Source organism: Haliotis rufescens, unplaced genomic scaffold (assembly GCF_023055435.1).
Source record: "Haliotis rufescens isolate VD_foot unplaced genomic scaffold, xgHalRufe1.0.p SCAF_28, whole genome shotgun sequence".
Taxonomy (NCBI): domain Eukaryota; kingdom Metazoa; phylum Mollusca; class Gastropoda; order Lepetellida; family Haliotidae; genus Haliotis; species Haliotis rufescens.
In genome coordinates, this window is record NW_025963979.1 from 3,738,575 (window position 1) to 3,810,663 (window position 72,089).

The following is a 72,089-nucleotide window of genomic DNA, read 5'->3' on the forward strand; positions in this document are numbered from 1 at the left end:
AGTGGTCAAAGTCCTTGTCTGACACATAGTGTGCTACACAGGAGACATCAGTTTGTGTCTAGCCAAACTGTCTGATAATCTCAAGGGCTGCCTTGGTAGCATCAAGGGATGTAGCTAATCCTAAATAAACACAAAACAAGTGACATCATCTCTTCTACAGAACACATGATCAAAGCCTGCCCCACCTTTGATGTTTATTACCTTGCTACTCTAAAAACAGCTAATTAGCAAAATGAACTCAATGTCAACTCATTGTGGACTAGGGATTAACAGGGCAATTAGTGTCGGGTGGGTATTAGTACTTGCAATTGTCTGTTAATTACTTAATTGAGTAGTGACGGCTTAGTCAGTAGCCCTAAAACTCAATAAGCGCTCATCTATAAATTATCATGGACTTGCTTTTACTACATAACTGACAGCTCTGTCTGGGCCCCCTACCGAGAAACCGCACCCACCTCACACACACAAGCAGCCACTCAACCAACCACGAACCCTCCCACATCTCACATAGCCAAAACATCAACCCCCGCATGCAAAACAAACCTCAAAATGACCACAACAACACGACCCTCATCCAAGCACCCTACAGCCCATATGGTAACAACACTCTCCCACAAGCAAGCACAACAACAAAACACAAACACTAAGAAATCATCAGCTACTCCCATCCCACAAACACCTTCACGATCCTCCACATCACATGCCTCCCCCATGGAAACTCAATCAGCTAAACCTAATCTAACCGATGACGAAGATTTCTCCACTACTGAGGAAACAATAGACACTACTCCAACTAAAACAAACCAAACTCCCCAACCAGCCAACACCCAAAACTTAAATAACCTCACCTTACTCTTAGCATACATGCATAGTCAAAACTCACCAAAAGCTAGCATGAAATCCTTCTACAAAGTAGCTTTCAATCTAAAATTAACCGATCTTCCCTTCTTCCTCAAAACACCAAAAAACGCAAACTCGACACATCCACTCCACCTCCATCGCCCACACCCTCCCCGGCCGCCTTCCTCACGACCTTCGCCCTCTACTTCTTCTCAGCAGGCTCAGGCACCACTCTCTCACTAGAACTTTCGGCAGATAAAATAGGACTTTGGTTTAAAAGAGAAAAAATAAATTACAACAATATTAAAAAAGCCAACAAAGGATACCAGATAATCTTCCCTAACCGAGAATCTTACAACGCAGCAAATAAAATAACTCAAATATTCCACGTCACAGTAATCAAACAAACACCTAATTGGCAACAATATACACGAGGCGTAATTAGGGTTAACCCAAGGGAAACAACTGAGGACTTACAATTATACTCTCTAGAAGCTAACATAAACCAAGACCAAAACCCTCAACCCCTAATCACCAGCACGCGTAGAATAACCTCAACTAGAAACGGAAAAACGGTCCCAACCTCCATTGTCATAATCAACTTCAAAAAGACCGCTAAATTCCCTGAAGCCCCCAAACACATATCCTTCGGAGCCCACACCAACTTAGAAGTCAAACCCTATATAAAGCAGGTTAAGCAATGTACAAAGTGCCTCAAATACAACCACACTGCCTCCCAATGCACATACCGTAAAACTAAATGTAAAAAATGCGCACAAACAGACTGCCCAGGCACATGCACACCCTGGTGCATCCACTGCAAATCCACCCAACACACTTCACTCTCAAACCAATGCCCATACAGACACACACTCACCCAGCAGGCCAACAAACACATAAACATAGACACGGCTAAAATCCAAACACGAAAATTTGCTACACCTGCATCTAAACCACTCCTCCCTACACCACACCCAAACACCATCCCACAAACAAACACCACACCCATAACCGACAGCTCTGTCTGGGGCCCCTACCGAGAAACCGCACCCACCTCACACACACAAGCAGCCACTCAACCAACCACGAACCCTCCCACATCTCACATAGCCAAAACATCAACCCCCGCATGCAAAACAAACCTCAAAATGACCACCACAACACGACCCTCATCCAAGCACCCTACAGCCAATATGGTAACAACGCTCTCCCACAAGCAAGCACAACAACAAAACACAAACACTATGAAATCATCAGCTACACCCATCCCACAAACACCTTCACAATCCTCCACATCACATGCCTCCCCCATGGAAACTCAATCAGCTAAACCTAATCTAACCTATGACGAAGATTTCTCCACTACTGAGGAAACAATAGACACTACTCCAACTAAAACAAACCAAACTCCCCAACCAGCCAACACCCAAAACCTAAACAACCTCACCTTACTCCTAGCATACATGCATAGTCAAAACTCACCAAAAGCTAGCATGAAATCCTTCTACAAAGTAGCTTTCAATCTAAAATTAACCGATCTTCCCTTCTTCCTCTTTAACCTCCATCTAAAAGAACTCACCGAATAAAATAAAAAATAAAAAATAAATCACCAATCACCCGAACCCAATATTCGAAGGACTAAATATTTTTCAGTGGAACGCCAACGGACTCACCTCCCACGGCCATGAACTAAAAACTAAATTTAAACTAAATAAAGGCCCTCACATTGCTTGTATACAGGAAACCAAATTCTCAAAAAAATCCAAATTCACACTACCTTACTACAACTCAGTTAGAACTGACAGAGCTAAACCGAAAACAAGAAGAGCCGCAGGAGGACTAATCATATTTATCAGGGAAGATATAAATTACGAAGAAATAAAAATAGACACGCCAAACCTAGAAGCCAACGGCATTAAAATCACATTAAATAACCGAAACATAAACATCATAAATATTTACCACTGGGCGGAACAAAAAGTCCAACCTGAGGATCTAAACAAACTACTCCAAATAAGCGATAAATCTACTATATTCCTAGGAGACTTTAACGCTCACCATCCTACATGGAGCATAGATGATAAAATAGATAATCATGGCAAATTAATCTCCGAATGGATAGAAACAAACGACCTAGTACTCCTTAATAGCAACCAACCCACGAGGTACGATAAGATAAACCAAAAAATGTCGGCTATCGACTTAACCATATGCACCGCAGATCTAGCCCAAAGTACTCAATGGGAAGTGCACGACGTCCCGCTAGGTAGTGACCACTTCCCCATAAACATAACCATAGGAAATACAAACGTACCAATCCAAACAGAAAACCAAGAACCAAAATTCCATTACAATAAAGCTAACTGGGACCAATTCCAAGATATCTGCAACGAAGCTAACCTAAACGAAATAGAAAATAATGATCCAGAAACCTATTGTAAAAACCTAACAGACTATATAATAAACGCAGCCAAAACCTCCATCCCCTTCAAAACATCTAAGACAGGCAAACCGACGGTACCATGGTGGAATGAGGAAATAGAACAGACTAGACGAAAACGTAAATCAGCCTTCAATAAAGCAAAACGCGACTACAAATATTTAAACATAGCCCACGAACTAAACCACCAGGTTCAAAAACTAGTCCAAATAGCCAAAAGTAGAGACTGGAAAAAATTCTGCGAAGGTATAAATAACCGTACAGATGCCAGAACGGTCTGGCGCAAAATCCACGCCATCAGAGGCTTAAAACGACATAAAAAAACCCCTAACATTGACAACTCAACCAACCCCGCCCAAAAAGCAAATAATCTCGCCAACCACTTTTCGGCCGTTAGCAGTAACACCAACTTCAGTAAAAAATTCCAAGATAAACTTAAAACAGAAAACAAACCCACAAAAGAACCAAACAATAACAATCTAGAAATAAATCAACCCTACACAATGGAGGAGCTCCTCTACGTAATCCAAAACAGGAAAAAGGGCACAGCCCCAGGATTAGACCTAACTTCTTACCAAATAATTAAAAAACTCCCCCTAAAACTACTCCAGGCACTACTCAAACTATACAATCTCATCTACCTAAACGGACAGGTTCCTACTCCCTGGAAACAGGCCCTAGTCATACCAATCCCTAAACCTAATAAACCAGCTAATCAAGCTAACTCATATAGACCAATATCCCTAACTTCAAACTTATGTAAAGTAATGGAATCAATGGCTAAAAATAGATTACAACATTACTTAACCCAAAATAACATCATAAACCCAGATCAAAGCGGTTTCACTCCTGGCCGCTCAACCCTAGATAACCTCACCCGACTAGAACAAGATATTAAGACAGGACAGCTAAATAAACAATATACCACAGGCATCTTCTTAGACTTCTCTAAAGCTTTCGACATGGTATGGCACGATGGGCTAATACAAAAACTTAAAAAAATAGGACTCAAAGGTCAGATAATAAACTACATCCAGGACCTCCTAAACAATCGTAAAATAACCGTGGGTATAGACCAAACTCTATCGGACCAATGTCCCCTAGAAAATGGTACTCCACAGGGCAGTATCCTCAGCCCCACCCTCTTCAATATAATGATAAACGATCTATTCGAGGGCCTATCCCCTAAAGTAAACACATCAAAATTCGCGGATGATGGAGCCATCTGGATCCGCACTAAAAGCATGAACATGGTCCAAAATTTACTCCAAAAATCTCTTAATAAAATACAACAGTGGGCTGACAAATGGGGCTTCTCCCTTAACTCAGAAAAAACAACAGGAATAGTATTCAAACATAAAAACATGAAACCCGCCTCCCCAATCCTCCAGCTAAACAATCAAACAATCAAATTTCAAAAACAAACCAAATTCTTAGGACTTATTTTCGATGAACATCTCACCTGGGATGCTCACATCCAAAACCTAACAACTAAATGCAGTAAAGACCTAAACACCCTAAGATGCCTAACTGGTTCTAACTGGGGAGCATCCAAAGATACCCTCCTCTCTCTCTACATATCACTAATTAGATCAAAACTAGACTACGGCTGCGCCATATACAACACCCTAGACAACTCTCTATCTAAAAAACTTGACTCAATACAATATCAGGCTCTCAAACTAATTACACGCACCCAACATGGCACCTCCTACACCTCACTTCAGGCCTTAACAGGAGAAATGCCACTAAGTCTACGCAGGGAACAGCTAAGCTTAAATTTCTGGGCCGCGTCCCAATCAAACCCTCTCATCCAAAACTTAGTAAACCAAAACATCAGCCCCAAAAACCAAGCTCTAGCTCGTAAACACCCCTTACTTACCCCAATATCCCAAAGAATAACAAACTACCTAAATGAACACCAAATTAAAAATCTTAAACAAAACTGCAAACAATCAAATATCTTCACCCCTAAACTTAAAATACCCAAAATAGACACAACACTAGCTAGCCAAATAAATAAACAAACCGACCCAAACATAGCTAAAACTACCACACTAGCATACATACACGAAAATTGGCCAAATTGGTGTCACATTTACACGGACGGATCCTCAGATCCGACCTCCAAACACACAGGTTTCGGAGTCCATACCACACAACCAACTAAAACCACACAATCCTTCCGACTCCCAAACAACCAATCAATATTCACGGCAGAACTAATGGGCATGGCCTCAGCCCTCCATAATCAAGAATCCAAAAACCACAAAAAAATCCTAATACTTACCGACTCCCTAAGTGGACTGCAAGCCCTCCAAAACAAAAATACCAAAAACCGACCTAAATTAATAAATCAAATACTTAAAAGCTCCAACGACCTAACTAAGGCAGGCAAACAAATAACCTTCTTGTGGATACCCGCCCACGTAGGAATATACGGTAATGAAAACGCCGATAAAGCAGCTAAACTATCCCTCAAAATCCCAGAAATAAGCTTAAACTTACCCATCTCAAAATCAGAAATTAAAAGTGTAAACAAGCAAAAAATCACCAAAAAATGGCATAACCTATATCTAAACTCAAATAGCCAAATCAAAAAAGTGCTCAGCAAACCACTAACCAAACCAAAAATTCTCCATCCATCCAAAAAAATCGACAGAGTAATCACTAAACTCCAAACAGGACACACCAACCTAAATAACCACCTAAAAAAATTTAAAAAACACACTACAGGTAACTGCCCACACTGCAAACAACCAGAAACCCCAGAACACGCACTCATCCACTGCACACACTACCTAACACATCGAACCGCATTACAAACCACCCTCAATCTAAACAAGGCTCTAACTCTAGAAGCAATACTAAACCCACAAAATAAACTAGAAAACTTCAAGGCCTTAGGCGTATTCTTAATCAAAACGGAACTAATAAAACGCATCTAAAAACACAATAACTCACCAAATCAAAATCACATAAACAAACAAACATCCACCATACCCAGCTCCCTTAGTTCCCCTCCCCAATCCCATCGGCATCTATTCCAAATCTCAAAATTCCCAAATTCTATATAAGCAACCCCTAAAACCCCCCTCTTGGGTTGCACAGACCACCTTCGCCCCTTTCGGAAACACATTAAATGGCCTGGCCGGGCCCGTGTGCGAAATACGCATCAGTCGGAAAGCGCACGTTAAATCTCCAAAGTAAGTAAGTAAGTAAGTAAAATTAACCGATCTTCCCTTCTTCCTCTTTAACCTCCATCTAAAAGAACTCACCGAATAAAATAAAAACTAAAAACTAAATCACCAATCACCCGAGCCCAATATTCGAAGGACTAAATATTTTTCAGTGGAACGCCAACGGACTCACCTCCCACGGCCATGAACTAAAAACTAAATTTAAACTAAATAAAGGCCCTCACATTGCTTGTAAACAGGAAACCAAATTCTCAAAAAAATCCAAATTCACACTACCTAACTACAACTCAGTTAGAACTGACAGAGCTAAACTGAAAACAAGAAGAGCCGCAGGAGGACTAATCATATTTATAAGGGAAGATATAAATTACGAAGAAATAAAAATAGACACGCCAAACCTAGAAGCCAACGGCATTAAAATCACATTAAATAACCGAAACATAAACATCATAAATATTTACCACTGGGCGGAACAAAAAGTCTAACCTGAGGATCTAAACAAACTACTCCAAATAAGCGATAAATCTACTATATTCCTAGGAGACTTTAACGCTCACCATCCTACATGGAGCATAGATGATAAAATAGATAATCATGGCAAATTAATCTCCGAATGGATAGAAACAAACGACCTAGTACTCCTTAATAGCAACCAACCCACGAGGTACGATAAGATAAACCAAAAAATGTCGGCTATCGACCTAACCATATGCACCGCAGATCTAGCCCAAAGTACTCAATGGGAAGTGCACGACGTCCCGCTAGGTAGTGACCACTTCCCAATAAACATAACCATGGGAAATACAAACGTACCAATCCAAACAGAAAACCAAGAACCAAAATTCCATTACAATAAAGCTAACTGGGACCAATTCCAAGATATCTGCAACGAAGCTAACTTAAACGAAATAGAAAATAATGATCCAGAAACCTATTGTAAAAACCTAACAGACTATATAATAAACGCAGCCAAAACCTCCATCCCCTTCAAAACATCTAAGACAGGCAAACCGACGGTACCATGGTGGAATGAGGAAATAGAACAGACTAGACGAAAACGTAAATCAGCCTTTAATAAAGCACAACGCAAAACGCGACTACAAATATTTAAACATAGCCAGCGAACTAAACCACCAGGTTCAAAAACTAGTCCAAATAGCCAAAAGTAGAGACTGGAAAAAATTCTGCGAAGGTATAAATAACCGTACAGATGCCAGAATGGTCTGGCGCAAAATCCACGCCATCAGAGGCTTAAAACGACATAAAAAAACCCCTAACATTGACAACTCAACCAACCCCGCCCAAAAAGCAAATAATCTCGCCAACCACTTTTCGGCCGTTAGCAGTAACACCAACTTCAGTAAAAAATTCCAAAATAAACTTAAAACAGAAAACAAACCCACAAAAGAACCAAACAATAACAATCTAGAAATAAATCAACCCTACACAATGGAGGAGCTCCTCTACGTAATCCAAAACAGGAAAAAGGGCACAGCCCCAGGATTAGACCTAACTTCTTACCAAATAATAAAAAACAACAACCCTAAAACTACTCCAGGCACTACTCAAACTATACAATCTCATCTACCTAAACGGACAGGTTCCTACTCCCTGGAAACAGGCCCTAGTCATACCAATCCCTAAACCTAATAAACCAGCTAATCAAGCTAACTCATGAAGACCAATATCCCTAACTTCAAACTTATGTAAAGTAATGGAATCAATGGCTAAAAATAGATTACAACATTACTTAACCCAAAATAACATCATAAACCCAGATCAAAGCGGTTTCACTCCTGGCCGCTCAACCCTAGATAACCTCGCCCGACTAGAACAAGATATTAAGACAGGACAACTAAATAAACAATATACCACAGGCATCTTCTTAGACTTCTCTAAAGCTTTCGACATGGTATGGCACGATGGGCTAATACAAAAACTTAAAAAGATAGGACTCAAAGGTCAGATAATAAACTACATCCAGGACTTCCTAAACAATCGTAAAATAACCGTGGGTATAGACCAAACTCTATCGGACCAATGTCCCCTAGAAAATGGTACTCCACAGGGCAGTATCCTCAGCCCCACCCTCTTCAATATAATGATAAACGATCTATTCGAGGGCCTATCCCCTAAAGTAAACACATCAAAATTCGCGGATGATGGAGCCATCTGGATCCGCACTAAAAGCATGAACATGGTCCAAAATTTACTCCAAAAATCTCTTAATAAAATACAACAATGGGCTGACAAATGGGGCTTCTCCCTTAACTCAGAAAAAACAACAGGAATAGTATTGAAACATAAAAACATCAAACCCGCCTCCCCAATCCTCCAGCTAAACAATCAAACAATCAAATTTCAAAAACAAACCAAATTCTTAGGACTTATTTTCGATGAACATCTCACCTGGGATGCTCACATCCAAAACCTAACAACTAAATGCAGTAAAGACCTAAACACCCTAAGATGCCTAACTGGCTCTAACTGGGGAGCTTCCAAAGATACCCTCCTCTCTCTCTACATATCACTAATTAGATCAAAACTAGACTACGGCTGCGCCATATACAACACCCTAAACAACTCTCTATCTAAAAAACTTGACTCAATACAATATCAGGCTCTCAAACTAATTACACGCACCCAACATGGCACCTCCTACACCTCACTTCAGGCCTTAACAGGAGAAATGCCACTAAGTCTACGCAGGGAACAGCTAAGCTTAAATTTCTGGGCCGCGTCCCAATCAAACCCTCTCATCCAAAACTTAATAAACCAAAACATCAGCCCCAAAAACCAAGCTCTAGCTCGTAAACATCCCTTACTTACCCCAATATCCCAAAGAATAACAAACTACCTAAATGAACACCAAATTAAAAATCTTAAACAAAACTGCAAACAATCAAATATCTTCACCCCTAAACTTAAAATACCCAAAATAGACACAACACTAGCTAGCCAAATAAATAAACAAACCGACCCAAACATAGCTAAAACTACCACACTAGCATACATACACGAAAATTGGCCAAATTGGTGTCACATTTACACGGACGGATCCTCAGATCCGACCTCCAAACACACAGGTTTCGGAGTCCATACCACACAACCAACTAAAACCACACAATCCTTCCGACTCCCAAACAACCAATCAATATTCACGGCAGAACTAATGGGCATGGCCTCAGCCCTCCATAATCAAGAATAAAAAAAAACACAAAAAAATCCTAATACTTACCGACTCCCTAAGTGGACTGCAAGCCCTCCAAAACAAAAATACCAAAAACCGACCTAAATTAATAAATCAAATACTTAAAAGCTCCAACGACCTAACTAAGGCAGGCAAACAAATAACCTTCTTGTGGATACCCGCCCACGTAGGAATATACGGTAATGAAAACGCCGATAAAGCAGCTAAACTATCCCTCAAAATCCCAGAAATAAGCTTAAACTTACCCATCTCAAAATCAGAATTTAAAGTGTAAACAAGCAAAAAATCACAAAAAATGGTATAACCTATATCTAAACTCAAATAGCCAAATCAAAAAAGTGCTCAGCAAACCACTAACCAAACCAAAAATTCTCCATCCATCCAAAAAAATCGACAGAGTAATCACTAAACTCCAAACAGGACACACCAACCTAAATAACCACATAAATTTTTTTAAAAAACACACTACAGGTAACTGCCCACACTGCAAAAAAACAGAAACCCCAGAACACGCACTCATCCACTGCACACACTACCTAACACATCGAACCGCATAACAAACCACCCTCAATCTAAACAAGGCTCTAACTCTAGAAGCAATACTAAACCCACAAAATAAACTAGAAAACTTGAAGGTCTTAGGCGTATTCTTAATAAAAACGGAACTAATAAAACGCATCTAAAAACACAATAACCTACCAAATCAAAATCACATAAACAAACCAACATCCACCATACCCAGCTCCCTTAGTTCTCCTCCCCAATCCCATCGGCATCTATTCCAAATCTCAAAATTCCCAAATTCTATATAAGCAACCCCTAAAACCCCCCTCTTTGGTTGCACAGACCACTTTTGCCCCTTTCGGAAACACATTAAATGGCCTGGCCGGGCCCGTGTGCGAAATACGCATCAGTCGGAAAGCGCACGTTAAATCTCCAAAGTAAGTAAGTAAGTAAGTACTTTTACTACAGTGGAACGCAAATGGCCTTAAGAGCCACGGCAATGAACTGACTGCACTCGTCAAAAAAAAGGTGATCAAGCCTCATGTCATTCTAATACAGGAGACTAAACTCAGTGAAAAAGCCAAATTCACACTACCTGGGTATACCCAATATAGAAAAGACACTAAAAGACTTATGCCAGGCAACAAGGGAGGAGGACTAATCACTCTTGTCCACGACAGCTGTACCTCCAAAAATATTGAAGCAAACGTAGGGAACCTTGAAACCCAAGTAATCTCCCTAAAACTGGCAAATGCCAACGAATTACGCATAGCTAACATATATCACAGGGTTACCCATGAAACGAACATGGAAGAGCTAACAAGACTAGCTCAAGTAGTAGGCAAAAATGGGATAATCCTTAGTGACTTTAATGCCCACAGCCCTCTTTGGGAAGACAGGAATGATTCATGCAAATACGTCAAAATGGTAGAGAAATGGGTTGAGGACGACAATCTCATAACTCTGAACAACGGCAGTCACACACGTTATGACCAAGTCCACAACACGTGGAGTTCAATTGATCTCACAATTGCCACCAAAAACCCCGCCTCACATTGCCAATGGCAAGTCCATGACGACACTTGGGGAAGCGATCACCTTCCTATACTCACCTACATAGGTAGCCCACCACAATTAGAGGAACAGCCCAATCCTCAGCCCACATGGGACTATGCAAAGGCTGACTGGCCTAAATACAGGAAGGAATGTGTATCATTCAAGTCCTCAGAAATTGCCTCGGATGATCCTGATCTTTTTTGCCAAAATCTCACCTCAGCAATTATTGCCGCAGCTGAAAAATCAATTCCAAAAAAAAGACCACAAAACTGGCAAAACGCCGGTACCATGGTGGAACAGGGAAATAGCAAAAGATAGGAGAGTGAGAAAGAAAGCCCTAAATAGGTCAAAAAGGGATAAATCAGCCTTTGCCCAAGTCCGAGCAGCCAGGACGAAAGTAAGACAACTCATAGACGATTCTAAAAAAGAGTCATGGCAGACCTTCTGCAAATCCCTTAATGAGAAAACAAAACAGTCTAAAACAGTCTGGAGCAAAATACACGCAATCAGGGGTAAGCGTAAACCCACAAAAATTCCCAAGTTAGCCAACGCCCATACAGTCAAAGAAAAGGCCAACATTCTAGCTGAGCACTTCTCATCTGTCAGCAGCAACACAAATTGCAGCGAAGAATTCAAACAGGCAAAAATGCTTATGCCTAAGATCTCAAAACGGCCGCAAAGCAAGCATCTGGTATACAATATACCATTTACTGTGACAGAGTTTGATGATGCGATACAACATAGAAAAGGCACAGCACCTGGTCTTGACACAACCAGCTACGAGATATTGAAAAACCTACCTGATCAAACCAAAGGCTTACTCACTGAGTTGTATAACACGATATGGTCCAAAGGAGAAGTCCCCAAAGCATGGAAACATGCTGCGGTTATCCCGCTGCTAAAGCAAGGGAAAGACGAAGCCCTACCAAACTCTTATCGACCGATCTCACTCACCTCAAACATGTGCAAAGCCATGGAAGCCATGGTTACAAAAAGGGCTCATGCATCATCTTGAAACTGGCAACCACATAAAACCTGACCAAAGTGGCTTCAGGAAGGGACACTCGTGTCTAGATCATATTCTAAGACTGGAAAATGAAATAAAAAAAGCCCAATTAAACAGACAATACCTAGCCGCAGTATTTCTGGACTTCAGCAAAGCCTTCGACATGGTATGGCATGACGGACTCCTCTCAAAACTATCACAAAATGGAGTTGAAGGGAACATGGCAAACTTCATAGACAGCTTCCTGCAAGACAGGTCGCTTTCAGTTAAAATAGGGAACAATCGATCGGATCCTATGGCACTGGACAATGGCACGCCACAAGGCAGCATTATAAGCCCAACCCTGTTTAATATCATGATCAATGATCTTTTTGACCATGTCAACTCTCCTACCCAAACTTCTAAGTTCGCTGATGACGGAGCAATATGGGTAAAGCACAGAGATATCTCACAAATCAGAAAAAAACTCCAGTCAGCCCTGGACGGAGTAGATCAATGGTGCAATAAATGGGGATTCACCCTTTCAAGTGAAAAAACTGTTGGAGTTCTATTCAAACGCCGGGGGAAAGATGCTATGATACCCCGTGTCTCCATAAAAGGCAAACCTATCAAATTCGATAAATCTGCAATATTTCTTGGAGTTATCCTTGATCAACACCTCACTTGGCGCAAGCATATAGAATATGTGGAAAACAGATGTCAAAAAGACCTGAACGTATTACGGGCAATTTCAGGCACATCTTGGGGCACATCGAGGGACACTCAGCTGGACCTCTACAAAGCTCTTATCAGATCAAAAATTGACTATGGTTGTGAGGCTTTTCACTCAGCATCAAATACTGTCTTGAGGCGACTAGACAGAATACAATACAAAGCCCTAATACTGGCCACAGGCGCAGCGACAGGCACCTCACTAGAAGCACTACAAGTAGAAACGGGAGAACTCCCATTGAAACTAAGACGAGAGCAGGCAATATTATCGTTCTGGGGACGAACATCAAACCCTTTGGTTAAAAAGATATGGCAAGACAAAAACGCTCGAGATGAGGCCCTAGCTCGAAAAAATCCCTCACTAAAGCCATCTGGGATATTAGTACGTGAACTCATTCGAAGTCACAATTGCGATGACATTCAGCCTCCAGAAAGTCACTACAAAGGGTTACACCCTCCCTGGACTTTACAAACTCCCAAAGTTGACACTGCTTTAACATCAGAAGTAACTAAAAGAGAAAACCCAACCCTACTACGATCAGTAGCTATCACTAAAATTCAAACTACCTGGGACAGCTGGGCCCATATATACACTGATGGATCCAAGAATCCTATCAACAACAGTGCTGGTTACGGGATCCATATCCACAGCTCCAAACCCCAAGCACATTCAGTTCGCTTGCCCGATGGTCAGTCAGTATTCACGGCTGAATTGGAGGCAATTCATCATGCACTCAAACTCATACCGGAACTCCCGGAAGCAAAGGCAGTCGTCCTATCAGACTCGCTAAGTGCACTTCAGGCCATCAGTGGAAGAAACTCAAACTCCAGGCCAAACACAGTCAACAATATTCTATACGAATATACAAAACTATCGGACCAAGGGCAACAGGTGGAGCTGTGTTGGATCCCCTCTCACATAGATATTCATGGAAATGAAAAAGCAGACTCACTGGCGAAGCTAGCTCTAGACAAAGCGGATATACAGCCTATTCCCTTTAGTAAACTAGAGATAAAAAGCAAAATCAAAGCCTCCATAGCAAAAAGATGGCAAACCCAATGGGACGCAAGTAAGATCGGCAGATGGCTATACAAAATTCAACCCAAGGTCCAACAAAAGCCAAACTCATACTGAAATGAAAGGAAAATTGAAACTGCTATCTCACGCCTCAGACTTGGTCACAAAAAGCACTATGACAAGGTTTGTTCATCTTGCAATCAGGCTGAAACCATTGACCACCTGTTACTAGAATGTTAAGACCATGCCCCAGCCCGGGCTAGGTTAAAACAAGAATTGCAGTTAGATCCGCTATCTGTCATAGATCTCCTAAAGCCAAGAGATGCAATAGCGAAGGCCAAACTAACTCTATTTCTGAGAGATGGACAGCTGCTCGAACCATTATAAACAGAGCAGCCAAGGATAAAAATGAAATCATATCAATGCAAAAACAGAAATTATGTGAACACCGAACTCACAATAGATATGTGAACCCTTCTCACACACAGGAGTCCCAAAGAGGGACAGGTCAGCCGAAATTGCCTAGGCAGAAGGCGACCTCTTAAACACCTAATGCAACAACAACAACAACTTAGTCAGTTGTGCCTTTACAACCACGCTGACTGCTATTCAACTTATCAAGTCAGTTTACTATGTAACATGCTTCTTGGGACCAAGGAAATGTATCTTGCTGGATAACAGTTTTTTTCTAATTTATCAGAGATCAGAAATAATAATAATGACGTTTTTGATGTGCAGTTCTTTGTTGTGTTCACTAGGATGATTAGTGGTGATGGTGTTTGAACTATTAGACACTATTTATTCCAAAAGAGGAAGAGGGTTGGTGAAGAGGCAAAGCTTATTTGAACAACATATACATTTAATAAACAGAAACTGTACAAAAACAGATTAACTGTATCTACAGTTGAAACTATCATGATGCAAATTTTCACTGAATCAAAGTCATATCTTTTCAAGACTCAGATCAGGTTGTAGTGATTGAAGGTCACATAAAACTTGCTAATTTCAAATCACTCATCCCGCACTTATGCTTCGGTTTGTTGTTTTATGCCGTACTCAAGCAATATTCCGGCTATATGTAAATAATCGAGTATGGACCAGACAGTCCAGTGATTGACATCATGAGCATCGACCCACACAATTGGGATCAATGACATGCATTAACCAAGTCACCGAGTCTGACCACCACCTGATCGCGTTAGTCAACTCTTTAGACAAGCATTGTCACCCGTTACAGCAAGTATTGGGTTACTTTATATTTGTGTGTCCAAATTACGCCATTATTAGAAATAAAATGTATCATACACATGAATATGATATAAAAATGGCAAATATGGTTGACAATATGAGCATTGATCTAAGCATTTGGAGCAGAATTGTGAATATTCACCTAATGAAGGAGTAAGTACATACTCCGAAATGTTGTGATCATCATAATAAAGAAGTTGACATCAATACATTCTCCACCTTTAAGTCCTTATGTGTATAACTTGTAAATAACTTTCATAGACTTCAGGAGTTAACTGTGATATATGTGTGCACTTAAATAAATCACTGCATCCTTCCCTGAGGATAATAGGCAGGAACAGAAAAAAAATAGTCGTAGTTGTAGCCAAATACAGGTATTTGAAGATTTTCAGTTGTGGCGACACTTTCAGTGAAACCCATACAGTATTTGATTTGTAGTAGTTAACGGTTCTGGTATTTTCTGTCTGTAACTGTAAATTGTAAGCGAGCAACTGCCCAGACATAAGGAGGAACAAGATGACATAGATATTAACCCATTTGTAAACTGTACAGCCTGAAGTATGTTTGTTGCCACATATCAATAAAATAGTTCCATATTGGCTGATTTATTTGTTGTAATGTAAGGGCAGAAATAGCATCAATTATTACTGTCAAATATCTCTTGTAAAACCTTTCAACATGTTCAAATGACACATCGAAAGGCCATTGTGAAAAATTGTGATCTGACAGCACCATGTTAGGATTCTTAAATACAGTTTCAGCTTGACATTGAGTACTTTAAACTTTAAAGTGAAAAATACATTCACAATAAGTGAGCTGTGTCTGCCAATCAGAGTCGGTGAGTAAATTGGAGTAGGGGACTATTTCGAAGGTAAACTTGTTTCAACGTTTAACAACTGTTTGTGTTTGTATGAGACGATGTGTGTTGATTCCATATATTTTACTTCAAAGCATGTTATCACAATAAATTGAGTCGGGTATAGGATAAGTTGGAGTAAAGGCTAATTTCTAATGTACACTTGTTTTAACACTTTACAATTATTGGTCTTTGCAAGTTATCAATCCAAGTTTAATTTCATTTATTTTACTAAGGTAAAAAAAAAATAAGGAGTCATTTTCGTCAAGTAATAATCGCCGTTTTCGCTTTCGGCGAGTATTTCGCCAGTCAGTGCCGTTTTGCCAAGGTGACGTTTCAGCTATAACCCGGTTATTGCACATTATAGGTTTCAATTTATATTTATAATCATTTTAACCACTGTAATAAGTAAAAAATGAAATAAAAGCATATAGAAAAGAAAGGTGCTTTCATAAACAAGCACTTGTTATAAATAGTTATCAGATAATCCTGCATGTAGCTGTGACCATCACACTGAAGATGCACTTCACTTCTTTCTCATATGCCCAAATTACAATGATTTAAGACAGAATATGTACTATTATGTTAAGGGATATGATCTAAATTCAATTCTATTAGGTAATCCTGAAAGGACGACAAAAATAAACTTAGAAATTCTTAAATCAGTACAAGACTACATTGAGCTATCCAATAGGTTTTGTGATTTTACATAGCATCTTAATTTTATAATACTATTACTACTAAAAATGCGACCTGACAGCGCCGACAACGTAGTTTCTATAATAAGAACATGTATATAATTGTATTTCTTGACTGTACCTATGTCATATCATATTGTATTCTAATTCTGGAGCGGTATTCAAATAAGTTTTTGCTTGTTTACCCATCCAGTTCACAAGTTGTGAAATAAATATGTTTAAAACAATATTTAGTAAACAAATAATTAATACTTATGCAACAACATAGCGTATGGAGACGATAGACCACTGAAAAGAGCATATATATGCACACCCAATGACCCCTGACATCACAAGGCATTGTTTTGCCAGTGTGTCAAGCAAAAAATACTACGAATTACATCACAGGGTATTGTGACCTGTTTGAAAATTTAGGTACTGTATTCTTAAGGTAGGCCCAAGATTCTAGACAATCCAGTGATTGATATTGTGAACATCAATCCACACTGTTAGGTGGTCACTGTCAGATGCCATGAACCAGGTCACCAAGCCTGATCACCCGATCTATTAGGTTATCTCTTATGGGTGAGGCTAAAACGGCAGCTCAGCAAAATGTCATTGCTTTCTCGGACGAAAACAGCACCTTGTTTTGGCAAAAAGGGCTACTAATTGCTGTCTGTTATCTGGAGAGACATGTTGATTCCTGGCCGAAAGATATATAAATGAAATTTCTATAAAATTACTATTTATTTCCTACTTACTAAAATAAATATGAAATATATAGTATACCTGTTGTCCAGTTTCTTGACATTTTCGCAAGACTCAGTTTTGACCTTGACATTGAGCTAATCTTACTTACTTACTTTGGAGATTTAACGTGCGCTTTCCGACTGATGCGTATTTCGCACACGGGCCCGGCCAGGCCATTTAATGTGTTTCCGATAGGGGTGAAAGTGGTCTGTGCAACCCAAAAGGGGGGTTTTAGGGGTTGCTACTTAAAACTTCAAAGCATGTGATCTTTCAATGATAAGTTGCACCTCCCAATCAGAATCATGAGTAAATTTGAGCAGAGGCTAATTTCTAATGTAAACTGTTTTTAGGTGATTAACAATTATTTGTGTTTGCAAGTTTAATTGCATTTATTTTACTTGCAATCAAGGTTGTGAAACATTTCTGCTGTAGGAATATTACGTCCGCTGGGATATCCCTTGTCACACTGTCTTGCATTGTAGGCAAACGCATATTCCATACACGACGTACGTATACTTCCTAATACACACTGTCGAAATCCCCGCGGCTCCCAATATGGCCTGTATGAACTGTAATCGGCCAACCTCGTCTCTTTCCGTAACAGCTGCAGAAATGACCGCTCGTCATTCGTGACCAACTCGTGTTATTCCGGGACAAGCAAGTCTACCCATAATTCCCTGTATGGCCGAGGGCGCCATTTTGGAACACAAATGTAAACAAACACTCAAACCTCGTGTAATCGATGTACACCATGATTGCGATATGCTTACCTCGTGTATCGATACATTGTTCTCAGTCACCTCTAACACGGAAATCCCGGTCGAAATCCACAACGAGGACGTCAAGTAAACTCGATTGACAGCCGAAGGAGGAGCAGCTTGCGGATGCCAGGTACGTAGCAGGGCTTCGAGACATATTGTTCCATGATTTCTATACAGAGATCTTATGGAATGGATTGATTTAGGTATTTTCCTGATCTCCATGTTACTACTGTAAACGTCAACGGACCTTTTAGTTTTGTTGTTTTCGGAAACCTTTTGTTATTATTATGATCAAGTGTTTGTTGTGACATGGTATTTCTATTTTGGCTTGCATAAGAGCTACAGGTGCAGGACTTTTAACAGTTTAGGGGTTGTGTCCTTATTCTCAACATAACGCTGGGATTTGTTGATGAGGGTTAGTTACCAAGGGTATAAGTCTGGCAAAGTGCATGTCAAACAAAATGTGGCATTCAATTCCAATCAAGTGTTACCACCTGAACCACCTGAAAGTGAGATATGGATTACAATGAATAATGACAGCTTATCAATCTTTAACAAATTCACACTGAAACATTGAAAAGATAAAGACAAGTTAGTTGTTTTCTGTTTCAGCATGTTCAGGGTTTGTGGGGAGGTTCACAGACATCCTCAGGGGGGATACAAAGTATTGAATGAGTATTTTTGTTTGCAGAGGATGCTAAGGTTATGAGGACAAACACTTCACAACAGCGCTCGTCATTCTCACGTTTTGCTAAAGCACAACAAACAGGTAGAAAGTTTCAAAAATCATGCCCACTGTGTAAAGCTGCAGGACGCAGCGATCACGTTCATTATCTCAGCGAGTGCAAGTCCCTTCCAGATCATGACCGGAGATACATGGTCAAAGCAAGACAAATTGCCAGTATACTTGATGACCCTGCTGACGATGCTAGTGATACAGTTGAAAATGCGTGTGCAGTGCCATCTACTGAACCTGTCTCCACTCTTCGTGTGCAAGTCCGTCAGTCGCCCTATATGTACTGTTTCTGTGGCCACCAGACGGCACGAGTCACTGTAGATAGTGGAGCTACTGGTAACATGATCCGCCTCTCAACAGCAACAGGCTTCGGCGCTGACATCAAGACTAGCTCTCAGTCAGCCCATCAGGCAGATGGCTCTTCCCCACTGAAGGTCGTTGGAGAGACAAGAATCCTTTTCACACGCGACAACAAGGAGTTCGATTTTAATGGTCTTGTGGTGGAAAACCTGGATGTAGAAGTCCTTGCAGGCATACCATTTATGGAGGCCAACGATGTGGCAGTACGCCCTGCAAAACATCAGATCATACTTGGTGATGGCACGACATACACATACGGTTCCACAGAAACAACTGGTGACGAACATACTGTGAGACGAGCTTGTGTACTCAGAGCCCCAGACACTTCTACTACCATATGGCCTGGAGACTTTATTGAGGTGCCGGTTCCTGAAAGCTTTGCTCCTTCGGATTTCACATTTGCCATAGAACCCCGCATAGATACCAGACCTGGACGCTCTACCTTATCATCCACTTGGCCAGAATTAGGAATTATCTCAAGCGTCTCAGGCAAAATCAGGATCCCGAATCTGTCCGACACTCCACAACTGCTCAAGAAACACAAGCACTTTTGCCAGATTCGCCCAGTTTTTATACCTGACTGCGACCCTGATTATGATGTTGAGCCGGCACATCTGCTACCACCAACTATGTCCCCTCAAATTAAGGACATTGGTTTCTCATCCACTGTTTGTGTAGACCCAGACAATATCCTCCCGCAAGATACCAAATCTCAGTTTGAGTTACTACTTACAGAGTTAGACGATGTGTTTAACCAACATATCGATGGCTATAATGGTGCTTCAGGCCCCTTTCAAGCATTTGTTAACATGGGACCTGTACAACCTCCACAACGGAAGGGTCGTGTCCCGCAATACTCACGAGATAAACTTTCTGAGCTCCAACAAAAGTTCGATGAACTTGAGCGGATGGGTGTATTTGTACGACCTGAAGATGCAGGTATCCAAGTAGAATACCTCAACCCTTCTTTCCTAATCAAGAAGTCCAGTGGTGGTTACAGATTGGTGACCGCCTTCTCTGATGTAGGACGATACAGTAAGCCACAACCTTCCCTCATGCCTGATGTCGATTCTACTCTAAGACAGATTGCCAAGTGGAAGTACATTATAACCACAGATTTAACCAACGCCTTTTATCAGATTCCTCTGTCCAAGGAGTCGATGAAATACTGCGGTGTAGTGACCCCGTTCCGTGGTGTGAGAGTATATGCCAGGTCTGCAATGGGAATGCCGGGGTCTGAAACTGCATTGGAGGAGCTCATGTGCCGCGTACTAGGGGATCTTTTAGAGGAAGGGGTGATTGCTAAGCTTGCTGACGACCTTCATTGTGGTGCTGATAGCCCGGATGAGTTACTTCGTCATTGGAGACGCGTACTTGAAGCGCTCAAACACAACAATCTCAGATTATCTCCTAACAAGACAGTCATTGCTCCCAGGACAACAACCATCCTAGGATGGCAATGGCACCAAGGATCCATTCAGGCAAGTCAACACCGCATATCAACTCTGGCTTCTTGTTCACCTCCGGAAACAGTGACTGGCTTACGGTCATTTATAGGAGCTTACAAGGTCTTGTCCCGTGTAATACCTGGTTGTTCCACACTCCTTGCCCCACTTGATGCTGAAGTAGGCGGTCGCCAGTCTAGTGAAAAGCTTCTGTGGTCTGATTCTTTGCTCGATGCCTTCAAAACAGCACAGACTGCTCTCGCATCCAACAAATCCATAGTACTGCCCCACCCCGATGACCAACTCTGGATTGTAACTGATGGTGCTGTTAGGAAGCCAGGAATTGGAGCAACACTTTATGTAACACGTAGTGACTCGCCACGACTAGCAGGATTCTTCAGTGCCAAGCTTCGGCGACAACAGGTCGCATGGTTACCATGTGAAGTGGAAGCCCTTTCAATTGCTATCGCTACAAAGCATTTCAGTCCTTTCATTATCCAGTCAAAACACAAAGCATGTGTCCTTACCGACAGTAGACCATGTGTTTTGGCATTTGAGAAGTTATGCCGTGGGGAGTTCTCTGCTAGTCCTCGGGTGTCTACCTTCTTATCGACAGTTAGCCGCTACCAAGCAACGATACAACACCTCGCTGGTTCTGAAAATGTGCCATCCGATTTTGCAAGCAGAAATGCACCAGAATGTGACAATCCCTCTTGCCAAATCTGCTCCTTCATTGAGCGCACAGAAAGCTCTGTTGTTCGACAACTGTCTATAGAGGACATCATGAATGGAACAACCCGCCTTCCTTTCACAAGCAGGTCTGCTTGGCGTTCCTTGCAAGAGGAGTGCCAGGATCTTCGACGAACACATGCTCATCTTCTCCAAGGTACCCGACCATCCAAGAAGATAACAAACATCAGGGATGTCAAACGATACCTAAATACAGCAACCATCTCCAAGGATGGATTGCTAGTTGTCCGAAAATCTGAGTCACTCGGTTCACCAAGAGAGTGCATTGTTGTTCCAAGACAAGTATTAGACGGAGTCCTGACTGCCCTACACATACAACTGGATCATCCATCTGCACACCAACTCAAGCAAGTATGCCATAGATACTTCTTTGCTTTGGACCTTGACAGATCCATAAACACTGTCTCAAAATCTTGTCACCGGTGGGCCTCCTTGCGTAAGACACCTCATGTTGTTGTGGACCAAAGCACCAGTGATCCACCTGAAACTGTTGGGTTTGCATTTGCGTCAGATGTTATGCGCAGGGAACGACAACTAATCCTCGTTCTACGTGAATGTGTCACATCCTACACTGCGGCGTGCATCATTACCGATGAGCGTGGCTCCACCCTGTGTGAGGCATTGATTCGTCTTTGCATTGAATTCCGTCCACTTGATGGCCCTCACGCTGTTATCCGCACTGACCCAGCCCCAGGCTTTAGCAGTCTAGTCACGGATGAACGTCTCCAGCAACATAGAATTACCCTAGAAATAGGCAGAGTGAAGAATGTGAACAAGAACCTAGTTGCTGAAAAGGCCATACAAGAATTAGAGGATGAGCTTGTGCGCCAAGACCCTGTACGGGGCCCCACTACACCAACAGCTCTTGCAATCGCTGTCGCCCGCCTAAACACACGCATTCGTTCACGAGGTTTGTCTTCTCGAGAGATGTGGACCCAGAGAGACCAATTCACAAACTGTCAGTTGCCTCTGTCCGACAAGCAGTTGATAACAGAGCAACATGTTAATCGCCAAAAAAAAACACAGTCACAGTGAAAAATCCAAGGCTCCTCGGAGTCATCGACCTGTTATTGATCAAATTGAGATAGGCGACCTGGTGTACCTTCATAACGATCGCAATAAAACATGTGCACGGAATCGTTACCTAGTAGTCACCAAAGATGGCCTCTGGTGCAATGTCCGCAAGTTCGTTGGGACCCAACTGCGGAACACTTCATACAGAGTTAAGCTCTCAGAATGTTTTAAAGTCCCCCTTTGGAACAAGACACGTGTGCATGAAGCGAACAGTGAGGACACATCTGACATCGATGATGACCCACCTGAGACACTTCACCAGACACCGGAGACTCCGCACATTCCTCTAGAAATTTCTACTCCTCCTCTGCCACCGCTTAAGAATGACGTGTTTGATGACAATCATCCGACAACCGACATCAGTTCTGCGTCGGATCAATCTGACCCAGGTATACAGTCATCTTCAACTTCAAGGCCATCGCGTCAACGTCAACGACCAAAGCGATTTGATGAATACGTTTTGGACTTTTGAAGTATTGTGTTTGTTTATTAAATGTTATGTTTGTTTATTAAATGTTATGTTTGTGAGGGGCAGAATAATCCCCATCGACCAGAGGGCAGTCTACCCTATGATGGTTTACTTACCAATTGGTTTCATGGTTAACCAGAAATTGGATCTTTATTACATCATTGTTTACTTACCAAGTTGTTTTTCACGCCTATTTCCTTCATTATGGTTTGTTTAGATAACGTTTATCATGAAGAAAAAAAAGACAGTCACGCCAACGCAGGTTTGCTTGGCATGCTTTAATGTAAGCAGGGTTAGCTCCCCTTGGTAGCTCGCATGTCTTGGGAGGCTCGCTTGGGTTTCGCGGTTCGTTTCGAGTGTTGCCAATAAATATCATCAAGTCTTTACCTGTGTCCTGTCGATGTGTGACAAGTGTACAGTTCCTTCTAACCTAACTGGCGCAAACTACATGTATTCATCATCGTATATTTCAATGCTATGTGAAACATCACACTCACAATAGTCCAGCTCTGTGATGGCAGCCTGTAAATAATTGAACATGGACCAGGCAATCTAGTGATTGTTATTATCAGCAAAGATCCATGCCCTCAGAGTATGATGACAACCTAGTCTGACCACCCAATTCATTAGTTGATTAGTGTTTGCAGTGGTAGAAACTAACACTTTCAGTCCACTAGTCCTAAAATGATAGCATATAGCAAAACCTTTAAAATGTCAAAATGACTAGTGCCAATTTCTAACCCTGGTGTTTGGATGTTGTGTTTGTGTGTGTATGTATGAGTGTATTTAACTTAAATCATGAATCTTATACTTGTTTCTCTGTGCTTTTACAATGTAACCCAAATTTTCTCGGGAATAATAAAGTATTCTTTTATTCATATCATTTCTGAACAAAGTGTCATATCAAGGTTAGATCTCTGTCAAAACAGCGCCATGGAAAAGCCAAACAAATAGCCTAGAAATAAAGGTGCATTGCATTAATCTGCATTTCAAGAAAATTTGGCAATAATTCATGGAATGATATTCACCTCGGTGAGGATCTCTCTGCATTGTCGAACAAGTTATTTCCTATGTAATTTATGTGTTGAATGACCCTGACTTTGTTGTCAAAATATTGTTTTGACATTTGTTAAATATGGGGATAAATGTCATCTCTGAATGTTTGACATGAATTATTATAATTAGGGCAGTTCTAAGTCGGAATCACAACCGGGGTCTTTTCATTTGATTCAAATGTACAACATGTACAGTTTGGACATTTCTGTGATGTGAATGCTGCTTATGTTTGTAGAATGTCCGGATGAATAAAAGAGACAGTCATCTGTGCAGCATCAATGCAATGAAAGACCATAGAAGAGCAACAGTGGTAAATATTTTGAAATTATTCTGTTTGGTTCATATGGTTATTTTGCAAATATTTCTTCAGTTTGTTCCTTATCGCTGTGGGCACGGATGTCCTATTATCTAAGGCACTACAATTTTCTGTGCAGAGTTGCATCTCTTGGGCTTGGGCAGAAACCTATAGTCATGGGTTCAAATCCTGGTTCTACCCGATTATGTTGCTAGGTTTGTCAGCATTATACACATGCTCGTGGGATTCATCAAAGACCTGCATCACTTAGGGCTTTCTTCCCACATCAAGCTAACATGCGGTGATATATCTGGAATACTGTTCAAAGCAGTGTTAAAGCCAACTCATTTATTTAACACTGCATCCAGCAATAGTTTGGCTATATGACAAGGATTGTAAATATATATTTTTCCATGTTGATGAGTTGAAACAATCACAAAATGACATCACTTAAAAAGATTCCCAGCATTCCAAGCCTAATTAGGTGAGGTGAGGTGAGGTGAGGTGAAATTGGGTTTAACGTCGCGTCCAAGATTATTGCGCTTATATAGCGACGTGCATGCACGTGTATGTGTGTGTGGCTGCTTGTACTAGTCCGGACTGATGCCGATTTATAGTGCTAGCTCACTGAGATACCATGCCGCAGTTTAACATGAATACCCCACTCAGACACAGTATACTGACTCCGAGCCGACCAGTCCTTGTTTTAGCCCCTTAATGCCGAGCGCCAGACAGGGTAACAACAAGTACAATCTTTTAACGTCTTTGTGTATGGTGCGGCCCGGGATCGAACCCTGGACCTTCCGCTCTCCGGGCGGACGCTCTACCACAAGACCACGGAGGCGGTCCCAAGCCTAATTAATAGATAAGGTAGTGATTGAGTAGGCTCATTGATCGCATGTAATCATACCACAGTGATGTGGGATATTGTCCATAATAGTTTTCAACGGTTTGTCTTGACCGAGTTCATAACATTAATCACTGGTTTGTCTGGTTGATATTTGAGATGTGATTATCTTAAATGTTTAGCATATAACAAGACTCACATATGATAACTTAAGTTATTTTGCTGCCTTCTATCTGTAAGTACATGTGGCAACAATTCTTTTTGATTGCTAAAATCTTTGTACATTATGCCGCAGAAACTGAAGTCCTGCTTGAGATCCCTGGATGAGTACTCCAGGTTGACAGTCTGGAAGGACCAGACAAGGGAGTCCTAAACAGAGGGTGCACCCCTTCAGATATCAGAGGTGATTTGCAGACAGCGATGACGAGGGTCCTGTTATTTCAATGGAGGCCGACCGAGAAGTTGTATGCCAAATGGTACTGGGACACACAAAGGCTGGTCTGCCTAATGTGAGAAGACCAACCAATGCCAAGCTGGAGTGGAATTCTTCCAGGACATTCAGGAAATTCTTGTCTTGAGCCATGTGGTAAACACTTGAAAGGAATGATCAGTCGGACTTATTGTCTTCAAATGTGGACCCAAACACCAAATGGAAAGTTCACAATTCTACTAACACAATGCTGCAGAGATAGAGTCCAACTGGTATCCCCTCATCCTGGTTCCTGTTCATCCATGACAATATAGAAAGAAAAGGAGGATTGAGGGAAAGTAAGTTCTCTGAACTGGTGAACATTATCCGTAGGTACTGTCAAGCGAACAGTTATCACACTCTGTTATGAGTATTGAAGAATAGGATGAAATTGCATACTGCATCAGGAACCATCATGTGAACACTGTTCAATGTGCGATATACTATAGGAATATGAATAAAAGAAATTGATGATTTGATTGTTGCTTATGTTTTATTTGCCAGCTGTGTAAATGGGGATGTTTCATGATTTTGCCTCACTTAATAGCCACACTTATCTTATGAAACCATGTATTGCTTGGGCATCTCAAGAATAAATAACACATGTTTCCTTTGCTCTGAAAACATCTGATGACACATTGATCTGTTATGTCAAAGGTCAAAGTCACAACCAGACAAAAAGTTTGTTTGTGGTCTAACTCTTCCTTTGGGCAGGGGTCGAAGTTGGAAAAAGGTCATGTGTGATCTATATATACTAAATTTTCCCCTAAATTGCCTTTTCTGCAGATGTCTTAGTGACTCTTATACATATACTGGTTACATTACTTTCATATTTTTGTCAATGATATGTTGAATTCTACCAAAGGACTGCACATTTGGTTTATGTGCTGGATAGCTCTTTGAAATGTTTTTGAAATATTTATCACTGATATTGAAGGTCAAATTCACACTCAAAAGTGATAACTCATGAAGGGTTGAAGTGTAAGATCAAGGCAATAGTGAAGGGGTCATTCATAAAGTATTTCTGCAATTATGACTAAAATGTCTATTTCTGGAGATATTTGTGAAGTATTAAGCACATAGTTGTTATATTATTTGAATACACATATATGAGCAGTGGTTACAACTCCAGTGTCAAATTAACTCTCAATCCCTTTTAATAAAAGAATTCACAGTAACTGAGGAAGAGCTCACTGTAGTACCATAAAACTAGGGTGAGGCAAATTTCAATGAAGTTAGTATTTTGGATATAACAAGTACATGTACCATTACAAATAGTCTTATTATCATCTCACTAGGACCAAAGGCTGAAGTGAGCACATTGTCAATGACTTTTTCTTTTTCTCAGTACAAACTGGAAGTCTGGACATGAAATTTAAGGATATCATTATGTGAGAACTGATGTTTGTTCATTAAATACCATTAACATCCGAAAAGGACAATAGATGAAATTGAACAATTGTCTTCTCCAAAAATGTTTTAGGAGGATATTTACCATTAAAGTAACCCAGAATATTACAACAGCTACCTGTAATGCACATGCTAACATTATTTACCAGAAGCAAGTCATGAAGAAAATTTACATCTGGATACCTTCCGGAAACCTTCCGGAAACCTTCCTGATGCCTTCAGCAACCTTCAAATTGCTTGGTATTTTCAAGTTATTTTTTTTATGTGTTTCACACTTAACTGAACAAAATTTTGACTTTTTTTTTGGAAGGTTTCCGGAAGGTATCCGGGCCGGATCCAAAATGGGTAGGTATCCGGAAGGTTTCCGGAAGACGGAAACCTACACTTTTTTTGCTGTGCTATGGTCTGTCGAGCACTTTCACTTGCAGTTAGGAACGAATGTCGCTGGTGTTGACGGGTAATCTGCCGATCTTGTCACGGTTTGGTGACCCTAGGACGACCGCTCCGACTAAGGTCATCTTTGGTCTGTGTAGCATTGTTTCGATGCAGGAGACGGTTAATTGTGGTTTTGTTAACGTTGAAATGACGGGCAACATCTTGGACAGACTCTCCAGCTTCCAAACGTCCGATAGCCTGGTTTCTCTGAATTTGAGTTAGGCGTGGCATTGTTGACCAAGGAGTGGTAGGTCCAAGTTCAATCGGCCACAGTTTTATACCCACTACAGTTCGTGACAGTTGTCCCCATCCTGTACACATATTCATTGAAATTGTGCGTTTTGGCGATTCGTTTTTGATGTTGCGTTTTTACTCGGGGCTTCCAAAATGCAACCCAAAATATTGATAACACCATCAGGCTTCACTACATGCTAAAACTCGTATCAATTCATGGTTCCGTGTTTGTTACCTATTTGCTGAAAAACCACATGCGTTTCTTTTGCGTGTGAGTATATATTTGAATTTAATGTGCTTATAAATGAAAAACACGTGTTATTCGTCTGTCAACAACTCAAACTAGTCAAACATGTGCACAGGAAAGCCGCTGAGTACAATCAGTCTCGATTAAAAGCTAATTAAATTTTGTCCCACGATTATCATCTATACAATTATTAATGCAGGATTATGTTGCTAAATTAACATAATTTCTCATGTTACTGACTGATTTCAAACCGCATGTAACCCAACCAGTGTTCCAACTGTCGTATATCATAAAACACTTTAATGACAAAAATATACCATGTACAACTTTTTCACAACTATGGCACAATCTTTGGACACTTACACCAAACCAAACCCAGCGGTAAAACCGGACACAGTTATTTGCGCACCTTCTGAAGAAGAAGATTTTTATTTAAGCGTCACGCACGATATGTATAGTATGTACAATGCCCGACCAGTATGACCTATGAAACACTTAAGTCTTTAAAATGCGTAATACATATATAAATCATTAGGAAACACTATAAGTGAAACAAAGGTAACATCAGTATATGCACGCCCAGTCACCCAGCCCCAAGTCTTCCTGTCCTCCCGTGTATCCATACTCATACCTGCATTCATGCATCCACAACCACCTAATGTGTTTGGGTAGCCTAGTGGTTATAACGTTCGCTTGCCACGCCGAAGGCTCGGGTTCGAATCCCGTCATGGGTACAATGTGTGAAGAATATCTTTAGGCTGATCTGAGGCAGGAAGCCGGCAGACTCCTACAACAATCTCTGTCTACAAATACATGGGCCACTTACCAAACAGGCATCAATGCCTTGCACCAGCTCCGGTCCACACACCAGCTACAAGAGGTGTGGCCAGTCACGCTGGATCAGGTCATAAACTTTATTGCTTATCTGTCAGTCACTCACCACTCCCCTAACACAGTCAAGACTTACATTGCAGCGCTGTCTTCACACCACAAATTCCACGGGCTCACCGACTGTGCAAACCATTTCCTGGTAGGCAAGATTTTAACAGGCTTACACAAATCAGCGGGCCGACTGGACACCAGAAAACCGATCACTGCAGATCTGCTGCAGGTAGTAACCAACAATCTGCCTCACGTATGCTCATCAGCATATGAAGCCAGACTGTTCAAGGCAGTCTACTGCACAGCCTTCTTCGGCTTCTTTAGGGTTAGCGAACTGGTCCAAACTGGACCCTCAAAAACAGGTTGCACCATCCAGAATTAAAGCTTCTCGGGCAACCCCCAGCAGCTTTCAATCCATTTACCACACTCAAAGTCTGATCAGTACAGGATGGGGACAACAGTTACAATGTCATCGATACCAGGTAACCCGCTATGTCCGGTAGTCGCCATCAAGCACTACCTGGAGGCGCGCCCCTCCGGCCCACAACATGCATTCGTTCATTTCGACCATTCCCCCGTTACAAGGTTCCAATTCCAGGCACTCCTAAAAAAGGCCTTAGCACACAGCAACATAGACACGGCTTGCTATTCTTCGCACTCCTTCCGCATTGGGGCAGCCACATCAGCAGCCATGAACGGGGTGCCCGAACACCTCATACAACAATACGACAGGTGGAAATCAGATTGCTACAATGCTTACATACGCTTACCAACAAATTCAATGTTACACAATTAATTCAAATAGTCTTTCATGGTACTTACTACACATCTTATTGTTTACAGTTTGGATGGTGGGATCCAGCTACATGGCCAGGGCACGGCAGTACTTGCTCCTGAAGGGCACCAGTCCGAACCAACCGAGGATGCTATGGCTGGCACGAGGGGGGATGAGGTGGAAGGAGCTGGACACCATTCTGGATGCACAGGTCAAGGCGACACAGCGCAGCCCCAGAGCCCTCATCATTCACCTGGGTTCCAACGACCTGTGCTCGGTCAAGGGCAGCCAACTCTACCTTGACATGGTGGCATCAATCCTTCGGATACAACTCCAGCTTCCTGACACCAAGATCATCGGGGAAAGACTTTCGTTTTCTTCTGGTTTTTGTTGTTGTTAATGACTGCTAACAAGTATGGCTGAAAACACGTGCGTTATTATGGCCACGTGACCAGTTGCACGTGAAAAACACTTTTGCCACTATAGTGCTGTGCACATGATTTTGATCGATTCACCTGCACAAAAACGGGTGTTATCTGAAGACAATACATGGCCATTACTGTATAAATCCACAATAAGGGCCCACAATGATAACTGGTCAAAATGTTAAAATTTTAGGATTGTGAACTTTTTAATTTGGTTCAGTATACATTGGTTTAAGGGTACAAGCGGGAGGATATAGATGGACACGCTTAATGGATGTGATATTAATGATGGTGAGCCACAAACTACTTCCGAAATTAAATTACGATGATTAAAGATCGGCAATTACTGGCAATACGTGTAATAATTGTGTTTGTGCCTTGTACACGTCGTTTGTGATTGGCGAGTTCCCCAGTACAATACATTTGATGGGTTATTAATGTCTTTCACTTTGCTTTTCTGCTTCCCTGCTAGCTCTTGTAAAACAAGGACAACATATTGACCCAGGGAAGCGTATTATTAATCAGTAGGCTGGTGGTAACGAAGCAAAGGTTCACAATCATGCAAACACTCAGAACACATGAGTCGCGTTTGGAAAATCCTAGATTCGAAACAGCATACACGCCGGGGTTGCAGGTACTTGCAGTGTCGATTAAACAATGTACAAACGTGACGGTACTTTGTGCCTAACACAAGGTTAGCTTAACAGGAAGCTTCACTTGTTAGTGAATGTGTGATCACAAGGTGTAGACAGAATATCACTCACTTTTCAGCCGGGGAATCGTCAAATAACATACGTTGGAGCAAACAATTGCCACGTATATGGGCCCGGCGGCGGAAGTCGTCTTGTCAAGCGGTAGCTGACAGTTGGGTCCGCGGCGGTAGTCGCACAATGGTTTTGCTAATGGGGTCAGGCAGTGGGATCTGCTTTGGCCGGCTACCTGGGGCCGGGCAGAGGTAGTCTGACTTAGGCCAGCAGCGGGGAGCTGTTTTTGGCAGCGTGGGAGTTGCCAAGCAATGGTAGCGTTTAAATATGCTACCGTGGGGGCCGGACAGGGTAGCAGTCTCAGGCCAGCAGCGCTAGCTGCGAGTCGCCGTTGGCCACGCTAGTGGCCATGGCAACGGTAGCATCTGGGTATACACAATTAGCAGCTTAGTAGCCCACTAGTACCTGCACACCCTCGGCCATTTAACCCAATCTCATCTTCTGTTTTTATTATAGGCACGGGCATCCACGGCTCGGCGGCCCGTGCTTCTCCTTGGCATATTGCGGGATAACTGCATTCATGCATCCACAACCACCTAATGTATTTGCACGCACGCAATCATCGTATTCTTCTTTCCCCACCATATCCATACTACCATCTAATCTATGTCTGCGTCAGCCCTCATGGATCCATGCGCATGTTTGCATACATACTCCCTCCTCCCACCACACCCTCCATTCTCCGCTATACCCATGCATCCGTCGAACTATAACTACATCTGCTGTTATGTATTCGTACTCATGCTTACACACATACACACCCTTCCCTTATCACCATACCACCACTTCCATCTCACTATATCTGCATCAGCTCTCATGTATCCATGCACTAATTCATCTGTCATAAGATTTTAATAATTGCCCAATGTATCCCCAATTAATGAGAATGTTTCCTATCTACAAAAATGTATTCAAGCTATGTACTTGGCCCATAGCAAATATTTATTTACATAATTGCATTAGTGCGGTTTATCAACACATGCATAAGTCCTATTCACACTTGTATGGAAGATTGAATTTGAACATGATGATAGTGTCAACAGAGGTTATAGAGGTCGTTACTCACTCAGTGACCATATATATTTCGCGAGAGTATAGGAAATTCCCCACATGGACAACACCCCACTGGGACAATACCCCGCGCTGACATTCCCCACATGGACTTTTCCCCGCATTGAATATATAAAAACATTATATTACAGTTTTGTTTCCAATCTGACAAACTATAATGATATGAATGTTAAAATTCATCATCACTTGTCAAGTTCATTATAATGTAACCAGCTGGAAGTTGTCATACAGAAACACAGATAAACACACAGAAAGAAAGGATTAAAAATCTGAAAAATATCCTAAGTATTCACAACCAATGTCCTCTAACAATAAACTGTTACCTTTGGTATCCCCAATACTCAGTATAAGAATTGGGCAATTGTAAAAATCACCAACTCTAATGATATTCTGTCTACACCTTGTGATCACACATTCACTAACAAGTGAAGCTTCCTGTTAAGCTAACCTGGTGTTAGGCACAAAGTACCGTCACGTTTGTACATTGTTTAATCGACACTGCAAGTACCTGCAACCCCGGCGTGTATGCTGTTTCGAATCTAGGATTTTCCAAACGCGACTCATGTGTTCTGAGTGTTTGCATGATTGTGAACCTTTGCTTCGTTACCACCAGCCTACTGATTAATAATACGCTTCCCTGGGTCAATATGTTGTCCTTGTTTTACAAGAGCTAGCAGGGAAGCAGAAAAGCAAAGTGAAAGACATTAATAACCCATCAAATGTATTGTACTGGGGAACTCGCCAATCACAAACGACGTGTACAAGGCACGAACACAATTATTACACGTATTGCCAGTAATTGCCGATCTTTAATCATCGTAGCTTAATTTCGGAAGTAGTTTGTGGCTCACCATCATTAATATCACGTCCATTAAGCGTGTCCATCTATATTCTCCCGCTTGTACCCTTAAACCAATGTATACTGAACCAAATTAAAAAGTTCACAATCCTAAAATTTTAACATTTTGACCAGTTATCATTGTGGGCCCTTATTGTGGATTTATACAGTAATGGCCATGTATTGTCTTCAGATAACACCCGTTTTTGTGAAGGTGAATCGATCAAAATCATGTGCACAGCACTATAGTGGCAAAAGTGTTTTTCACGTGCAACTGGTCACGTGGCCATAATACCGCACGTGTTTTCAGCCATACTTGTTAGCAGTCATTAACAAAAAAAAAACCCAGAAGAAAACGAAAGTCTTTACGGCCATTTGTCATGCCACGCCTTTCAAATGTGCAACGTGAACGTGGCATCGGCATGTTGCAGACGGGAACGTCCGTAGCTGAAGTCGCAAGGACGATGGGTTGTAGTCGTTTATGATTTACAGACGCGTCTACAGCAAACGGGTACCACCGCTGATCGCCCTCGGCCAGGTCGACCATGTGTGACGTCACATGCAGAGGATCGTCAGATTGTCTTACGTCACCTCCGTAACCGATTTTCATCAACCAGAAATGAACTGTTGAGGGGTAGACTGAGTTCGCAAACTGTTCGAAACCGTCTGAGAACTGCTCACCTTCAAGCACGACGGCAATACTGCGGGCCGATTCTGACTCAATTACACAGACGTCAACGTCAATTGTGGGCACAGCGACACTTACGATGGACTCAGCGGAATTGGAATCAAGTCGTCTTCAGTGATGAATCCCGATTTAATCTTCGATTTGCTGATGGTAGGGCGAGGGTGTGGAGGCGCCGTCATGAACGTTACGCCCAGTGTTGTGTACAGGAAGTTGACAGATTTCGAGGCGGAAGTGTCATGGTGTGGGGTGCTTTCTGTGGCAATGCACGTTCCAGGCTTCTTGTCATCCATGGCAACCTCAACGCTGCTGCTTACCGCGACCAGGTACTGGCACCAGAACTTCTGCCTTTTATGGCAGCACATGGACCCGGTTTGATCTTCAAACACGACAATGCCAGACCCCACACAGCAATTTGGACAGGGAATTTCCTTCAGAATGCTCGAGTCAACGTAATGGACTGGCCGTCAAGGTCTCCGGACCTCAATCCCATCGAACACGTCTGGGATGCTTTTGGCAGAAGTCTGCGCACTCTCCAGAACCAACCACAGAATTTGCAAGATCTTGGCACCATTTTGCAGTAAAAATGGCGTCGTCTTCCCAATCATGTGTTCACAAGCATCACAAGGTCCATGCGGAGGCGTTGTGTGGCAGTTGTCAACGCACATGGTGGCCATACACGCTACTGAACTTGTGTGCCATCAGATTCTCGTGCTTGGGACTTATGATTTAAACTGTTGATGTTATTACCGAATACCGTAGGTGCTTGGAACAAATTATAGTTACCACCGTTAATTAAAATCCTTAAAATCCTAATGATTAAAAATTACCTTCTCTGATACATTTGTCCGTTGTATATCATATATGGGATTACTTTTAAAAATGTGAAGTTTTTAATTTGACTCAGTATATTATGTATTAAATGTATTGATGTCCACAATGTGTGCAAAACTCAAACACCTGATCACATACATTGATGGGTTGTACAAGTTGCCTAACCTTACCCTCTGGCGATACAAACCTGTCCAACAAGTTGTCAACTGGTGCAACATAGCTGTCCAACAGTTTACCAGTTAATGATGCATGGGTGACCAACAGTTTGCCAGGTGATGATACATGGGTGTCCAACAGTCTACCAATTGGTGATACGGGATTCTAAATATTACTTAATGAATATTCATGAGGGTTTCGAAAACAAGCCGACCCGGCTGGAACGCGGAAGTTAGTAGTTCAAAATATGGCGCGCTCGCAATCGGACATGAACGATTTACGGCATCTTCTTAAGCTGACGTTTTCCTTCGTGGAGAAATACGCCGAAAAAAACTATCAATTCGGGAAAAAGACATCTCGAGGTAGGTTTTGTGTACTACAGTGAGAGCTATGTGAGAGCTACCATTTGCAGTGAGCATTACTCTGAAATCAACCTGTTAAATCGCGAATGACACGGGATGAGTTAGGCAATATTCGACAGCTATTTATATTTCACTTTAAAACAGATCGAAATAGCTATAAAATTATTTCTGACTCACTAGATTCGATTGAATAACATTAAAATTATATTTTACGTATAGGAACATCGAATTTTTATGAAAAGATTCTTTCATATGCGACTCTGGGTTCACTGTTAACACGACGAAATCAGAGTGATGCATCTGAGCTATTTGTGCATTCAATTCATTTTAACCGGTCATCTGCTGATCATTTCGTTCAAAGTTTACCGATGTCATCCAAAATGTATCTCGTGTATCACAGTGGCAGTGATAAATCTCGGTTACAAGTAACTTGGAACACAATCAGCTGGTAATGAGTAATAGGCCAAAGAAAGGGAAGCTTTAGGAAGGAGGAAGATGCATCGTATTGTAGACAACTTGTCAATTCACCGCCCGTAAAAAGTTCATGCAAGCGTGACAATCTCAGACACAAAGATAAAAAAAAGCTATCCCAATAAGAGAGAAACAATAGCACTTATGTTATCAGTCCAGATTATGTAGATCTAGATTAAGTCCATCGACTGTGTTATGTGTTGTAAATATAGTGCCATATATTTCTTTTTAAATATATGAAATGTACATATAGATGTGTTTATCTATTTGGCAAACCAGGTGTGTGCTGAATCATCATATTCATGATCGATAATTGGGAATGCTCTATATTAGTATCCCCTAACTAATATATTAATACTCTCATGAATTATCACCACACATTGAACTAGGCACTGTATCATGTACACATAATCTAATGTTTATGGTATGTTTTTTTCTTCTGTGAATGATATTAGGTATCCTTAAAAATAAAGTGTAACACTGTGCAACATTAAGTTTTTCTCTGCAAATCATGTATTTACTTTAATTTAAAACAAACTATTTCAATATTTGTTCAAGTATTCCTTGCTGATGATGCCAACAGTGGGAAAGTTCTCAAGGCATACTGTTCCTGTACTATTGGACAGAGTGGATCCTGTGGTCAGTCGTGGGCCTGCTGTATCAACTGGCTAACTACAAGATTTTAGGAAGAGAGTCAGTTCCAGTAGATGCAGCAAAGACATAACTATCCCAGACTTGGCAAACGAGGCGACAAGGTAAGAGGCCAGATGGTACATTCCCTGCAGGTGAGAGGACAGACTAGGACAGAAGAGCCAAGGCCATTGACATCTACCCTCTACAACCCATTGCGAACAACTTTGCCGGACCTTGCAGAGCATGCATCATCGTTGCTATCTCTCGACAGTTCTTCCTGAGTTTCCTTGTCATCTACCTACAGTAGCGACATATCTTTGTGCCTTTTCCAAAGGCAGTCCTTTGAGTTATCAACAGAAACTTCCCAGTGATTTTGTTATGAACATATTTAACCCTATTCCTTTTCCTGATTTTGATTTACCCTTATCTGACCACATGATACCAACTTATGATAAGGTGCTGTTGGAGAGGCAGTCTGTATCTCTATCTGCTTTGGGTGTGACACAGGACGAGTCAACAGAGCAGTCCAATGAACCAAAGTGGCATGCACTGAGGAGAAAAAGAGTCACCGCTTCACATGCAGGAGAAATCAGTCAATAAGCATGGTGAGTTCAGTTTTGTAAAGTGAATTTGTACCACATAAATTGTGTTTTATTGAGAAAACAATTGTTGACCAAATTGTTCTCTGCCATAGTTTCATTTCAAATGAGTTACAGAAAATGTCTACAATAGAATTTGAAGTTAAACTGTACAATAGTATAAAGTTGATTTCACATTCTCTGTGAGATAATTCTTTTTTTTTAAATAACCATTGCAGATCGAGAATCGTTTGCTGAGCACCTGAAGACTACCAGGCCTAGACGCGGTGCCAATCTTCAGTTTGGACTTGACAATGAGCCTGTACTGCCCAAACATATAGTATTCTCAAGAATAAGGAAATAAATATCTACCCATGTGGTGTTATAGTGAATCCCCATTGCTACTGGCTTGCCGCATCCCTTGATGGGAAAGTTTACGACCTAAGTGCTGACCCTCCTTTTGGTCTGTTAGAGATCAAAAGTGTTGTAGCTCCAGATTTAAATAATGTAGCCTACCTGCAGAGGAAGGATGGTGTGTTGTCCCTTAAGGAAAATCATAACCATTATTTTCAGGTTCAAATGCCACTTGCTGTTTCAGTTTTAACATGGTGTGACGTTTTTTTGGTCTCAGTTGGAAACCCATTTGGAAAGAGTAATATTTAATTCTTAAAAATGGTTTAAACTTCAAGCTTATTTAGATGCATTCTTTTTTTTAGTAGTACCTTAATTAATTTATACAAAATTAACAAGGGAAAGTTAATTATCTTTCCCCTGCAGCTATTTTACAATTTCCCATAGCAATACTAGAATAACCATAAAACTGAAACATAAAAAAACAAGATTAGTTCAATCAACATGAAGTTTATTTTCATCATGATCATTAGGCCACAATGATAATATATATAATGACCAGATTATTATCCAAGTATTTTCATAAAAATGTAGAGGGAGGGCTTCCACTATTTATTTACTTTTTGCAGAAAATATTTTCTTTGAAACACAGCATTTGTGTACAGGTGTGTGTATTCAAAACAATAAGGTTCCAAGACAGATGATCTAATCTGATTTTGCCTTGATAGTATTGATCAACAAAGAATTGCGAACAAACGTTGCTTCATTGTATTTGGTGACATTGTGAAGGGATGACAACTCACAATTTCATCTGAAAATAACATAACCCTATGACATAAGGATACTGACCTATTGTAGATACTTGTATCTAACCATGATGATATTTCCAATTAATCCTGAAAATAAAGAAGTAATTAAATATAATAAAGCAGAATTCAGGAGTGTACAACACAGTAACCTCATGTTTGTCATGTCAGTAGCAACAGTACTCTTTTTATTATGGTTCGTTTGTTGTTTAACGCCGCACTCAACTCAGCAATATTCCAGCTATATGACGGCGGTCTGGAAATAATCAAGTCTGGACCAGACAAACCAGTTATTGAAATCATGAGCATCGATCTAAGCAATTGGGATACGATGACATGCCTCACCAAGTCAACGAGTCTGACCTCCCTATCAGCAAGCATGGGTTGCTGAAGACCTGGATCTTCATGGGTCTTTAATTATGGTGAATCGTGTGCTATTTTAACTGCTAACACTGTTTGAGAAACTTTCTTGAATTATGTACACAATCCACTGTATTTTGAAATTATAATAATGAAATAAAGAATTTGTCTTTTAAATGCAATTGGTGCTATTTTAACCTATCTTGTATAAGTGGACCCTCATAGTTGATAAGAAGAGCAGCTACTGTCCAAAGTTGGTTGATGGATCCAACAAGATTAAGGGGAATAATGCTGTCAAATATATGATTTTCTTTTACGCTGCGGATGGCTCGCTCAGCATTCACAGGGAGGGAGGCAATCAGTTTTGTTTGTTCAACCTCGCTCTTACTAAACTGACCATGAGAATGTTAGAATGGTTGGATGTTGGGACCAACATTGATTTCACTTAACTTGTTGCCTATTGTAAATCGCTCGTCCGCCATACACCCAGTATATAAACAAGATACAAAAGTGACTGCACCGTGTGGAGCAATACCTAAAAGAGCTTAAAATGTATTTGTAGTCTTATAATGTGAATAAGTTTTAGAGTTAAGATTCATAGAGGATGAGTTCTGTGGTTTTTTTAAATTTCTGTGCAATGAATGATTACTCGTGAAGATGGGTAAATTAATTTGAAACATGAAGGCATATATCTATCAATTAAAACCCCAGAGGACCATATGGGCATGCTACCCAGTACAATGTACAAACTATAGCCCATGTTATCAATTTTCTACTCACATTATTTATATAGGTATTAAAACGTACAGATAAATCCAGTTCTAACAGACCAGTTCTCAGTCTACATAAAAATATAAATAAACTTATCTATGAGCAGCATTGACATTGGTCTACCAGCAAGAGATACAATTTCACTTGGAACATAGTATTGCACTTTGCATGTTAGAGGCACAAGGCTGAATGAAAGAGAACAAATGCACAAAACAGAGCATATGTTCGAAAATCTGTATATCTAATACAATCCCCTGTTTCTTGTCCAGATTCCCACTATCTAATAAGTACTCTGTGTCCTACGTTTCTACTGTCATATCAACCAGTTTCCGGTCCAAATGTTCATGGTCTCAATTGTACTTCCAGAGTTTTCTGTATCAAAACTCTATTTCTAATGGAGGTTTCACTGTCTAATCGACCCCTTGTATGTAATGACCATTTCTAATGTCTTTTCCTCGGTATCGTTCCACCTGGGATTGTTTGCAATTTCAACGCTTCATCTGCGTTGATTACAACCTTGGTCGGAATTTTTTTTTGAGTTCACTATACCTGGGTTGTCTAACTAAATATGAGTGGGGTTTCTCCATCGCTCAGTGTAATCCGTGTTGCAGCCATGAGATAGTGGTTGAATGCTCATTAACCACAGGCTACGTGTTGTCAGTTTATATACGTTTATTCCATAGTAGTGGAAGAGGCACCCTGCAATGACAATAATTACACAATATATATAACATAAAATATCTCCTGGTGAACATGTAATCTTAATGAACCATGTTCATTAAGTGCCCGTCAATGATCTAACACAATAATACAGCATTACACTAGTCGCTTTCTATGATCAAATGTTTACACGTGATGAACAAAATGACTGTTGACATAAAGACTACAATAATAACACATTGGAATAATAATGACTATGGAGAGAAACAGACTATAAAGACACTGTACAAAGAAAGCTACCCTGTGGGTGACACTGGAGCGTATCGACGAACCAAGCAGCCGGAGAGCAAACGCGTGCAAGAATCCTATATAAAGAGTAATACACTGATCAGATATATTCCATGTCAACTAGGTAACATATTATACATAATTGTAGTCACCACTATGAAGTTCTATAATATTACATACAATACAGGATGAATAAAAAATTTCAGTCTTACATCATACAGAAAACAGTCACGAAACAAGATTTACGAGCCTGCATATTGACCAGGTTAAACATATCGAAAACAAACCATACGTACATTCATACAAGTTAAATGACAGATTGTGTATATACTTAGAACAGGTTTATCATGAACATATTGATACCTATTTCAAGCAATGATTTATATACTCAACAACAAAACTTCCTGTGACACCAATATTTTAGTGTATTTTTCAAACAAGTAAAGTTTGGTTTTCAATATTGTAGTACATGTATGGAATCAAGTCACAAAAACGCAACTGCTACGGAAAAGCAAACATTCCATGCAAAGGTTGACTTTTATGCAAACCCCATGCATTTCACTAGCCAAGAATGGGTATAACAAATGTGCGTTAACGGGATTCCATATGCATTGTTTAGCATCGTGCTGACAACAACCACTCAGAAAAACAACAAAATTACGCAATTATTCAACATTACGAAATGCCACGCCTGTCCGAAAATGAGCGTCTGCGAGGCGTTGGTATGCTTGAAGCAGGATCGAGTCAACGTGATGTTGCAAGACAATTTAACTTCCACAAAAACACCATTTGGTGTTTATGGCAACGTTGGCAACAGACGAACGCAGTCAAAGACCATCCTCGGAGTGGCAGGCCACGCGTAACCAATAATCGACAAGACAACTGGATTCGAACAACACACCTACGAAATCGATTCCAGCCAGCAACAGTGACTGCAAGAAGCATCCCTGGCCTTCGACGAATATCTTCACGAACCGTACGTCGTCGCCTCAGATGTGCAGGGATTATCGCCAGAAGACCCGCCAGACGTCCCATTTTGACAGGAAACCACCGTCAAGCACATCTACAGTGGTGCAGAAAGCGTCTACGCTAGACGGCCATGCAGTGGGGACAGGTTCTATTCACTGACGAGTCTCGTTTTCACCTCAGCCACAGCGATGGACGGATTCGAGTGTACCGACGTCGAGGTGAACGTTACGTCAATCATAATGTGATGGAAGAAGGTCGGTTCGGGGGCGGCAGCTTTATGGTATGGGTTGGGATTACAGCAAGACAGAGGACCCGTTTGATAGTGGTAGGGGGAAATCTCAATGGACAGCGCTACCGGGACGAGATCATCGGCCCTGTTGATCTACCGTTTTTGCGTCGTCATGGCCCAGGCATTACCTTTCAACATGACAACGCCCTGCCTCATATTGCTCGACTTGTTCAGGATTCTCTTCAACAAAACAACGTGAATGTCATCCCCTCGCCGGCTCGCTTCCCTGATCTCGCACCAATCGAGCACATGTGGGATGAGATGGATCGGCGCCTTCGACGTCAACAACGTGTTCCACAGACACTCCAGGAACTTCGAAACATGCTCCAGCAGATCTGGACAGATATCCCACAGGACTTTGAGCGACGCCTGGTCCATTAGATGAGACGAAGATGTGTTGCTTGCATCGCAACCAGAGGTGGACACACACGCTATTGATTTGTAAATTGACATTTAGGCATGTTCATGTTTGTTATGAAATCACGCATTTTCTGAAGTCAGTATGGCAAATTAAACCATTTGAACACTAACAGGAGTCTTTCATCTGTTGCAAACCGAAATTGTTTCAGATTTGGTAAAAAACATAACTTTGCATTAAATCTTATTCAATGTCAAAGGAACTTTTGTTGTTCAGTATATTAATTACACTGTTTTCAGTTAAGAACTGAATGCGTGGAGACTTATAGTTGGAGTACGGAGGAACATAGCTAAGATTTGGAGTGGAGTGTGGAGTTTTGCAAGTTGAACAACCATGGAACTGACAAGTGAATCCTTACTTTCGTCACAAGATCAAACCTGGAACACTTCGGAGATGCAGACATCATATATGCCGATGGAACATTTCATCCGTCACCACGTTTGTTTGGACAGATATACATCCTTCATGCAGAGATCCAGGGACACATGTGTCCTGTCGTATACTGTATCCACAGACATAATGAAGTGTCTGTGTATAGATAAATAAATGATGGACTAAAATATAAATGCCTTCTTGTTTTAATTATGTGCAACCCTGTTAACAGTAGAATGGATTAATCAACATTGCTATTTTATCCAACCAACAGAGTCACTCATCCCTGACCTGACCTGACCTGAGTGTCAAATTGCTACAGTTTACCTGCTTCAAAACGAAGCAGGTTGATAGCTCTGCGTTATCATATTTCGTAAGCGTCAACGTTGGTATTGTTCAGCCTCCTCGACTGACAGGACGTACGGCTATTGAAGCTTCAAGTGCAGTTTACTCGATGACTGACGACTTCACCTTAAAAGGAAACAACACTCCAACTCTCTGTCGTCTAGCCTGCATAATCACCAGATGCCAATGAGCGCCAGCAACCCAACAAACTGGGCTTCGGACCAGCGATTGGGCAATTGGAGGACCTCATTGACATCGAAAGTGAAATCACCTTGAATCCTCGCATTTGATTGGATGATGCTTATTATAACCTTTCACTGACGCGTGTAAATGTGTATGAACAGTTATATAATTCAGCTAGCATACAGTCAATACGTGTACGTATTATTTTTCCAACAATGAAGTTCAGTTCATGTACTCAAAACAACAACGTACCTATTTTTCAGGCAAATTGCATACAATACTACTCCCTTCTTGTCTTCCACGTTTAATTGTATAACCCCGCACCTGTGAATTGGTCGTTATTCTTTAATGCTCAGTTAATGACTTTATTTCGGTATAATTAGTGGTAGATCACCTGACATAGACTATGCAAAATAACTTAATAACGTTCACTCCTGCCTCAAGGGTGTTAGGGATATGCAGCAATCAGTGGTTCGCATTTGGCATTTCTGGTGTCTGGGGTAATAAGATCAGGTAATATAACAAGGTCTGATGTGGTGAAAGTGTATTACATGTCGTGTACTATGCACATGACAGCGTAGGATTAGAGGAATGGTGTTTATATACTAAAGCAGACGGAATACATCCATATATGGGCGTGAAGTGCCCATGTAAAAACAACATACTCTGTTCAAAGGAGTAGCCCTTTTATACGTGGATTGATTTCTCATTGTTATTGTTAAAAACTTGAAGTACTATTAAGTCAACTATCAAACTGTACAATGTCGTACCTCGGAAAACTTACAAAATTTATATCATATATAATGTCTACTTTTGTTTGAAGAAATCTGCCGTTAATGTATTACTGTTGCATGAAAATTTATAAATTAGCTTTTTGCTGCAATGTGTAATGCTCTGTATAGTAATGTACATTCACCTTTAATGCTTTAACTAAGCTCACCAGATAAAAGTACTGAACCACAAAAGAAACGCCACCATAGATAGATATATGAGAAACCTTATTTGTCCAAACACTGTAAACATATTAAAAAGATAAAACTTGGGAAAACTGATCATCAAGGTTGAAATCAAAGTGTCAAATGTTCTTAAAGTGGTTCACAACACTATAGTCTGAAAGGTAATTTAAGGTACCGACGTTTACTACAATATCTGAAAAACTATCAGACCTACTCCAGTCAAAGTTGGTATGAGATTATTAAACAGTCATACATAACTGGATATTACATTTAAAGAGAATCGGTGCATGAATACAAAATCTATCTATTTAGCTATCACTATATTTCATCAACAACCAGACCTGTTCGTCACGGGTGGAACGAGCATTCATTGAAACAGCCATCTGCATAATGCTACCCCTGCGTCACAGGGCCATATGACACAGTTGAACCAATCAACTCAACTCGAAAGGGTGCACGGGAATCACGCACGTTGAGACGCCCAACGCTAACACCGTATTCATGCGTGCGTGATTCCCGTGCACCCTTTCGAGTTTTCATGACAAAATTTACCCAGATATTTAAATGACAACTTTTCATGCAATGTTACTTGGGTTAACGTTTCTTTTGCGGATCAGTATATATTAACAATATTCATTTGTTGTTGCATGAAGGCGGGAGTCCTCTAAGGTGATTGATGAAATTGTTCCATACCTAAGATATATCCGGCAAGAGCACTCAGTTACTTATTATTATTTTAAATATATATAGTAATACCTCGATATTTCTAATGAAATAATAGTTTCAGATAAAATCCACCCGATCATTGCACAAAAAATCTTGAAGTTATATTATTGGGTATTTTTAACCGATTGATTTCAAGAAAATATGCGTAAACAGCTGATTGCTATTTCCGTACTCGCGGTAGTCTTAAATTTCTGCATATATAAAACGATGCCTAGCAGAACAGAAAATACCATTTCAATGGTAAATCATCATGTCAAGTGATAATTTATCTCAAGTTATACATTTTTATTGACCAAGTTCGTTTACTTCTCTGAAGGGACACTATGTAGTTTTTTACTGTGTATAATGTTGACCTATAGCTTCATCCTTTAAAGTCGTGTATGCATTAATCAATAACAAAAACTCATATCAGTTTGGCTGCAGCTCTTTATTGTTCATCCTTTGTTACTATAAACGGCTTCTCATTCTTCGATGTCGCTTCCCTTCAAACCTCCATTAATCAGGAGATAACGATAAAGGATGACTTCCCTCGCGTTGTGTCCGTCCCACAGGTTCGTGTATAACAGACTCTTACACACAGCTGATACCAAAACATCTGGTGGTCATTCCACTTAGACATCAACGTTCCAATAACGTCTGCAGCCCACAGAGGTATTGTTCTCCAAGTGTTCAACGGATACCAGACAGACCAAGACGTCGTTACGACTCCTTCTGACTGAATGTATTAATTCCATCTTCGCGTGTTACTGGTAACGCTATGTGGCATGTAAGAATGTAATAAATATCACAAATGGTTTTTTTGTCGATTACAAACCTACAACACCAGGTTGCCCGTTATATCCCGTGTCCAGGTCTCGGTTTGTGAGAAGATGATAGTCGGCTAACTGTAAACGCTCAATTTTCTGTAGCGTTTGCATGTAGCGTTTTTATATGATATTTCTAAGGGTATCTGACAATGTTCAACAATCTTGATGGTTTACATTTTCTAAACCACATCCTAAAAGTGGAACAGATATCACACAATAAAGTCTTTATCTAACAAACAACAACGTTTTACGTTTACTACCATGTTTCTTACACTTCAATAAACTAGTGACCTTTTACGATGTTTTAGTCTTCTGAATAAGTCCTGGGGGCACAAGCTAAAAACAGTTCACATACTTGTATCAATACAAAGTGTGTGCACTATATTTGTCTCTAAATTATCCGAAAACACTCTGTAACGAATCTAAATATCCCAACAAAGATAAAGAACCTTTATCCTTAGGTGTATATAACAAACATATTAATTTTCTGTACACGTATACCAGTATTCATTTGCAAAACGCTTTTAACTTTGCATCAATGTAATTACTACGAAATTCAACAGTTTAATATTCCGAGGCTGTTCCATATCTGCGGCAAGTAGTTAATGTGCGCGTTTAGAACCATTATCACAATAAATAGCTGCCCGATACAAAGTTTCCCGGGCCCCGACGCACAGGTTTTCCACACGTAAGTGCATACATAAATGTCGAAGCAAGGTCATGGAACACCACATTTGTAAAGTTTTCTTGATCGAGAGTCCTGTCACAATATCCCCAACACCCGATGAGTAATGCTGACAATAGGACATTAAACACACTTCGTAATTATATGAACGTTCAATGTGCAAAGACGTAAGACGTATATTCATGCAAATTTACCGATAAGATTATGTCAAGGATTATTACTGTTTCAATGGATACAAACATCTCTTAATTTTCTGATTTTATATTAGTTTGCGATGTTTTTTGCACGACATGATGCCTTTGGTCTGTATAGGCACACGACAGAATTAATCCATGAGGCGTTTCCGTGGAGCGCCCAAGGAATTCTACATAATGAAGTACAAACATTTACGTTGTAAGTGAAATCTGCTGCCTGCTGCCTGGACATAATGCAGTTCAGTGAAGTATAATGGCCACAAATGTATGTAAAATAATTTAGGGCGTTTAGATCAATATCTGGTGTGTCTGCCATGTTGGGCGATACATGCACGACATCCTCATGGCATACTCTTAATTTGCGTTTGTTTACCCTTGTATTTTGCCCTCCATTCCGCCTGGAGAGGTACCCCAAGCAAGTCGGGGGACTTAGCAGGTCAGTCTCATGTCCGTACGCCTTCGGAGATAATCGTTGATGGCATTAGTACCATACGGTCTGGCATTGTCTAGCGAATGGAACAACGAGAGGACGCAAAATGTCGTCAACATATCGCTGGCCATTCATATGTCCATTGTCTATAAGCAAATCAGTTCGCTTCTCAGGTGCGATTCCGCCCCACCCAATGGCCAAGAACTGTTGCCCATGAATACCACTCGCCTCTGCGTCGCCAACGACGTTTTCTGCCATCTGTGAATCGGACGCATGGTCTTGATTCGTCTGTAAACGTGGTGTAACGCCATTGGCGCACAGCCCGTCCCTTGTGTTGCCTTGTCCACCCCAATCTTTGCCGCCTTTGGCAAGCTGTTAGGGTCAGTCCCTTCAAAGGACGCCTTGCTTTAAGGCTGTTTTTAAGGGTAGGTGTTGAAATTTGCCTCGCTGTTTTTGTACAGAATTCTCTCTTGATAACAGGAGCAGATATGGATCTGTTGCGTATTGTAACTAATGAAATAAGACGATTTTGTCTTTGTGTCGTTTGTTAAGGCTGTCACGTCCATGTCTAATTGAAACCGCATCCGTTTGACGGTACCTGTCCAACAGTCGATAAAATACACGTTTTGATTTGCTGAACAGTCGGGTAACTTGGGATACTGACGGAACCTCCCCCACTCCTCTCCTCTTTCGTAACCAAAAATCTCTATTTTGTCGTTCTTTGAGATACTGTATCGCAGGCATTTCTAAGCATGTGCTTTGTTCAATAGTATCAGTGACTGTGAGTTCCCTTATCGGCACAAACACTTCTGTGTACACATGAATAAGGTGCTCTTCATGCATGATGAGAAATCTCTTTGGGATTAGTTCAGTGGCAACGCCACAGTATTATAAATGTACACTTAAACGATAGGTACGCTCAAATCATTACTTTGTTTTTTGTCGGTAGTGCATATATTCATATATGAATCTACTTCTTAGGACTTGAGAGGTGGTGGTGATGGTACGTTGCTAACGCCCGCCTACACAAGTAAAACGGATTTGTAAATCAATGAAAAAGTCCCTTTAATCCCACTGACCCTCCTGATGGCATGTATACCTACACCTACACGTAATAGTCTCGTAGCGTCACAAAATGGAGACCAACGTTTTACAGCTCCCGATTCTATCAACTTTGCATTGCATTGCAATACAAATACCAATTGAATGGCGACACTGTGGTAATCAATAACGACATAGACAGTTGGTAGCATCAGTCAATACATGCTGTGTACCATGTACATAGTGTTAACAGAGTATGACTGCAGTATGACTAACAGAGTTGGGCCAGTTCCTATACTGAAAACACAAAGATGTGGTGGGGAGACACAGTTCGTCTGTGATACATTATTCTATCTATCATTTAAAACAAGTGTTCCATGCTGATGATTACCACATTGATTGTTTGAACGACACCTGAACTACCACAGTGAGGTAAGCATGAAACCTTTCAGTAATCTTTAGGAATAATGTTGTCCATTAAACATTGGTAACAGTTTGATAGTTGGGGTCGCACGTTGCACCATAGTGAAAACAGCTATCAGTTAGCTAATACGGACTGAGTCAGATTATCTGAATATAAAAAGGAAGAAAGGTTCGCATTTTGTATGCGTAAGTATGATGCTACTTAGGGGTTCTGATGGTGAGTTAGGGACTGAGCAGGATGGCAATCATTAGGCAAAGAGTTGCAAGTGTATGACTCATCTATATCACTGCCAGGAACCACTAAACATTTATTTAAAAAACGCAGGAATGCATATTTACTTTAAAACAGGCAGCGAAATTTATGTGTTTGTATAATGTTACTAATCAATTTGACATTTCCTATATTCAAAAGGAACAAGATTCAATCGAGCGCAATTGATATACAATGTTCACATGTAAATTATCAACTTTGCGGGTTGTTTTCGGGTTAATGTCTTAAGGTCATACAGCTTGTCCTAATCCAGATGCTATACATCTATTTCAGAGATGCTGCTCACATTGTTCCTTGCTGCATGTGCTTTGGCCCAGACTGCCTCATCACATTTCAGTCGGATGCAAGGTATGGTGATACCATATCTCTTATACTCAGTCTGTATATTGTGTACATGCCTCACAGTTGATAGGTAAGTGTTAATTGTGTCTAAAATGTCTGTCACCCCAAAATGAGGAACTCCCGAAGTACACACCCTCCATATTCACTGTGCCATGTCAACTCTGTCCTCAAATCTACTTTCATGATTTGTGTGTTTTGTCAGACACAGCACCAGGAGCTAGCTGCGATCAACATATACCCACTGCACTTATACCCATCATTGCAGATGAGGAAATGAAAAGTATATTCGTCATTTATGAAGATGAAAAGGGTAAGCTACAACCTCTGTTAACCTCATATCCACGAACAGAGAATTTAATCCCACTGTTGCCCTGAGAAACATTTACATTGAAGATGGGAAAACCATCACTTAGCTACGGTATGTTTTCGGTGTATAGAAGGCCATGTATATTTGCGGTTCTCATTTAAAGTTTGGCACACAATGTGTATTGACGGTTGTACATTTCTGAAGCACAAATGAGAACAGGACTGCAACGCAGAAAAATCATTAAATCTACGTACCCATCTTCACCATGTTAACATTAATCTCAATGGCGTGGAATAAGTGCGTAGTCGTGATTGGTATCCCTGCATTACCTAAGATATGTGAGTGTGAAGATAGTGCTGTCATCACATAACACTTAGCTTTGTATGAGCAACTCAAACAGTCAAACAGAGTTTTGGTGATTTGTCAAACACCATTATGTTGAGGCTGTAGATGACATATGTGATCTTATGACCTCTGCATAGTAGCCGTTGTGTATCGTGACATATGGTTTCAATGCTGACTTCAACCGAGAGGCAGCCACAGTTATATCCCACGGTGCCCGTGCACTAAGATATATGGTGCCATTGTCGCCAAATTAACAGAGGCACCTAAATGTATACACAGAACCAAAGAATTAGAACAACAATCGGCGACATGATGTGGGCCCAATACAAGCTAGGGTATATTGAAACACCGTAGACGAGTCTGGTCAGTGTCCCCTATTCATTGCATAAATAGAGGGATGTATACGTATAAATTTACCTAAATCCATATCGGACAACTGATAACTTGCACTGTGTTAACAGTGATATGACACACTGAGAAAACTAGCGAATATCAGAAATGAGCTGGGAAATCTATAGCAAGAATGCATGCAGCACTGACGTTAATATCAACTATTTCTACAAGAATATTCGATACCAATTGATTGAGACCTACTTGTGTTGACACACTGGCAACATACATTTGTAAATAAACATTTAAACGACAAAGGGAAAATAACCATACCCTAATGAGCGAACATCAATACTGAAACAAATGGAACATCAGGCTATAATTGCTAACGTCTATCGATCGCTGTATCGATGGTAACGATTGCTATTTGATGTTGTCATCGATGTATTGACATCGGGTCATGGATAATCGCGATACATTCTGTTAATCGTACAAATGAATGTCAAATGCACTGGATAACATTTTGTGCCCATAAGATGTTATCTTCAATACTTTTCAGTGCGCTCAAGCTAATAGCTTGTGCTTTCACTTGAACATAATGTGTACACAAATACGTTTTTAAAGCACACATACTGAACATGGTGTGGTTCTAAAGTAGGATTCCTGGGTGCATAAATAGTAATATGAAGACAGAGCACGTATGTTAGATAGTGGTGCGTCGATATGGTTGGTTGGTTTGTTGTTTAACGCCGCACTTAGCAATATTCCAGCTATATGACGGCGGTCTGAAAATAATCGAGTTTGGACCAGACAATCCAGCGATTAATATTATGAGCATCGATCCATGCAATTGGGATCGATGACATGCATCAACCAAGTCAGCGAGCCTGACCACCCGATCCCGTTAGTCGCCTCTTTCGACAAGCATGGGTGGCTGAAGACCTATTCTTCCCCGGATCCTCACGGGTCGCGTCGATAGGGAAAACATGTATACGTTTGTACTTCTGGCTTAGAATCACAGAATTATACTATCAACACGTCATGTAATAAGAATACGCAGATATCTGGTTCCAATGCGTCATACACAAATATTGTCGTAGGAATTTTCGTGAATGATTAATTGCGAAAGTCAGACAACTTCATGGATATATCGCTGGATGTACCTTAAAGAATGTCTGCACTATATAAAACGAGACAGAGAAAACACAATTGGCGATAATTCCTCATGATAATGGTTACTCACACAGATAGTAACACGCTGGTAAAATAACATTCAGCAGCTGTCAGTGGACTAGCTATGATGGTTATCAAGGTGTCAGTACCCTAACTCAACTTTAAGGGATATGATATCGGGATGATTGTCCTCAATGCGGAACGAGCCATGCCAAGAATTACTTATCCAGGCAGACGCAATAAAGTAACATATAAAATATTAATTTCTCTTCATGATAAGGGCTTCAGTTACAATAATGGTTGCTGGTGCTATTGTCAATGCTCTCCCCTTTTCGGGAAGTATCTTTTTATTTGATAATATGAGTAATAGTTAACACGCTGCATAGTTATATGCAGAAAGTAAATGAGGTTTTAGAGCAGCTTGAAGCCGCACAGGCTGCCTAGACTAAAGAACGGACACAACGACTTGACTTGATAACTTCATAGACAAAGTCATAGTGGACAAACCGTTCACAATGTTAATACGACAATGCGCGGGTACAGCAAAACACTTGGTCACTCACAGGTGCGACACGAGCTAGCTAAACGTTGACACACTGCTCAGAGAATAAAATATTTAAGCACATACGATGCTTGGGAGGAACCAATTCATTATGGTAAAAGCTGTGTATGTGAATATTGTGGCGTGCTACGGCCAGAATTAATACGGGAAAGAATCATAGTAACTATATATGCTCTGCACATAGGAGCGTACTGAAGGTTATTGTTTACGTGAAGCTTGTGTATGGATCAGTACAGACCCCAACATTTCAACGAGAAGGTGTTAGTGAGCTTAGGAGGTGAGCCAGGATCGATATTATGGAATAAAAAATATCAATTTAGAGCAAAAGTATACAGTTATGATTGGTATATGGTCACTAAAATGAAAGGTGAACTTACAATTATACAAGTTGAAAGACAAAATTATTAAGTTATTTTGAAATGTAAAGGGTGATAAGGGAAAAATACACAGAATGAGCTGTGCTTAAGAAACCATAAAGAGAATCAATCTGTTTCTGATTTTATGAGCAAACAGCTCATAAAGAGAAAACATACTGAAAGATGCTCACACGCAAATTGACGAGATATGCCAACTATGGGAAAAAGTCGAGTTGCTTTCGTTTAAGAATTATCAAAATAAAATGCCTGTACCATACACTATCTACCCCAATTTAGAGACTGTTATTACAAAGTTGGAAACACTAAAATCATAACACAGGGAAAAGCTATATGCATAAAACTCAAGAACAGGAGGCTTGTGGGTAACTGGACTGTCATCTATTAAATCATTCTATCTGAATCTAACATACCCGATAGTAACATGACCTGAATGTGTAGGGTAAATTACAAGTTTGTTGTAAGAATTTAGGTGATTATCATGACCTACATGTATACCTAAAACTATTTATTATTACTTGCAGGTGTAATTAAGATAATTCCTCCCACCTGGTGGCGCGGGTGGAACTTTTGGAATATTGACTATTATGCATAACTATAACTATTGTTTGATAATTATTCGAAGACAGTTTCTCTATTACATCACAATAAGAGTGCACCAGAGCGTTAGTTGGATCTAGCATATAGTAATGAAGGATAGCTGACAGTAATGTCGGTAAGAATACATAGAGACGTTAAGAAATGCACAGTAGGTTGATACTTTCACTGTGAAAACCGTGATATTTGGCATTTCCATGGCGCTACTACCTTCAATCGCCTCCGGTTGCTTTAACGTCAGGGATGGCGCTAACGACGTCCTATTGACCTTTTTCACATTTTCGCCTTCTTGGATCGAAAACGAAGCTTGAAGAGCATTGGGTGTTTCCGTGTCAAGGAAACAGTATCGAAATGGCTTCCACCAATTTGAACGCGAAGACTGTGTGGACCAAAAATTTAAACTGTGTCCCGGTCATAAGACCCGGTTTTGTTGAAACTTGGGTAAACCAAATTGCAAAAGTCCCAAGAAAAGTTTTAAAAAGAGCCCATGGCAATTTTTGCAAGGGATACATATTCGATGTTGACGGTAGGGCCTTGGTTGTGTCGGCAACCCGGAAGTGATTTTTCCGTTAAATATAATCTTATCAAAGTTCTCCAAAAACATTCATCTTGCGGTTTTTATAATATATGTGACACCCAGTATTGTTGATGGGATAATCATTACATCACATTGTTTAGTAAACAATAAACAACACTTTAATTTGGCTGTGAAGTTGTTTTGATTTGTTCGCTTATTTTGCTTTGCATAAGAAAAAAGTGTTATTACACTGAGCAGACATTACCACATAAAACAATAATAAAAATAGACTACCAATGATATTTTTTAGATCTGGATCAATACAACCGATTCAACTCTCATTGAGCAGACTTCATGTAATTGTGAATCTGTCCAGGGCAAATGTTATCATGTGATTGGTTTACTGTATTTGTTACAACACTATCAATCCCTTGACTTAAAAACGGTGCCACCTGCATTGTCAAAGACATCGCTGCCAAAGACATGGCATTTTCCATAAAGAAGTAAAGGTAGACCAAATCACTTTAAAAAAAATAAAAACACCTGCCAGTGGATCTGTTACATCTAAGTCATCGACAGATACTACCTCTTCTACTGCCTCCACTTCATCTGCTGCCTCAACTACATCTGCTGCCTCTACTAACACTTCCTCTGCTTCTCCTACACTAACTCACTCATCATCTTCGAATGCGAAACCTGTCCCTTTAAAAAATAGACGCCTTGGTGGCTTGAGGTCTACTCTATACGATCCCTTGCCCAAAGACATCAACAATAATGAATTTTCTTCCTCTCTAAAAACCATTTGTGGACAAAATCCTAGGGCTAAATATAAATGATATAGTTCTTGTACCATCTGCGTTTGGTCAAGTTCCCAAAGGTTCAACCATTTCACTTCAACAGCCTCTTATATCAAACATAAACAAAAGTCATATCATAAACCATTCATACCCCTTTCCCCCACCTTTTGTAACGCCTGATATTAAAAGCAAACTTAATGGTCCACTTACATCAAACCAACAAACATTCATCGATGGCCTGTCAGTTTCATCAACACAGAGTGCTTTTTTCACGAGCAGGAAACACAAGATCAATGTGAACAAAAGAAGTGGTTTGAACTGAAGGCACATCGCCTATCTTCAAGTAACATTAAATTTGTGCATACCAGACAAGATAATTTTGAACATTTGTGTGACTCTTTACTGAAATCCAAAAGAGAAACCGAGGCTATGAAGTATGGCATGGAGAATGAGGACTCTGCTGCTGAGGCCTATTCAAGGCCACAGAAGCTTAATGTCCGTGCTTGTGGAATTGTCATTAACCATACATGTCCATATCTAGCCACTTCTCCAGACAAGCGGGTATATGACCCGTCTGAGAGTGACCCTTGGGGTTTGCTAGAAATCAAATGTTCCACTGCACCATCCATATCAAATATCAACTACCTTAAGTTAACATCTCAGGGTACGTACAAGCTCAAAGAAACAATCCAGTATTATCATCAAGTAATGGGTGAAATGTTACTCACTGGGGCCAGGTGGGTCGATTTCTTTGTTTGGTGCAAAGATGATTACCACTTGGAGAGAATATATTTCAATGAGGAATTTTGCAATGAAATGAAAACCAGGTTCGATGGTTTACTTCAACTACAATGTATTTCATAAATTTCATCCTTGGTAAAATCTAAACAATACTATCAGTAAGAGGCAAGTTGACTGATGTTATGAATGGAATGTAATTTGACAAGTAGCGTGTATAGTTGGAACAAGACTGGTGGCATTCTTTCATTTATCATTTCTCTAGAGGGCCAAATGCATACACATCCAAGCAAAAGATAATTTGCCCATGTAATAGTTATACTACAAATAGTTGAAACACTGACATTAAACAGATGTACCAAGTGTGTTTCAGGGTAGCCTTGTCTTACTCCAACGAGAAACACATATAATTGGTCAAACAATGACAAAGAACATGGAAATCCACAGTGTAGTTTGTCAACATCAGTGCCTCTCTGAAACTGTGTCCAGGTTTGCATCTTTGAAGCAGTAGGATAGAGCCACTGAAAACAAGATCTAGCTCATTGAAATCAGCAAAACCTGTATAAAAATTGATGTCCACAGGACTGGTAGCGAAACGCCTAATAGAAAATAATTTTGCGGACTGAACATTTGCACTTACCTACTTACTTACTTACTTTGGAGATTTAACGTGCGCTTTCCGACTGATGCGTATTTCGCACACGGGCCCGGCCAGGCCATTTAATGTGTTTCCGAAAGGGGCGAAAGTGGTCTGTGCAACTCAAGAGGGAGGTTTTAGGGGTTGCTTATATAGAATTTGTGAATTTTGAGATTTGGAATAGATGCCGATTGGGTTGGGGAGGAGAACTAAGGGAGCTGGGTATGGTGGATGTTTGTTTGTTTATGTGATTTTGATTTGGTAGGTTTATTGTGTTTTTAGATGCGTTTTATTAGTTCCGTTTTTATTAAGAATATAGGGGGTTTCTGGTTGTTTGCAGTGTGGGCAGTTACCTGTAGTGCGTTTTTTTAGGTAGTTATTTAGGTTTGTGTGTCCTGTTTGGAGTTTAGTAATTTTTTTTGATGGATGGAGAATTTTTGGTTTTGGTTAGTGGTTTGCTGAGCACTTTTTTATTTGGCTATTTGAGTTTTGATATAGATTATGCCATTTTTGTGATTTTTTGCTTGTTAACACTTTTAATTTCTGATTTTGAGATGGGTAAGTTTAAGCTTATTTCTGGGATTTTGAGGGATAGTTTAGCTGCTTTATCGGCGTTTTCATTACCGTATATTCCTACGTGAAGAAGGTTATTTGTTTGCCTGCCTTAGTTAGGTCGTTGGAGCTTTTAAGTATTTGATTTATTAATTTAGGTCGGTTTTTTGTATTTTTGTTTTGGAGGGCTTGCAGTCCACTTAGGTAGTCGGTAAGTATTAGGATTTTTTTGTGTTTTTTTTAATTCTTGATTATGGAGGGCTGAGGCCATGCCCATTAGTTCTGCCTTGAATATTGATTGGTTGTTTGGGAGTCGGAAGGATTGTGTGGTTTTAGTTGGTTGTGTGGTATGGACTCCGAAACCTGTGTGTTTGGAGGTCGGATCTGAGGATCCGTCCGTGTAAATGTGACACCAATTTGGCCAATTTTCGTGTATGTATGCTAGTGTGGTAGTTTTAGCTATGTTTGGGTCGGTTTGTTTATTTATTTGGCTAGCTAGTGTTGTCTATTTTGGGTATTTTAAGTTTAGGGGTGAAGATATTTGATTGTTTGCAGTTTTGTTTAAGATTATTAATTTGGTGTTCATTTAGGTAGTTTGTTATTCTTTGGGATATTGGGGTAAGTAAGGGGTGTTTACGAGCTAGAGCTTGGTTTTTGGGGCTGATGTTTTGGTTTATTAAGTTTTGGATGAGAGGGTTTGATTGGGACGCGGCCCAGAAATTTAAGCTTAGCTGTTCCCTGCATAGACTTAGTGGCATTTCTCCTGTTAAGGCCTGAAGTGAGGTGTAGGAGGTGCCATGTTGGGTGCGTGTAATTAGTTTGAGAGCCTGATATTGTATTGAGTCAAGTTTTTTAGATAGAGAGTTGTTTAGGGTGTTGTATATGGCGCAGCCGTAGTCTAGTTTTGATCTAATTAGTGATATGTAGAGAGAGAGGAGGGTATCTTTGGAGGCTCCCCAGTTAGAGCCAGTTAGGCATCTTAGGGTGTTTAGGTCTTTACTGCATTTAGTTGTTAGGTTTTGGATGTGAGCATCCCAGGTGAGATGTTCATCGAAAATAAGTCCTAAGAATTTGGTTTGTTTTTGAAATTTGATTGTTTGATTGTTTAGCTGGAGGATTGGGGAGGCGGGTGTCATGTTTTTATGTTTGAATACTATTCCTGTTGTTTTTTTTGAGTTAAGGGAGAAGCCCCATTTGTCAGCCCATTGTTGTATTTTATTAAGAGATTTTTGGAGTAAATTTTGGACCATGTTCATGCTTTTAGTGCGGATCCAGATGGCTCCATCATCCGCGAATTTTGATGTGTTTACTTTAGGGGATATGCCCTCGAATAGATCGTTTATCATTGTATTGAAGAGGGTGGGGCTGAGGATACTGCCCTGTGGAGTACCATTTTCTAGGGGACATTGGTCCGATAGAGTTTGGTCTATACCCACGGTTATTTTACGATTGTTTAGGAAGTCCTGGATGTAGTTTATTATCTGACCTTTGAGTCCTATTTTCTTAAGTTTTTGTATTAGCCCATCGTGCCATACCATGTCGAAAGCTTTAGAGAAGTCTAAGAAGATGCCTGTGGTATATTGTTTATTTAGTTGTCCTGTCTTAATATCTTGTTCTAGTCGGGCGAGGTTATCTAGGGTTGAGCGGCCAGGAGTGAAACCGCTTTGATCTGGGTTTATGATGTTATTTTGGGTTAAGTAATGTTGTAATCTATTTTTAGCCATTGATTCCATTACTTTACATAAGTTTGAAGTTAGGGATATTGGTCTATATGAGTTAGCTTGATTAGCTGGTTTATTAGGTTTAGGGATTGGTATGACTAGGGCCTGTTTCCAGGGAGTAGGAACCTGTCCTTTTAGGTAGATGAGATTGTATAGTTTGAGTAGTGCCTGGAGTAGTTTTAGGGGGAGTTTTTTAATTATTTGGTAAGAAGTTAGGTCTAATCCTGGGGCTGTGCCCTTTTTCCTGTTTTGGATTACGTAGAGGAGCTCCTCCATTGTGTAGGGTTGATTTATTTCTAGATGGTTATTGTTTGGTTCTTTTGTGGGTTTGTTTTATGTTTTAAGTATATCGTGGAATTTTTTACTGAAGTTGGTGTTACTGCTAACGGCCGAAAAGTGGTTGGCGAGATTATTTGCTTTTTGGGCGGGGTTGGTTGAGTTGTCAATGTTAGGTTTTTTATGTCGTTTTAAGCCTCTGATGGCGTGGATTTTGCGCCAGACCATTCTGGCATCAGTATGGTTATTTATACCTTCGCAGAATTTTCTCCAGTCTCTACTTTTGGCTATTTGGACTAGTTTTTGAACCTGGTGGTTTAGTTCGTGGGCTATGTTTAAATATTTGTAGTCGCGTTTTGCTTTATTGAAGGCTGATTTACGTTTTCGTCTAGTCTGTTCTATTTCCTCACCGTACCGTCGGTTTGCCTGTCTTAGATGTTTTGAAGGGGATGGAGGTTTTGGCTGCGTTTATTATATAGTCTGTTAGGTTTTTACAATAGGTTTCTGGATCATTATTTTCTATTTCGTTTAAGTTAGCTTCGTTACAGATATCTTGGAATTGGTCCCAGTTAGCTTTATTGTAATGGAATTTTGGTTCTTGGTTTTCTGTTTGGATTGGTACGTTTGTATTTCCTATGGTTATGTTTATGGGGAAGTGGTCACTACCTAGCGGGACGTCGTGCACTTCCCATTGAGTACTTTGGGCTAGATCTGCGGTGCATATGGTTAGGTCGACAGCCGACATTTTTTGGTTTATCTTATCGTACCTCGTGGGTTGGTTGCTATTAAGGAGTACTATGTCGTTTGTTTCTATCCATTCGGAGATTAATTTGCCATGATTATCTATTTTATCATCTATGCTCCATGTAGGCTGGTGAGCGTTAAAGTCTCCTAGGAATATAGTAGATTTATCGCTTATTTGGAGTAGTTTGTTTAGATCCTCAGGTTAGACATTTTGTTCCGCCCAGTGGTAAATATTTATGATGTTTATGTTTCGGTTATTTAATGTGATTTTAATGCCGTTGGCTTCTAGGTTTGGCGTGTCTATTTTTATTTCTTCGTAATTTATATCTTCCCTGATAAATATGATTAGTCCTCCTGCGGCTCTTCTTGTTTTCGGTTTAGCTCTATCAGTTCTAACTGAGTTGTAGTTAGGTAGTGTGAATTTGGATTTTTTTGAGAATTTGGTTTCCTGTATACAAGCAATGTGAGGGCCTTTATTTAGTTTAAATTTAGTTTTTAGTTCATGGCCGTGTGAGGTGAGTCCGTTGGCGTTCCACTGAAAAATATTTAGTCTTTCCATTATTGGGTTCGGGTGATTGGTGACTTATTTATTATTTTTTATGGTGAGTTCTTTTAGATGGAGGTTAAAGAGAAAGAAGGGAAGATCGGTTAATTTTAGATTGAAAGCTACTTTGTAGAAGGATTTCATGCTAGCTTTTGGTGAGTTTTGACTATGCATGTATGCTAGGAGTAAGGTGAGGTTATTTAGGTTTTGGGTGTTGGCTGGTTGGGGAGTTTGGTTTGTTTTAGTTGGAGTAGTGTCTATTCTTTCCTCAGTAGTGGAGAAATCTTCGTCATCGGTTAGATTAGGTTTAGCTGATTGAGTTTCCATGGGGGAGGCATGTGATGCGGAGGATTGTGAAGGTGTTTGCGGGATGGGTGTAGCTGATGATTTCTTAGTGTTTGTGTTTTGTTGTTGGTGTTAGGGTGTGGTGTAGGGAGGAGTGGCTTAGATGCAGGTGTAGCAAATTTTCGTGTTTGGATTTTAGCCGTGTCTTTGTTTATGTGTTTGTTGGCCTGCTGGGTGAGTGTGTGTCTGTATGGGCATTGGTTTGAAAGTGAAGTGTGTTGGGTGGATTTGCAGTGGATGCACCAGGGTGTGCATGTGCCTGGGCAGTCTGTTTGTGCGCATTTTTTACATTTAGTTTTACGGTATGTGCATTGGGAGGCAGTGTGGTTGTATTTGAGGCACTTTGAACATTGCTTAACCTGCTTTATATAGGGTTTGACTTCTAAGTTGGTGTGGGCTCCGAAGGATATGTGTTTGGGGGCTTCAGGGAATTTAGCGGTCTTTTTGAAGTTGATTATGACAATAGAGGTTGGGACCCTTTTTCCGTTTCTAGTTGAGGTTATTCTACGCGTGCTGGTGATTAGAGTTTGAGGGTTTTGGTCTTGGTTTATGTTAGCTTCTAGAGAGTATAATTGTAAGTCCTCAGTTGTTTCCCTTGGGTTAACCCTAATTACGCCTCGTGTATATTGTTGCCAATTTGGTGTTTGTTTGATTACCGTGACGTGGAATATTTGAGTTATTTTATTTGCTGCGTTGTAAGATTCTCGGTTAGGGAAGATTATCTGGTATCCTTTGTTGGCTTTTTTATTATTGTTGTAATTTATTTTTTCTCTTTTAAACCAAAGTCCTATTTTATCTGCCGAAAGTTCTTGTGAGAGAGTGGTGCCTGAGCCTGCTGAGAAGAAGTAGAGGGCGAAGGCGGCCGGGGATAGTGTGGGCGATGGAGGTGGAGTGGATGTGTCGAGTTTGCGTTTTTTGGTGTTGTGAGGTGGCGAGTAAGCTGGTTTGGTGGGGGTGGTGTGTGTCGTGTTTTCGCCATACTCGGTCGGGACGATGTTTTCGAGTGACCTCCCGGAAGTGTTGTGCGCTTCCGCTGGCGTGGGTGAGTAAGGAGCTGGAATGTCTGCGAGTGTGGCGTTGCGGGTGTCAGTCATGTTGTTTGGGTGTTGTGTTGGAGAGTTGAGAGCGTGTGTTGTGGTGAGTGGTGGTGGAGTGGGAGTGATGTTTTGGGGAGGTGAGTTGTGTTTAGGAGGCGGAGGAGGTTGCGGTGGTTATTTGTTGTTGGTTTTAGAAGGAGGGTTTGGGAAATGGATTAATTATTAAAGATTTATTTTGTTGCTGGAAGGCTGGGATTAGGTGAGACAAGTGGAAAGCGGGGATTAGGAGATATTTAGTCGAAGGAGTGGAGGTATGTGAGTGGTGGGCGTGGGTTGTGAGTAGGAAAGAGCGTGCGTTGTGTTAAGGAGAAGGGGGAATTAGGTGTTTTTTTGTTTTTAGGAGTTGGGTCAAAGGGTGTGTTTGAGTGGTGGGCGTGGGTAGTGAGTAGAAATGAGTGCGAGCTGTGTTAGGGAGATGGGGGAGGATAAGGTGTTGGTTATTTATAAGAGTTGAGTGTTGTTGTTTTTAAGGATTTAGGGGTGATTAATTCGGTGAGAGTGATGTTTGTGAATAAGGATGAAAGGATAACGTGTTAATTACCGATGATGGAGTTTCCTTGGCTGGCTATCAGGCAATGCTCTGTGCTGGCTTGGGAAGTGTTACTCGCTTGGAGTAAAAAAGCAACTGATTGTCTGGCCAAGACTCGATTATTTACAGACCGCTGTCCTATAGCTGGAATATTGCTAGGTTCGGCGTTAAACAACAAACAAACAAACGATGAGAGTGATTTTAAGAGTATGTGAATAAGGCTGAAAGGATAACGTGATAATTACCGATGATGGATTTCTCCTTGGCTGGCTATCAGGCAATGCTCTGTGCTGGCTCGGGAGGTGTTGCTAGCTTTGAGTACAAACTGCAAATTGAACATTTGCACTTACTTACTTACTTACTTTGGAGATTTAACGTGCGCTTTCCGACTGATGCGTATTTCGCACACGGGCCCGGCCAGGCCATTTAATGTGTTTCCGAAAGGGGCGAAAGTGGTCTGTACAACCCAAGAGGGGGGTTTTAGGGGTTGCTTATATAGAATTTGAACAATTTTGTAAGCGTTTTATCTCCGCATGTGCGGAAGCTAACTTTTCGTCAGTTGTGGTGTGTTGTTGCTCATGGTAATCATGATCTGCTGTTGGGTGGGGGTGGGGGGTAAGAAGAGCTCTGACCTGTCCTTGACCTGTATTGAATAGGTATTGTCCTTAAGTCAACAGTGGGTTACTTACTTACTTACTTACTTTGGAGATTTAACGTGCGCTTTCCGACTGATGCGTATTTCGCACACGGGCCCGGCCAGGCCATTTAATGTGTTTCCGAAAGGGGCGAAGGTGGTCTGTGCAACACAAGAGGGGGGGTTTAGGGGTTGCTTATATAGAATTGGGGAATTTTGAGATTTGGAATAGATGCCGATGGGATTGGGGAGGAGAACTAAGGGAGCTGGGTATGGTGGATGTTTGCTTGTTTATGTGATTTTGATTTGGTAGGTTATTGTGTTTTTAGATGCGTTTTATTAGTTCCGTTTTTATTAAGAATACGCCTAAGGCCTTGAAGTTTTCTAGTTTATTTTGTGGGTTTAGTATTGCTTCTAGAGTTAGAGCCTTGTTTAGATTGAGGGTGGTTTGTAATGCGGTTCGATGTGTTAGGTAGTGTGTGCAGTGGATGAGTGCGTGTCCTGGGGTTTCTGGTTGTTTGCAGTGTGGGCAGTTACCTGTAGTGTTTTTTAAAATTTTTTAGGTGGTTATTTAGGTTGGTGTGTCCTGTTTGGAGTTTAGTGATTACTCTGTCGATTTTTTTGGATGGATGGAGAATTTTTGGTTTGGTTAGTGGTTTGCTGAGCACTTTTTTGATTTGGCTATTTGAGTTTAGATATAGGTTATGCCATTTTTTTGTGATTTTTTGCTTGTTTACACTTTTAATTTCTGATTTTGAGATGGGTAAGTTTAAGCTTATTTCTGGGATTTTGAGGGATAGTTTAGCTGCTTTTTCGGCGTTTTCATTACCGTATATTCCTACGTGGGCGGGTATCCACAAGAAGGTTATTTGTTTGCCTGCCTTAGTTAGGTCGTTAGAGCTTTTAAGTATTTGATTTATTAATTTAGGTCGGTTTTTTGTATTTTTGTTTTGGAGGGCTTGCAGTCCACTTAGGGAGTCGGTAAGTATTAGGATTTTTTTGTGGTTTTTGGATTCTTGATTATGGAGGGCTGAGGCCATGCCCATTAGTTCTGCCTTGAATATTGATTGGTTGTTTGGGAGTCGGAAGGATTGTGTGGTTTTAGTTGGTTGTGTGGTATGGACTCCGAAACCTGTGTGTTTGGAGGTCGGATCTGAGGATCCGTCCGTGTAAATGTGACACCAATTTGGCCAATTTTCGTGTATGTATGCTAGTGTGGTAGTTTTAGCTATGTTTGGGTCGGTTTGTTTATTTATTTGGCTAGCTAGTGTTGTGTCTATTTTGGGTATTTTAAGTTTAGGGGTGAAGATATTTGATTGTTTGCAGTTTTGTTTAAGATTTTTAATTTGGTGTTCATTTAGGTAGTTTGTTATTCTTTGGGATATTGGGGTAAGTAAGGGGTGTTTACGAGCTAGAGCTTGGTTTTTGGGGCTGATGTTTTGGTTTATTAAGTTTTGGATGAGAGGGTTTGATTGGGACGCGGCCCAGAAATTTAAGCTTAGCTGTTCCCTGCGTAGACTTAGTGGCATTTCTCCTGTTAAGGCCTGAAGTGAGGTGTAGGAGGTGCCATGTTGGGTGCGTGTAATTAGTTTGAGAGCCTGATATTGTATTGAGTCAAGTTTTTTAGATAGAGAGTTGTTTAGGGTGTTGTATATGGCGCAGCCGTAGTCTAGTTTTGATCTAATTAGTGATATGTAGAGAGAGAGGAGGGTATCTTTGGATGCTCCCCAGTTAGAGCCAGTTAGGCATCTTAGGGTGTTTAGGTCTTTACTGCATTTAGTTGTTAGGTTTTGGATGTGAGCATCCCAGGTGAGATGTTCATCGAAAATAAGTCCTAAGAATTTGGTTTGTTTTTGAAATTTGATTGTTTGATTGTTTAGCTGGAGGATTGGGGAAGCGGGTGTCATGTTTTTATGTTTGAATACTATTCCTGTTGTTTTTTCTGAGTTAAGGGAGAAGCCCCATTTGTCAGCCCATTGTTGTATTTTATTAAGAGATTTTTGGAGTAAATTTTGGACCATGTTCATGCTTTTAGTGCGGATCCAGATGGCTCCATCGTCCGCGAATTTGATGTGTTTACTTTAGGGGATAGGCCCTCGAATAGATCGTTTATCATTATATTGAAGAGGGTGGGGCTGAGGATACTGCCCTGTGGAGTACCATTTTCTAGGGGACATTGGTCCGATAGAGTTTGGTCTATACCCACGGTTATTTTACGATTGTTTAGGAAGTCCTGGATGTAGTTTATTATCTGACCTTTGAGTCCTATTTTTTTAAGTTTTTGTATTAGCCCATCGTGCCATACCATGTCGAAAGCTTTAGAGAAGTCTAAGAAGATGCCTGTGGTATATTGTTTATTTAGCTGTCCTGTCTTTATATCTTGTTCTAGTCGGGCGAGGTTATCTAGGGTTGAGCGGCCAGGAGTGAAACCGCTTTGATCTGGGTTTATGATGTTATTTTGGGTTAAGTAATGTTGTAATCTATTTTTAGCCATTGATTCCATTACTTTACATAAGTTTGAAGTTAGGGATATTGGTCTATATGAGTTAGCTTGATTAGCTGGTTTATTAGGTTTAGGGATTGGTATGACTAGGGCCTGTTTCCAGGGAGTAGGAACCTGTCCGTTTAGGTAGATGAGATTGTATAGTTTGAGTAGTGCCTGGAGTAGTTTTAGGGGGAGTTTTTTAATTATTTGGTAAGAAGTTAGGTCTAATCATGGGGCTGTGCCCTTTTTCCTGTTTTGGATTACGTAGAGGAGCTCCTCCATTGTGTAGGGTTGATTTATTTCTAGATTGTTATTGTTTGGTTCTTTTGTGGGTTTGTTTTCTGTTTTAAGTTTATCTTGGAATTTTTTACTGAAGTTGGTGTTACTGCTAACGGCCGAAAAGTGGTTGGCGAGATTATTTGCTTTTTGGGCGGGGTTGGTTGAGTTGTCAACGTTAGGGTTTTTTTTATGTCGTTTTAAGCCTCTGATGGCGTGGATTTTGCGCCAGACCATTCTGGCATCTGTACGGTTATTTATACCTTCGCAGAATTTTTTCCAGTCTCTACTTTTGGCTATTTGGACTAGTTTTTGAACCTGGTGGTTTAGTTCGTGGGCTATGTTTAAATATTTGTAGTCGCGTTTTGCTTTATTGAAGGCTGATTTACGTTTTCGTCTAGTCTGTTCTATTTCCTCATTCAACCATGGTACCGTCGGTTTGCCTGTCTTAGATGTTTTGAAGGGGATGGAGGTTTTGGCTGCGTTTATTATATAGTCTGTTAGGTTTTTACAATAGGTTTCTGGATCATTATTTTCTATTTCGTTTAAGTTAGCTTCGTTGCAGATATCTTGGAATTGGTCCCAGTTAGCTTTATTGTAATGGAATTTAGGTTCTTGGTTTTCTGTTTGGATTGGTACGTTTGTATTTCCTATGGTTATGTTTATGGGGAAGTGGTCACTACCTAGCGGGACGTCGTGCACTTCCCATTGAGTACTTTGGGCTAGATCTGCGGTGCATATGGTTAGGTCGATAGCCGACATTTTTTGGTTTATCTTATCGTACCTCGTGGGTTGGTTGCTATTAAGGAGTACTATGTCGTTTGTTTCTATCCATTCGGAGATTAATTTGCCATGATTATCTATTTTATCATCTATGCTCCATGTAGGATGGTGAGCGTTAAAGTCTCCTAGGAATATAGTAGATTTATCGCTTATTTGGAGTAGTTTGTTTAGATCCTCAGGTTGGACTTTTTGTTCCGCCCAGTGGTAACTATTTATGATGTTTATGTTTCGGTTATTTAATGTGATTTTAATGCCGTTGGCTTCTAGGTTTGGCGTGTCTATTTTTATTTCTTCGTAATTTATATCTTCCCTGATAAATATGATTAGTCCTCCTGCGGCTCTTCTTGTTTTCGGTTTAGCTCTGTCAGTTCTAACTGAGTTCTAGTTAGGTAGTGTGAATTTGGATTTTTTTGAGAATTTGGTTTCCTGTATACAAGCAATGTGAGGGCCTTTATTTAGTTTAAATTTAGTTTTTAGTTCATGGCCGTGGGAGGCGAGTCCGTTGGCATTCCACTGAAAAATATTTAGTCCTTCGAATATTGGGTTCGGGTGATTGGTGATTTATTTTTTATTTTTTTATTTTATTCGGTGAGTTCTTTTAGATGGAGGTTAAAGAGGAAGAAGGGAAGATCGGTTAATTTTAGATTGAAAGCTACTTTGTAGAAGGATTTCATGCTAGCTTTTGGTGAGTTTTGACTATGCATGTATGCTAGGAGTAAGGTGAGGTTATTTAGGTTTTGGGTGTTGGCTGGTTGGGGAGTTTGGTTTGTTTTAGTTGGAGTAGTGTCTATTCTTTCCTCAGTAGTGGAGAAATCTTCGTCATCGGTTAGATTAGGTTTAGCTGATTGAGTTTCCATGGGGGAGGCATGTGATGTGGAGGATTGTGAAGGTGTTTGTGGGATGGGTGTAGCTGATGATTTCTTAGTGTTTGTGTTTTGTTGTTGTGCTTGCTTGTGGGAGAGCGTTGTTACCATATGGGCTGTAGGGTGCTTGGATGAGGGTCGTGTTGTGGTGGTCATTTTGAGGTTTGTTTTTCATGCGGGGGTTGATGTTTTGGCTATGTGAGATGTGGGAGGGTTCGTGGTTGGTTGAGTGGCTGCTTGTATGTGTGAGGTGGGTGCGGTTTCTCGGTAGGGGCCCCAGACAGAGCTGTCGGTTATGGGTGTGGGTTGAATAGGTATTGTCGTTATATCAACAGTGAGTTAAATAGCTATTGTATCCCATACTGACATCATCTGACCTGTATTGAAATAGGTATTGTCTCAATATCAACAGTGAGTTGAATAGCTATTGTATCCCATCGCACCTGTGTCAATAAGGTATTGAGACTGAACTGATTAGCTATTGTAGGGGAGTTGAATAGGTATTGTAGTCCATCGCACCTGTGTCAATAAGATATTGAGAACGAATTGAATAGGTATTGTACCCCATCGCACCTGTGTCAATAAGGTATTGAGATCGAATTGAATAGGTTTTGTAGCCCATCGCATCTTTGTCGATAAGATATTGAGAACGAATTGAATAGGTATTGTACCCCATCGCACCTGTGTCAATAAGGTATTGAGATCGAATTGAATAGGTATTGTACCCCATCGCACCTGTGTCAATAAGGTATTGAGACCGAATTGAATAGCTATTGTAGGACGACCCCCTGCCTTGCACAGACAGTGAGTTGAATGGGTAGTGTATCCTATCGCACCTGTGTCAATAATGTATTGAGACCCGAATTGAATAGCATAACGATGGTCCCACCTTGTACCAACAGTGAGTTGAATAGGTATTGTATCTTATTCGCACCTGTATCAATAATGCATTGAGACCGAATTGAATAGCTATTTGTACCGTGTCGGCAACTCCCTAGTGCCTTTAGGTGTAGTCGACAGTGAGTGGAATAGATATTGTAGCCCAACGCACTTGTGTCAATAAGGTATTGAGACCCGAATTGAATAGCTATTGTACGACGACCCCGCCTTTGCACCGGGTATTGCGGTCCATCGCACCTGTGTCAATAAAGGTATTGAGATTGATTTTGAATAGATCGCACGTGTGTCAATAAAGGTATCGAGACCGATTTTGAATAGATCGCACCTGTGTAAATAAGGGTTTTGAAACTTTTTTGAATAGATCATACCTATGCCAATAAAGGTATCGAGACTAATTTTGAATAGATCACACCTGTGTCAACAGTGTTTTGAAATGAGTATTATTGTGTGGAACACCTATGTCAATAAAATATTTAAAATTCAATACTTGATTGAATCCATTCTCCCATTGTGTCTTCATCTTTATGACTAGATGGAATACACCTTCGTCTTTCAATAGTATAAAATCAAACAAGAAAACGATATAAAAGAGTGTTTCAAACTCTAAACTGCACAAATTTGCTCATTCTCAAGCTCCGGCTCCTTTCTGCTTTCTGCTATTCGGAAGTCATCATCATCATGTCTAAGTCCCTCAAACGTTCAGCCTCGGAAGTTGGTGACAAGACCAAGGAGACAAAGATGTTCAAGCCCATGGTCAGTACTCTTTCTCATAAAGCGCTTATGGCAAAACTTGATCATGATGGAATTCTCCATGAAGATACGACAAGATGCAAAGTGAGCGACCTGCCCCGGAATATGATGATGGTGATTGAATCACACACCCAAGTCAATATCCGAGATAACTCTCTTTGGAAAGTGGTTCTGTCCCCGGTAGCGAAGAGACAACCCGATCAACGCTACGACGTGCTTCTGAACTCCCAATACACGGAGGCCCTGGAACAATCCACCCACCTCATCTTTAGAGGTCAAGCCAAGAGTTCCAACAACAGGACTTTCAATAAAATTCAGTTTTTTAACTGTATCGAGGATGGGGTTTCTGAGGAAGACGAGGATGAACCGCTGACACAGAGCTTGCAGGACTTAGAATAGTCTCTGAATAGGTGTAGGTAAGTATTTTTTTTAACCTTTGAATTTTGTCATTTTATCATAGAAACTAATCTGCAACCTTCGAGTAGCAGAAGTCATAAAGGGGACTTTGTGTGTCAGGTTTGACTTCATAAAAATGTAGAAATGCCAGTTGTAATAAATCATGTATCTGCTGTTCCTTATTGGTTTTATGTGCAAACATATCGGTACATGTTCCCTTACTTCTTTTGATAAGTATACTAGTATGTCGATCAAGGGAAATGTCCACCTGAAAAGTGTTTGAGTTTGAATCGAGGGTAGGAACACTAAACCATTTCCAGAGTTTACTTTTTCTGCTAGGTTCTATGCTAGATGTAGATTGAGCGGTTAAAAGTTTTGTAATTTAAAAAAAAAGTTTGACCATTTAAAACATACAGACAAAAGAAAATGTAATAAATATGAACAGAAGGTGTATTTTCTCCTCTGAGAAGCATCGTGTCAGCTGTTTGAGCGACAGCTAACATGTTTACATTTATGATCCAAACTATAGTGGATTTCGCGGGAGAGGTTTGACGCGTGACTGCACACTTTAACAGGCAAAGCCCCTGGCCGGATTAGCTATAGTCTATTTCACAACATCAATGTCTACATACATGTTGTATGCCATTTATTTCCAGGGAGGTGCTGCTACGAGCCGTGACGATGAAATGGAGGAAGGGAAAAGGCCAAGAAAAAACTGTAGTTCTCCGTTTCATCTTCAATAAAACAATGAAGTTGATTCTTTTTTGTGTTGTGTGTGTGTGGATCACGTGACTTATGAATGAAGTGCCATTTTCCATATAAGGAAAATCATACTATCACTAAAGAGTCACATGAGTTGTGAATCACGTGATCTATAAATGAAAAAAAATGCCATTTTATAAAACAGTGAGGTTAATGTTTAACATTTAAGGTTTATTACCAAAAAAAATGTTATGGAATTAAGATGACAAAGAGAAACCTTTAATGTTAAACATAAGATACTACCTCAATTGTAGTTCTGCGATGTGATGAAACATGCTTGAGGTTCCGAGTGATACAGTTAAACTAGTTGGTAATAGTCTACCACTACTAGTCTACCTTGTAGTTATGAGTGATACAATGAAACCTATTAGTAATAGTTTACCATGGTGTGAGTAATAGTCTTACATTTGCAGCATCAACTGTTTCATCGAGTGGCAGTATTCATCAGATGTGGTTAATGCAGTGAAACCCGCGGCCAATGGTAACGCATGTTGTCTGAAACACTGACTGGAGTAATGCACAATGTAGCTAGTTTGGAACATACATCTAGCCAGCAGAGCACATGTACCCCAACCTCCTTCGTTATACCAAAACGGAAGTTTATAGACAAGAATGAATGATCTAACTGTTGCAAGCCAACACTAGTAATTGTTTGCATAACATTATTTCAACACTGTCTGGCTCACTCAACCTTTGGCTCACCCAAAAGAGTGCAATATACCAACACGGGTTAATTTGAGGTTACTGAGGTCACACGCGAATCATGGAAAACGAGGACTGATATTTCAAACATTTACCTTGTCAACAACAAAACTTAACAATGTAGTAATGAAAGGTCTGTGTTAGATCTCGACTCGCTTGGAACGGAATGGTTGAGAAACGTTTAACACTTTTTCAAGATTTCAAGACTTTAGAGTGTTTTTTTGTGTATTCTAAATTTCTTTAATTACTTGAAACAAATTCAATAACTAACTTATAAATTTAAACCAACTTATCTTAACTCAACATCTAAGTTATTTTCTGAAACAGTTTTCTAATACAGACTATATCACATGTTATATTTTAACACTGTATAACACTGTATTTGCTGCCCATCTCAAAAAAGAAAAGAAAAGTTGATGATCAAGAAACACAGATTATTAATCTTCAAGCATTGTCTTTGCTGTAAAAACAAAACAAAAAACTAAAATTAGTCCTCTGCTGTGAGACTCCGTCTTTGGTGTTCATCTCACACATTGTCTCGTCTTCTACCACCCAAACATCTCATCTAGTAGGGACACCGTTTCACAAGCACAAGACTTTCATCATAGGGTTGAGTCAGAGGTAGGGCGAGGTCGAGAGCTCTCGTGGTTGGAGTCAGAGGTAGAACGATAGCTTCAGTGGTTGAAGTCAGAGGTAGGTCAAGACCTCCCGTGGTTGGAAGAGGTAGGACGTGAGCTCCCGTGGTTTGTAGGCTGAGAGCTCCTGTGGTTGGACTGGTGACTGAAGCCGGTGTAGTTGGTGTGGGTGATGAAGCCGGTGTGGTTTGTGTGTAGTCTAAAGTGGGGAGGATTGGAGACAGCGGAGTGCTGGAGACGAGACCAGGGGTGGTGGAGACGTGATTTTCATCTTCATCAATAGCAAATACATTGATACTGACATCATTTGCTTTTTCAAATTTTGAAATCTGTTTAAGACTCATGGGAAATTCACACCCTTTCAAATCTAACTCATGTATTTTATCCTTCTGGGGACTCACTTGTTCCCTGACCAGGTGAGATTGAACGGGGAACTTATGGGCCAAAACGCAATATGCAAAACATAGGTCGTCGTCCATGTTTCTAATGTTCAACAGACAGGGCTTTTTCTCTAACGAAGGAGGGAGGGAACTTCCACGAAATTTGACCACGGATAATTTCACACTCAACACAGTTTCAAAATTTAAGTTTGAACTATCCCCTTCATAATTGTCAATCAGTTTCATGATCATTTGTATGGCTTCGGCTGACACCGCATCCAAATCATCAGCTTGTGTGATTGGAGACATTTTTGTTCTAAAGTAAGGATTACAAAATGTAGTCGGACCATCTGGGTTGGTTTTGCTGAATCTAAATTGGGTATAAAGGCCTCACTTGATGGATCTTTCGCTTCAATTTCTGCTTTCAAATGTTCTAAGATTTGAGGTTGAATTTTCACAAAATAAAAGTAGGGATCGTTTCCTTCTTCACCCTGAGGAATAAAATCAAATTCCCTCGCATTCCCCTTCAGTGCCTGTCTACAGCATTTCTGCTGTTGATCTACATTAGGTTTTTTCCTACGTTTTTAGCTACCCCTTCACCTCTTTGCTCATTCAAATGGGTTTGGGACCTGTGTTGAGCGAGAGCTTTCACAGGGAGCGAAAAGTCTCTGAACATGCAGGACAAGTAAATACTTGACTAGAAGAGGTATTGAGTGGATTGTCTTCGTGTTGACTTTTTATATGTCTTTGTAATGAATCACTGCGCTTTGATGATTTGGAACAAATTTCACAATCAAATAGTTTTGAAAAGGGACCACAATTTTTTTATGTCTTGTCAAAAATGTATTAATGTGTAAAAAAAAATAAAGTCTAGCAAACAATGTGCTTGGAACACTTCTATTTTCTGAAATGTATAAATAGATAATAAATAGCTTGTCTGTCTTTCAAAGTATTTACAACAACATGACAATTTAAAGGAGTTCGAAGTGTTCTTTATAATCACATCTATGATAGATCTAAAAACAGTATTTACTGTTTTTAAAAATTAAAGCAAGGATGTAATATTTGTGATATTCTTACATTCATAATTCTTACATTCATAATTACAATCTGTTGTCAATATAATGGTCAATGAAATTTTAAAATTTAAATAAAAAACCCTCTCTCCTTGACACACAGAATATATCTATCCAATTTGAAGAAAGAAACTCTCCTGAGTTACTTTTAGTAAGGAGAAATAAAAAAGGTGGCTGGAACAGATAAGCACAATGTTTATGTGTGAACCAAGAGAGATTGAGTGTGGTTTAGACTTACTTACTTACTTACTTTGGAGATTTAACGTGCGCTTTCCGACTGATGCGTATTTCGCACACGGGCCCGGCCAGGCCATTTAATGTGTTTCCGAAAGGGGCGAAAGTGGTCTGTGCAACCCAAGAGGGAGGTTTTAGGGGTTGCTTATATAGAATTTGGGAATTTTGAGATTTGGAATAGATGCCAATCGGATTGGGGAGGAGAACTAAGGGAGCTGGGTATGGTGGATGTTTGTTTGTTTATGTGATTTTGATTTGGTAGGTTATTGTGTTTTTAGATACGTTTTATTAGTTCCGTTTTTATTAGGAATACGCCTAAGGCCTTGAAGTTTTCTAGTTTATTTTGTGGGTTTAGCATTGCTTCTAGAGTTAGAGCCTTGTTTAGATTGAGGGTGGTTTGTAATGCGGTTCGATGTGTTAGGTAGTGTGTGCAGTGGATGAGTGCGTGTTCTGGGGTTTCTGGTTGTTTGCAGTGTGGGCAGTTACCTGTAGTGTGTTTTTTAATTTTTTTAGGTGGTTATTTAGGTTGGTGTGTCCTGTTTGGAGTTTAGTGATTACTCTGTCGATTTTTTTGGATGGATGGAGAATTTTTGGTTTGGTTAGTGGTTTGCTGAGCACTTTTTTGATTTGGCTATTTGAGTTTAGATATAAGTTATGCCATTTTTTGTGATTTTTTGCTTGTTTACACTTTTAATTTCTGGTTTTGAGATGGGTAAGTTTAAGCTTATTTCTGGGATTTTGAGGGATAGTTTAGCTGCTTTAT

At 40.4% G+C, this 72,089-nt stretch overlaps 2 protein-coding genes and 1 pseudogene across 6 annotated transcripts; all 3 read left to right on the forward strand.

Moving 5' to 3' along the window:
- Window positions 1-18,034: 18,034 nt before the first annotated feature.
- Window positions 18,035-26,225, forward strand: LOC125384166. 5 transcript variants are annotated; one of them, XR_007222971.1, is made up of 3 exons: window positions 18,035-18,408; window positions 24,404-24,475; window positions 25,606-26,225. XR_007222971.1 is itself a non-coding variant. In XM_048402672.1 (2 exons), exons 1-2 carry the CDS (start codon window positions 18,402-18,404, stop codon window positions 22,602-22,604), a joined length of 3,642 nt encoding a protein of 1,213 aa, XP_048258629.1. In that variant the 5' UTR covers window positions 18,035-18,401; the 3' UTR covers window positions 22,605-23,025. The 5 variants fall into 5 exon arrangements, 1 of the variants encoding a protein (XP_048258629.1); XR_007222970.1 differs by having other exon boundaries at window positions 24,404-24,478; window positions 25,606-26,220; XR_007222972.1 differs by lacking the exons at window positions 24,404-24,475; window positions 25,606-26,225 and adding an exon at window positions 18,891-18,950.
- Window positions 26,226-28,843: 2,618 nt separating this feature from the next.
- LOC125384176 lies at window positions 28,844-30,176 on the forward strand. Its single transcript, XM_048402708.1, has 2 exons — window positions 28,844-28,985; window positions 29,831-30,176. Exons 1-2 carry the CDS (start codon window positions 28,919-28,921, stop codon window positions 30,160-30,162), a joined length of 399 nt encoding a protein of 132 aa, XP_048258665.1. The 5' UTR covers window positions 28,844-28,918; the 3' UTR covers window positions 30,163-30,176.
- A 4,606-nt stretch (window positions 30,177-34,782) lies between these two features.
- Window positions 34,783-38,219, forward strand: LOC125384151 (annotated as a pseudogene).
- The last annotated feature ends 33,870 nt before the right edge of the window (window positions 38,220-72,089 follow it).

What these genes read in the sequence shown, in the direction of transcription:
- LOC125384176 (XM_048402708.1), top strand. Translation starts at nt 28,919, where the DNA reads ATGGGCCACTTACCAAACAGGCATCAATGCCTTGCACCAGCTCCGGTC. An exon ending in CCACACACCAGCTACAAGAG is followed by an intron (nt 28,986 to 29,830) that starts GTGTGGCCAGTC and finishes TATTGTTTACAG; the next exon opens with TTTGGATGGTGGGATCCAGC.